Source organism: Ichthyophthirius multifiliis, assembly GCF_000220395.1.
Source record: "Ichthyophthirius multifiliis unplaced genomic scaffold scaff_1120509250877, whole genome shotgun sequence".
Taxonomy (NCBI): domain Eukaryota; phylum Ciliophora; class Oligohymenophorea; order Hymenostomatida; genus Ichthyophthirius; species Ichthyophthirius multifiliis.
Window position 1 is genome coordinate 1 of NW_004086413.1, and position 70,981 is coordinate 70,981.

Below are 70,981 nucleotides of genomic sequence, written 5' to 3' on the forward strand. Positions count from 1 at the left end.
TATATATATAATAAAAATTTTATCTTTAATAAAAAAATCATTTATATATAAAAATAATTTACTATGAATCATATGCCTTATAAAGATTTTTAATTTAATATTATTAATAGACAATTCTTATTATAAAAGTGTATAAAATTAATATTTTATTAATTTAATATTATATAAAAAAAGATATATAATAAATAAAATATTAATAATTTATATATATAAATATATATATATATTAATCACTAAAATATTTTTTAAATATATATAAATTTGCTTGAATTTATAAACAAAATTATTTATTTCGTATTATAATTTTTTTATAAAATAAATTATAAGAAAATAGAAAATTAAATGCAATTTTTTATATAAATTATTATATAAATATATTAAATATTATTTAATTTTATTAAAATTTTAATTTTTTATATACTAATATTTTAATAAATAATTTATTTATAAATTTAAAATTAATATTATATTAATTGTATTTGTATTTTTAATAAAATAAATTTTATATAACTTCTTATAAACTAAATATTAAATATTAAATATTAATATAAAAATTAAATATAAATAATATGACAGCTTAATTGCGTAAAAAGTAAGAAATTTTTTAAAATAAACTAAATAAATATTAGATTTGAATAAGAAATTAAATAAATACTAAGCAAAAAAACATCACCTCATTAAAGCGAGGAAGTAATATTACTAAAATATTTTAAATACTTTGATTTAAATAATAATGGTGCTGTGGAATTAAATGAATTTTTAAAAGTTGTTGAAAAAATAGGAATAACAATATTAAACTAACAAGTAATAAATTCATAAAATAATTATTAAAAAATAATAATATATTTAAGGATTTTGTTGATATTTTTAATTATTATGATTTAAATGGTGATGGCACATTAAATTATAAAGAATTTATTTCAATTATATATGATACTAATTTAGGACAAAGAAGGTATATTCATAATTTAAAATACTTTATTATTTTTAAATAATAAAAAGATATTCACCATAAAAATAATAATAATAATAATAATAATAATATTAATAATAATAATAATAATAATAATAATAAAATGATATAAAAAGATGCAATAATCTAAATTTAAAAAATAGCAATTATGAATTATCCTTTTAAAAATTTAAACAAAAACTTCTTTAACGAGGCGCAACTGGAATTTTAGGAATAGGAAGATAATTTAGAGTAAAAAATATTTGGAATAATTAAAAAAATATTTATATTTTAATATAAAAATAAAAGATAATTGATGATGATAATTCAAAAACTTTAAACTTTTAAGAATTTCGTAAATCAGTCAGAGATTTTTAAGTTGATCTAACTGAATAACAAATCAATGAGGTTTTTTAATATTTTGATAGAGATGGAAACGGTACAATTGATTATGATGAATTTATTTTGAGTATACGTGGCCCAATGAACCAAAATAGAAAAAAATTAGCTCAATAAGCTTTTAAAATTTTAGATAAAGACGGTTCAGGAGTAGTAGATCTATATGACATAAAATAAATATATAACGGAAAAATGCACCCTGATGTAAAAAGTGGAAAAAGAACTGAAGAATCGGTCCTTTTAGAGTTTATTAATACATTTGAATCATATACAGGTTTTAGAGGTATAAAAGATGGATAAATAACTTAAGAGGAATTTGAAGAATATTATTCATTTATAAGTGCTTCTATTGATAGAGATGATTATTTCGAATTAATGATGAATAATGCATGGAGAATGAATGATGGAGCAAATAAAAATTGGTAAACAAAAGGATGGTAAAATACATAATAATAATAAGAAAATAATGGATAAACTTTAAAAGAAAATAATAAATAAAAAAATAAATAACAATACAATAGTTAATATTAATAAAATAAAATAATAAAAGGAAGTAATAATTAAGATAATATATAAATAAATATATATATATATATGTATATATATTATATATATTATATTTATTTTTATTTTATATATTTTTTTAATATACATTTTTTATTTATATATTATTATAGATGCATAAGAATATAGATCTCTTACTACATAAAATGCACCTTTTGGTACTTCAAATATACCTGTTGATTATTCTACCAATTTAAGGCCTAATATAAATTAATAATAATAATCTTCATAATATTTTTTGGAAAAGTAACCATAATTCAAAGTAAAGTCTAGAATTTCTTAATAAAGTTTAGATTTATTCTAATCTTTTAGATAGAAAATTTTAAGTAGGGGTACTCGAGGAATATAATCTTTAAGTCGTTTATACAAAATAATAGATGATGATAATAATAAAAAAATAAACACGCATGAATTTATAAAATGTTGTAAAGATTTAAGAATGGGATTTAGTGATTAAGAATCTGCGATTTTATTTAGATTTTTCGATATAGACGGATCTGGAGAAATAGATTATGATGAATTTCTTTTTACAGTAAGAGGAGAAATTAATTAATTTAGAAAAGGATTAGTGATGAAAGTTTTTAATAAATTGGACAAAAATAAAAATGGATATATTGAACTTGATGATATTATTGGAATATATAATGCTAAATAACATCCAGATGTTAAAAACGGTAAAAAAACTGAAGAAGAAATTTTAGGAGAATTTTTAGATACTTTTGAAATACATCATGCTTAAGCTGTATATTATTATATATATATATTTTTTTTTAATAATATATTTTTAGACTGGAAATAAATAAGGGAGAGATAAAAAAGTTAGTAAAGATGAATTTATTGAATATTATACTAATGTAAGTGCTTCTATTGACGATGATAAATATTTTGAAGTCATGATAAGAAATGCATGGAAAATATGAATGGAATATGGAACATATATATATTAATTGTTAAAAAAAATTTAAATTTAATTTTTTTTTAATTAAATATAATAAAAAAATATAGTTTAAAAAAAAAACTATATTTAAAATTTTATAATTAGAAAATAAAAAAAAAAAAATAATTAAAAAAATATGTAATTATATAAATATATATATATATATATATATTTATATTTATATACATAAAATTATTAATATATATAAATAAAAATAAAAATATATTAATATAAATAAATATATATATAAATTTATTTAAATTTTTTTATATATATTTTTATATTTATAATTTTTTATTATTTTATATTTATTTTATTTTAAAATATTATATAATTTTATTTTAAATTTTTAATAAATTATTATATATTATTATAGTTTATTATTAATAAATTTTTTTTTTTTTAATATATAAATATATAAAATAGTCTAAAATATTTTTTATTATTTTTATTTTTTTTTAAATACAATAATAATATTTTAAAACTTAATAATTTTTTTTTTTTTTTTAAGTTATCTTTTATAGTTTTTTTATATATATAAAAATTAATATTTATTATTAAAATATTTTCACATTAACTTAAATTCATATATATTTATTTAAAAATTTTTTTATTTATATATAACATTTTTCATCATAATAAGGTATATCATGACTTCCTTAATAAAAATAGCTTTCTTTTATTATAAACCATTTCATAATTTCATTTGTTTTTTAAATACTAACTATTTCATCTTAATCTCCAGTAATAAACAAAGCTGGTATTTCAATTTTTTAAGTGCCATCATATAATTATTTTGTGAATTCAATATTTAAAATTTTAGGTAAACCAACAGCACATATATTCACAATACATTTTAAATTTTGAAATAATTATTTATTATTTAAAAAAAATAAAGTGCCAAATAAAGTTCCTTATGAATAACTAATAATAAAATTAATATTACTCTAAACTTCTTATAATTATTATATTAATAAATTTTCAGATTCCTAATAATAATAATAATTTGCTTTTTCTTAAAATAAAAATATATTTTCACTTTCTAAAGGATTTCCCAAAACATGAGAAAACCAACATTTTTAATCATGTACTGTTTTTTTATAAGCATTAGGGATTATTACTTAAGATATTTTATAATTATTTTATAAAAAAATAAATAAATTTTTTAATTTTTCCTAGATTATTTAAGAATTTTAACTAAAACCATGCAGAACTAATATATTTAATTCTTTATACATTTAAAAATAATTTTATTTTAAATTTATAAAAATAAAATTAAAAATTTAATAAGTTGAAAAAATATGATTATATATATATATATAAAAAATTTATATTTATACTTATATAAATATTTAAATATATAATTATATATTTATTTTTATTTAATAATATATATTTAATTGATATTTTAAAATTATTATTCTTAATATAAAATATAATATTTTTTTTATATTTAATACTAAAATATACTAAACTATTAATATTGAAATATTTAATAAAATTGCTGCATTAAATATTATATTAATAATAAAAGTATTTTTAAAAGTCGTTTTGAATTTATCAAGTTAATTAAATAAATTATAATAAAACTTATAAATTACAAAATAAAAAATATATTTAATTATATATTAATTATTATAAAATTGTACTAAAAAATAATATATTTTTATCTAAAAATCCCTTTAATATTATAAAAAGTTTTAGTTTTTATATTTATTACTAAAAAAATAAAAAATATGATAATATAAATTATATAATATATAATATATAAATATATATATATATATATTATATTTTATTTTTAATTTAATATATTAAAAAATAATTTTATATATATTTATTTTAATTAATTTTTTTTTTTTTTCTTAATAAATAAATATAGATTTATTTTTAAAATCATTTACTTTATAAATTAATATTTATAATTATTTAATATTTTTTTATATTTTATTTTATTTATTATATATATTTTTATCTCTTTTATTATTATGTTTTTTAATTTTTAAATTTTATATTAATATAATTGAATATTTTTTAGTTTTACTAATTTTTTATATATAATTATTATACAACATTTATTATATCTTAATAAAATATAATGAATTTTTTTATATATTAATTTTTATTAATATTTATTATATTTTTTTATATTTATTAATATTTTAAATAATATTTTTATTTTTATTTTTTAATATTTATTTTTACTTTTTAGCATTTTTTTTTTCTTATGCATTTTAAAAAAATTATAATAAAAATAAAAATGCTAATTATCTATATAATTATCTTAAAAATTATAATTATCTTTTTTATTATTGTCTTCTTTCTTATTTTTTATTTTTTTAATTATTTTTTAAGGTCTAAAATTATAAAAAAAATTCAAAAAAAGTTATATTAAAAAAATATATGTAATATTGCCAAAAACACCCCCAATATAAAAAAATCGCTCTTAATTTATCTCCTAATTATCCCTAAAAACTCGATTTTTAAATATGTGAAAAATGTATGACTATATAGTCTGAAAAATATCCAAATTTTCTCCTTTTTGATGATATTTTAAATACTAATGAAGGATATACTTATAAAACTGAAAATTATCCATTTGATGATATAGGCAAATATTTTAAAGAAAAAATACTAAATAAGCTAAAAAAAGAAGATGAAAAAGAAGAATTTTTTACATCTATATAAATGTAAATAGATGAAATAATTCAAAAATTAAATATTTTAAAAAATAAAATAAAAATAATAAATTAAAATTACAAAATATTTAATGAAAAATTCTTAAAAGAAGCTTAAGAAAATTTCAATTAAGTTTACGATTTATCCCATTTAAAAAATTTAATATAAAAAAATGCACAAAAATATGAAATTTCTTAAGAAAATGAACAAAATAAATTAAAATTATAACATTTAAAAATACAATATGAAGAAATAAATACATCTAAAATATATTAAAGCCTCTAAACTTTCATAAATAACATTAATTTACACACATGTGTTCTTTTATAGGAGATTTTACCCTAATTTAATTCCCAAATAGATACAAATTAATAATAAAGTCATCTTAAACTTATAAAATCAAAAAGTGGATTTCCTGATAATCTAAATAATATATATTACACAGTTAATTCGTTTTAAAAAAGTAGTAAATTTTAAGTTCTTATAGAAGAAAAAGAAAATCTTTAATGTCATTTTTATATTGGATTAGTAAGAGATTCTTTAAAAGATGAAATTGGGTATAATCATGATTTACCGAATACTTGTTTATCATGTTATTGTGGTGAAAATAAAGTTTTTAATGTAAAAATCTAAGTAGATTATGAAAATTAGGAATGTTTTTTTATATTTATAAAGGAAAATATAGAAATTCATTAAAAAAAATATAAATTTGAAATCTTAGATGAATGTTGGAAGATTTTTATAAATACTTCTTTTAAATATTAATTCTATATATAATAAATATAATGAAAAAATAATTATTTATATATAATAATTATAATTAGTAATAATTTTATTTATTTATTTATTAATAAATATTAATATAAATTATTTATGTTTTTAATATTAATTAGTGTGTATTTTTTTTATTTTATTTTTTCATTAAAAATTAGGTCAATATTTATCACAAATAAATAAATTTTTACTTTTTTTATATTTTTTTGTATTTTTAAAAAAATAAAAAACTCTAAATATATTTTATTAATTAAAAGGATATTTTTACTGAAAATAGATTTTATTTATATATAAAAAATTAGAAAATTAATAAAAAAAATTATTAAATATTTTCTATAACTTTCTATTTTTACTTTAAATTTCAATATATTTAATTTTTTTTTTTTTTTTTCCTATTTTTATAATAATTTTATCCTTATTTAATATATTTTTATAATAATAAACAAAAAAAATTAATTATTTTAAAAACATATATAATTCATGAATTTTAAAAATTATATTTATAAAAATATTATGTTATTTTTTTATTTGGTATATTTATATTATTTACTAAATTAAAATATAATCATTTTAAAAAATATTAATTTTAATTGATTTTTTTAAAAATTTTATTTTAATAATTTTATTTATTTATTAACAAAAAAATAAATTAAAATTATTTTAAATTTATTAAATTAAAAATAATTCACAAAAAAAAAAAAAAAAAATACTAATTTAAAGCTAAAAAAAAAAAAAAAAATTATACAAAAAAAAAAAAATTAAAATAAATGGAAATAAAAGTTGGTGGAAAATTCAGAATAGGAAAAAAAATAGGAGGAGGTTCATTTGGTGAAATATATTAAGGTAAAATTCTCATTTTAATATATAATTAAATTTAATAACAATAATATATATAAATCTAACTAAAAAATATATTAAAAATGTAGGCATAAATACACAAACAAATGAAGAAATAGCAATTAAACTAGAATCAATAAAAACTAAATTTCCACAATTAGAATATGAAAGCAAAGTATACAAAATATTGTTAGGCGGAGGTAAAAAAATAAAATAAATATATTGTAAAAAAAAAAACAAAAAAAGTGGGAATTCCAAATATGCATTGGTTTGGTAAAGATGGAGATTATAATATAATGGTAATTGATATATTAGGAAGTTCTTTAGAAGATTAGTTTAATAATTCTTAAAAAAAATTTTCTGTAAAAACAATAGTAATGTTAGCTGAATAAATGATATCAAGAATTGAATATTTTCATTCTAAAAATTTTATACATAGAGATATTAAACCTGATAATTTTTTAATGGGCATAAATAGAAAGGCTGAAACTCTATATATAATAGATTATGGTTTGTCTAAAAAATATAGAGATATAAAAACTGGATAACATATAGACTATAAAGAGGGTAAATCTCTTACAGGAACAGTTAGATATTCATCAATTAATACACATATTGGAATAGGTATATAATAATATTATTGTTTATTTAAATATATATATTATATTAATATATAATAAATAAGTAATATATAAATATATATATATATATATATATATATATATTTATTTTATTCTATATTTATAAAATATTTTATATAATAGAATAAAGTAGAAGAGATGATTTAGAAGCAATTGGATATGTTTTAATTTATTTTTTAAGAGGAAGTTTACCATGGCAAGGTGTTAGAGCTTAAACTAAGAAATAAAAATATGAGAAAATAGGAGAAATTAAAATTTAAAATTCGCCTGAGGAATTATGTAAAGGATTTCCTGGTATTTTTGAGAATATATAGTTATTTATTATTTTAAATTATATTATATTTAAAGCTTATTTTAATTTTAATTATTTATATAATAAGATGAATTTGCTGTTTATTTGAAATATTGCCGAAATTTAAAATTTGAAGAAAAACCTGATTATAATTGGATGAAAAGTCTTTTTAGAAATTATTTAAATAAAATGTAGCTAAGTATGGATAATATTTTTGATTGGACGAAATTAAATCAAGTATTTGATTAATATAATTATATATATTTAAATATTTATTTATTTAATAAAAGAATAGATTTTAAAAATAAAAAGAAGATTAAAATATAAATGAATAAGAAGAATAATAAATTTATAAAAATATAATTTAAAATTAAGAGATTTAAAAAATATTATAATTATCTATTCAAGAATAGAAAAAACAATCTACAAAAAACATTAAAAATTAATTATAATCTACAAATTATAATTTCTATAGTAATGCAAGCAATAATACTCCAATAAATAATAAAAATAAACAATATTTACAATAAAGATCTGATAGTATTAATAAACTTAATTAATAAAAACCTAATAATTTATAAAATGGAACTAAATTATTTCAAAGGAATTTTACTTGTAATTTTTCTTTCTTTTTTTTATATTTCTATTAATTAATTTTATTAAAGATTCTAATTAGAAATTTATAAAAGATTGATATTATATTTTTTTAATTTTCATTTAAAAAATATTAAAATATATAAAAAATAAATAATATATATATATATATGTTTCTTATAGTATAAAAATATATAAAATTAATACTATTTTATTAAATAATAAATTATAATATCTAAAAAAATTCAAACTATTTTTCAAAATAAAAATGACAAATTTAATATACAATCAAAAAATTTAAAATAAATAAAAAATAAATTAAATTTTAGACGAAAAAGAATAATAAGCATACGCTTAATTTTATAAGCAATTATCTTTATCTTAATTTAAAGATTTTATAAAAAGAATCCGTTTTTTATACACAGAACCATCTGATAAAAACGCATTGGTAGGTTTTACAGAAAACTTAATGAACAACTATATAATTTCATCTCTTATTTATGAGCATGTATATGGTTTATAACGATAAGTAAAAGGAGTAATATGTGATACGCTTAAATTAATTACTAAAAACAGTATTGAAGGAAAAAAAAAAATAATAAATGAGATAAAAAATGAATATGAAGTATTATTTAAAGAATAGTTATTAGAGAAAATAAAATTAGGAAATTATGATAAAACAACATTTGATATAGAAGAAAAATTTACAATTTTATTAAATAATATACATGATTTAATCGACACAATAAATATAGATTAAAAAACAATTGAAAATGAAACTAATTTATATTTAATACCTTATTAATTAGTTAATATATATATATATATATATAAATAAAAATTAATATAATTATATATATATATATACATCATTAGGATTTAATATAAAGATTAGTAGAAAAAATAATACATGAGAAACAATTTCTTACAAAACATATAGACATGACTGGTGAATTATTAAAAAGTATTCACGTATAAATAAGTAAAGGAATAATACACGAGGAAGATAATTATATAAAACTTATAACCGAGAATTTATAAAAAATAACCTAAAACTCAAATCTTTTAAAAAAAGATATACTTTCTCATGCCCAAATGATACTTACATATATAAATCTTTACAAGAAAAAGATAGAAATATAGGATATACTATAAATTTAAAATGAAGACTAAAATTAATAATAATAAGAAGAAGAAATTCTCACAAAATTAAGTAAGATAAAGGCTCTTTATATACTAGAAGGAAAAAACATAGATTTCTAAAAATATTAAATTTTAGAATATATAGTCTCTCTTTTAAAATATATATAAAACCCTGATATTAAAATGTATGCATTAAATGTACTTGGGGATGTATTAGAAAATATGCCTAGGAATAAATATAAGGATAATTTTGTTATAAATCAGTAATTATAGGAAGAAATCTTAGAAAAAATGGAAAATTAATTAGACTAACCGATAAAAAAAATAATTTATTATATAGAAAAAATAATTACTTTTCTAATAAAAATACACAAAGACTAAAGTGAAAAAATAGCCTAAAAGTATATATATAGGGCCTTATAATTACCTATAAGTGCATAAAAAAGGAAGTTTTATTTATTAAATGTTTTATTACCTTTTTCAAGTATTTAATTCATTATTTAAACTGATTAAAATTTAATTGAAGAACTAATGAAAGCTTGTGGAGATTTCTATATTTTGCCTTCTGGTATACTTTTGAGTAAAATTCTAGAGAGAATTTTTAAAGAAATTTGTAATGAAAATCCTTAATAATTAAGATCATTTTGGGAAAAATAATATTTTTAAATTCTATAAAATTCTAAATTACATGTAGTAAAGGGATTAATAAATACTGTGAATCCCATTTTAGTTTAAATAAGTAAAGAGAATGTCACTTATATGGTCTAGAATGTACTCAATGATCATTTTTTACCCAAAAATAAAAACTAAATGTGGCTTTATATCTCTTTTTTGAAATTGGCGAGAGAAAACAGCCTTATCTAATAACATGAAAGTCATTTTTCATTGTAAGCAGATAAAGATATCATTATTAATAAATAATTATTGGAAGAACTTATTTTATGTAAGGATAGAAACGTAGTCTTGAATACTTTAGAATTCCTTATTTCTCATCCCAAGCCTTCCTAAGAGCCATCTAAAATAGAATTTGATCTTATAGAGCTTTTTTTAAAATACGGTATTTTAAATATAGATAAAAAGAAAAATTAATTTTATTAATATATATTTAGGTATAAGAACTTCTTATGCAGAATACAGAAAAGGTTATTTATGTATATTTAAGAGATTTTTAGAAAGACTAAGATTAGTATTTGAGAATTACAAATAAAGAAGTAAGAATAAAAAGGAACTAATTAACGAAACCCATTATATAAACTTCCAGACTTTCCTAAAAAACATAACCAACTTTATATTTTCCTAACTATATCCAGAAGTAAGTTTTGAATTAGGAAATCCTTGTTTAGAATTAATAAACTATATTTTACAAAATTTCCCTTAAAAAAAGCCTATAGAATATAAAAAAGGTGAAATAATAAACCCTTCATAAATCCTCCAAAACGCCAACCCAGATTTATTTTCAAGAGAAAACTTCGAAATTTTGCTTGTATAAACGCGTTCAATGTGGGAATCAATAAGAATTCTTTCTATAAATATATTAAAAGGCTTCTAAATAAAAAGCGTTTAAAAAGACTACATAAAAAAGCTTTATATAGATAGTCTAGAACTTTGTAAAAGTCCTATTATAAAAAATTACGAATGCGGGGCTAATATATTAATGATTTTATATGAAAACTATCTATCTGAATTGGAACTAACACCGGAAATGTTTATTGAAGAAATCCTTTAAAAAGTCGACTCTTCTTTTTTAATTTTTAAACAATCTTTTTTAAACGACAATCTTCTTTTTTAATAAAATCTTATTCACGGCTATATAACTTTACTTGCTTTAATTATAAAATAAATCTCAAATTAGCTTTTTTTGAAAAAAACACTAACTAATTTATTCTAAATAATGTCCAAAATTTTAAATTTTACAACTTAAATTTCCTCCGAAACAGTCTATTCGATTTTCACTTAGAAAGAAAATAACGATAATTTTTTCAAAAATAATCAATTATAAATAGACTGTAGGGGTCATATAGTAAATGAAAAAGCCTAATTTGTCTAAAATATGTAAAAAATATTACAAGGAAATACTCTTTTAGAGGCTTTAAAATAATAAAATGAACAAGATCAAGACGAAAACGAAGAAAAAAGCGAAAATTTACTAGTTGTTGCTTTTTATTTAATTTCCCGAGAAGCCGGTTTTTTATTTTAAACCATTTCTAATATAGTAAAGGAATTCCAAGAATAATAAATAGAGAAAATTCTCGAAAAAAAAGAACTCGAAAATCTCGTAAACGAGTTTTTTATAGCCTTAATTAATATAAAACACTTAGGTTCAATAGATAGAATTTAAATAGGACTAGGAATGCTTTGTAGAACCATGAATGAGAGCAAAAATCCCATTTTACCTCAGCTTTCAAGTGATCTATTGCAATAATTACTCGATAATATCGAAAATAACACCTTTAAAAATGTTCTTAGGAGGTCTGCAGGTCTCCCTAGTGCTGTAGTGTGTTTATTAAAAGCTGAAATAGCTGGAAATAGATAGGTATTATTAAATAAGACTGTAAAAAGGCTACTTGAGATGGTACAAAATCCGAATTTAGTTAATAATATAAAGATACATTCGTTAAATATCCTAAAGAAGATATTCGAAGATGGGAATATAAAAATGGAAGTAGATAAACATATGGGAGAAGGTTTCGAAATTGCCATAAAAGGTTTTTCTATTGAAGATTGGAGTATAAGAAATTCCAGTTTAATGCTTTTTTCAGCACTATGTAGTAGAGTAATTGGTGGATGTAAAAACCCAAATGCTTAAAATGTAAAAAGTAAATTAAATGTAGTTGAGTTTTTTGCCCGAGTACCTTGTTTGCTGGATTTCTTTTAAAAAGAATTATAAAAATTCGTTTTTAGTAATTTTTATGAAAATAGTTAGTATCCACCTATTTATCCAATAGGACTTTTATTAAGTAGATTATTACCATATGATTTAAAGAATTAAATATAGAAAAAAAATAATAATAACAATGATTTTTTATAATAATAATAAGAAGATATAGAAAATATTTAAGTTTTTATTTCAGTTGATAAAGTTAAAGTAATGTTACCTTTAATTATACTTTGTGCTAAAAATAAAAATTATATGGGAAGAGTTATGTTAGCTAAAGCAGTTTTGCCTTTTTTAAATTTTGAAAATATTCATTTAGAAGCAGTTAAGTTGTTGAGGGAAAATATCTAGAATATAACGGGTGTTAAGAAAGATCATAATTTTACTCATGGAGTACTTTTGATGGTTTTCTTTATTATATAGAATTATTATTTTATGTGTGAAGAACTTAATATTGAATACGGAAATTAGGAAAACTTACTTTTACTACAGTAGGAAATTAGTAAGAGGAAATTTTTAATTTTAGACATATAATGTCCAGTTGTTTAATATACTTATTTAGATATAGTAAAATTACTTTAGAAGAATCTAAAAGGGAATATATAATTTTAGTAAGAATTTAATACTATTTTATAATTTGTGGAGCAATTTGTCGAAAAGGAAGTTTAAAAAAATACTCTTAGAATCACTAATGATATGGGTCATTCAGTTTTAAGGAAAAAAATTTTAAGGTTTCATTTAGATTCCAGTAGTTTATAAAAAATAGGAGAATTATTAATTATTATGATTTAAAAATATGAAAATAAACCAGAAATGTATAAAGAAGAAGATAATGAGTTTTTAAGAATTATTTTGAAGTATTTTTTGAGGAAATTGAAAAAAAACGAAAATTTTACAAATGAAATTTTTTTCAAATAAATACTTTAAAATTTATAATAAATATTAGAAAATCAAGAAAAAAGTCACGTTTTTTATTTTACAAATTGTATTTAGTTTTTGGTAAAAATACTATTTAAAATTGCTTCCTTTTTTGATAATTTTAATTTTTAACCTTTTGTCTAAATTTTAATTTCTTTGGAAAAAAAATTCTATTAAAATGGACTTTTAATAAAATAATTAATTAAATTTTCAGGATTTTTAATATAAAAAAAACTACTTCATATCGATTTCTATTTAAAAATTTGCGAATAATACTCTTCTTCAACTTAATTAGACTTTTTAAGAATTGCAGTTATTAAATCACTTAAAATTTCAATGAAAACACTCCTCGAAGATTTAAAATATGAATATTTTTTGAATTTTTCGAATGTATTTTTGAGACTTTTACAAGATGAAGTACCCGAAATAAGATAAAAAATGAGTAGTTTTATTTCGAAGTATATATTAGGAAAAAATAAAAGTACTATATTTGAATATACACTAAAAAAATATTATTCTCTTTTAGTAAAATAATGTTAAAATAATTAATAATAATAAATTCTTCTTTTTAACTTTTTACTTAAATAAATTTTCCATAATGAATACTTCAGTATAAAAAAAACAAATCATTTCGAAAATAGGATATTTGCTTATGATAAGGCGAATAAATTTATTGATGATATGAGAATAAAAAAATATGCTTTTAAAGCTGTTTTTAAGTTGTTAGTTATATAAAAAAATAATAATGTTTTTTCTTCTAATAATTTGGAAATGTTTGTTTAATAAAATAAGAGTTTGTTTTAAGATTTGAGTAATGTAAATTAAGATAGAATTTAACAATATTAAAAATAATTTTAAAATAGAGATGAGGTAATTATATAATATTAAATTAATATTTTAATTTATTTTTAATATTATTATTTAAGTATGAATTCGAATGTATTCTAAATTAATATATGTATAAGAATATTAAAAATTATTTAGAAAATTAATAAAAAAAAATTAATTTTGAGATTTTAAAATACCTTTATGTTAGATTTTTTAATTGAATTCTTTATGCTTTAAAAAAACCCCAATAAATTAAATAAATATTTATAATATTTAATTATTTTATAAAAATATACAAACATAAAAATAAAATATTAAAAAATATATTTATATGTATATATAAAATATTTATTTATTTTATTAGTACATTTATATTTATATATAAATTATTATTTTATAATTTTATATTTAATAATTTGTATAATTTAATTTTATTCCTATTAATATATTAATATAATTTTAACTTTTTAAATCTAATAATAAATATTTTTATTCATTAATTATAATTTTTTTTATTTTATATTTTTCTAATATTTTTATAAATAAAATAATACTAATATTATTTTTGAAATTAAAATCTACGATTTTTTTCTAAAATTTATTTATTTTCAATTTATAATATTTATATTTATTTTATAAATAATAAAAATTTATTATATTAATTTATAATTATAATAATAATTTAATTTAACATTTTGTTAATTATTAAAAAATTAATTAAATGATTGATAATGAAAATATACCTTTAAAAAAGGTTAAAAAACCTGCATTTTAAGTATATAATATGAAACATTCATTTATAAGTCTTGACTAAGCTTATACATATGTTGGTGATAATTCGCGTTTTTAATAAAGAGTTACATGGATATTATCATTTGTAATAAATAAATTAAAAAATAAAAATAAATTAAAAAAAGTAATGGATTTTTTACAGTATGTTAGTAATGAGTTCTCCTATAATGTTCAGACAACCTATATTTGAATGTATAGAATAAAATGGTTTATACAAAATATGCACTGAAGATCAAGTATGTTAATTACAAGCAAACAATTTACGAAACGAATATAGGGTAATTTCTGACGATTCAATATCTTCTGAATTCGAATTATATTGTGATAAAAAACCAATAATAGGATTTGCCCAAGCGGCATTATTTGCTGGCTAGGCTTTATCAGGTTTTTTTAGTAGTTTTATTTCTGACAGGTTTGGAAGAAGAAAAAGTTTTCTTTTTTCTATAATAATAGGGAGTACTTGTGCTTTAATAATTGGTCTATGTCCTGATTTATATGCTTTGATGGCTATGTTTTTTGGAGCCGGATTAGGTATTACGGGATATGAGACTGTTATTTTAGTATATTGTACTGAAATATCAGAAAGAAGATTTAGAAATATATGTATAAATGTACTTGTTATTATGTGGGCTCTAGCCTAGGTCTTTTATCCGATTATTAATTCATTTATTGTATAATGGAGGTATATTTTTGTTTTTGCAATTGGATTGCCTTTATTTTGTAGTGTAGGACTTTCTTATTTATATTTTTGCGAAAGTCCAAGATATTTAGTTTCTAAAAAAAAATATTATGAAGCCAGACAAGTATTCAGGCATATTAGTGAAGTTAATAATAGGCCTGCTTTCCAGTTTCATTTTTTTGAAGAAATCGATGATTATAATGAAGTTGCTACTAGAGTATATAAAAAGGGTGAAAGTATTACCAAAAAAGAACTTATAAGAGTAAAAACTAAAGAAAGACTTGATATTAATTTGGGTAGGCAAACTAATATATTTGATCTCTTTAAAACTAAATAATTGGCGATAAAAACACTTATTATGTGCTATTGTTGGTTTGTGAGGTATTTTGTATATTATTGTATCCTTTTTTCCTTGGAAAGATTAGGTTTATTTATAAAATAATTATTTAATTTATACAATTAATTTTCTTTTAATTTATAAAAATATATAAATATAAATATTAAATAATTATTTTTATAATTTAATATATATATTTATTTTATTTCTAATATTATATAAAACATTATTTATTATTATAGGAACTTAACTTAATTAAAATTTTCTTCTTCTTGCTATTATTGAAGTTATAGCTTCTTTATTAACCAGTAAATAAATAGTATATTTTATTTTTATATAATAAAAATTAGATTATAATTATAATTTTTAATATTTATTTTTATTTAAATATAGTTCCTATGAAAATGAAAATGAAACGTAAAAATGCTTTAAGATCAGCTTTTTATATGATGTCTATAGTTTCTTTATTGTTATTTATTGTAAGAATTCCTTAAAATTGTTAATTATATTTTGAATAATGTTTAGAAGAAAAGTTAACATTAATTCTAGCTATAGTAATAATAATAAAAAAATATATATATATATATATATATATATATATATATTATATATTTATATATAATAGTTATTGAAATTTTCTATTGTATTTTTCGCAGTAAATTTAATGACATATACACCTGAATTATTTCCAACTGTATTGAGAAGTCAAGCTTACGGGCTTTGTATGATTTTCGGATAGCTGGGTAGTATTTTAGCTCCTATATATATTAGTTAATACATATTTATATTTGAATAAATGAATCCTTTAACAAGTATTGCTTTCTTAGGAATTTTAGGTGTGTTTTTGACAATCAAATTATATGAAAATGAAAATATGGAAGATTATTTAGAAAATAAAAATGATACTGAAAAACCTTTATTGAATGAATTTAAAGAAATATAAATGATTATATTTACTTAACAATAATAATAAGAATGAAATTAAAATTAAAATAAATGTCTGTATTAATATGTTACACCATATTATTGTTATAAGAGTAAAAAAATACTTGCTAAAAAACTTTTTTAAAAAAACAATATCTAACCTAAAAATTATATTTATTTAAAAATAATTAATAAATATTTATGTATTTTATTAATTTTAAAACATTTTATATATCATATAAAATATCTAAAATTTTCTTTACTTCTTAAATCTATTTTTTTTTTTTTTTTTTTTTCAAAAAAAACATTAATTTTATTAAATCCAGAAATTATGAAGATTTTTTATTTTTTTTGAATAAAATTAAAAAAAATTAGAGTTTTTAAGAAAAATAATAATTTATAAATTCAATAAAATAAAATTAAAATATTTTTGATTTTAAAAAAATAAAAATAATGGATTCTAACTAAACAATAGAATTATCTGAAAGAAACACTTTAAAAAACGAAGAACAAGATTCATTATAAAAGTAAATGAATATAATTTATAAATATATATATGAAATAAACAAACAAATTTAAAAATTAAAAAAAAATATAAGCTTAAACGCCAAAACCAAGTCATAATAATAAAATTCGTAAAATAAATTTGATAAAATTGAAAAATATGCATAATATATAAAAGATAAAGTAACAAAAAATATAATAAAATAAATAAATAAAAATAAAAAATAGTTAGAATCATTAGCGTGGATATTAGGAGCAATAGCAGTGATATATTATTCTAATTTTTTCACATTTTATTTTATAATGAAAAAGTTAATGTGTAAAAAAGAACAAAAATAAAATTATTTTTAATTCAAAATATTTATTAGTTTATTTACAAACATATTCTTAGTATGTGTAAGTATAAATTGTGTTTTAGCATTTCATGTATCAGTTATAATGCCTTATATATTGAAAATATAAGAAAAATTTGATACACATAGTCCTAGATTGGTATACTTGGGTGCAATAACTGGTTTTATAGGATTTATATCGTAACATTTTTTATTTTTTAAATATAATATAAAATTTATAAATATATAAATAGACTAATAATAAGTATTTGGCCAGCTTTTGGATGGTTTTCTCCTTTTATGGTTATAACTATGTTTTTTGGATTCTTAAATGTAGCTAATTTTATACCTGATAATTAATTTGGATCATTCTTGTTTAGCTTTATTTTTATTTTTGCATTTTTTTCACATTATTTTATAGAACATGAAGGACATTTACATTATAAATGACTCTTTTTTTTTTAAAAAAAAAAAAATGTAATAGCAAATTTTTTTATTTAATATATATAATTAAATAAGTATTTTATTAAAATATTATTTTTTAAAAAATTAATCATATTTATTATTTAAAATTAATATATAATAGTATTAAAAATTAATATATAATAGTAAGTTAATAATAATTAATAATAGATAATATTTATATTAAAATTTACCTGTTTATATTATAATTAAATAAAAATTTATCAAAATTTATTTATATTTAATTATATATTTTTTTTGAATAAATTAAATTCAGAAAGTTAAGGTATTTTTATTATTTTACCTAAAAAACTTTTTATATTTTAATTATTAATAAATACTTTTTTTTTGTTTAATTAAATTTCTTATATTTATTATTATTATAAAAATATAATTAAAAAAATATTTTAATAAAAACAATAAAAAAAAATATGGATAACTAATAGCAATAAAATGTCATATTTTTATAATAATCACTTGTCTAAAATTGTAAAAAACTTTAAGAAATAATAGATTAAATAGAAACAAAATAAAATTAAGAATAAATAAACGAACAATTTATAAATTTGATAGACAATTCACGTCTAATTAATGATTTTGTAAATAATATAATTTCAGATAAAACAAACAGATAATTATTTATATAAAATGTTTCCCTCTCTAAACTTTAAAAAGACTACTTATATATAAGAAATAAATTATAATAAATATTAGATTGTAGTTAATAAAAAATTAAACTATATTTTTAAGTAAATAAAATTTTTTCAAAATTAAAAATATTATCTATTTATTAGCTTACATTTTTTGACTTTTAATATTATAATTTTTTTTTAAAAAAAAAGAAAATAAAAGATAATACAGAGTATTTAAATGATTAAAATAAAGAAACATAAGAAAATGAGCAAAAATAGGATAATTAAAAATAAATTATTATTGATTAAAAAATAGAAAAAATAAAAATAATAAAAGATTACTTTTAAAATAATTATCAATAAAGTATATATATATAAAAAAAATATATAAATATAATAATTAAATAAAAAAAGATAAAGAAAGCTCTATAAAAACAGAAAAAGCAAAAATATTTTTAACGTATGAAGAATATAAAAATATTGAATAATAAATACAAGAAGAATAAAAAAATATTTAAATAATAAATAAAAATAATATTAATAACAATAAAAATAAAAAAAATAATGGATTATTAAATATATTTTATAAAATAATATTTCCTTAAAATAACATTTTAAGTATTTGTTTATAAAGTTGAGTATATAGAAATATTTTTTTATATTATAAAATATTTATATATAAAATAAAAAATTAATTTTATTAAATAATAAAAAATATATAAATAATAAATATGTAGAATATCATTTATTCTATTATTAAATTAAAAAATAAAATATTAAAAAATTAAAGAAAATCAATAAAATTATAAATAAAAAAAAGTATAAACGGTATTTTTTATTTATTTTATATTATAAATAGTATGATTATTAATATTATTATTATTATTTTTAATATTTTTGCATTATTATTTGTATTAATTTATATTTATAAAATTATTATTATTATTATTATTATTATTATTATTATTATTATTATTATTAATTTAAAATTTTTAATATAATATTTATATTATTAATATATTTTATCATAATTAATTTAATATTTAATAATATATTTTTTATTTTTTTAAAAAGATTAATATGTAAGGTAATTTATATTTGTTATTTAAATATATAATACATATATTATTTTTTATTAATATATATAAATATTTAAATATATATATATTTTTATTATTATTATTTAATATATTTACATTTTTTTTATAAATTCAAATTTTTATTTAATTATTTATATTTATTTAATCTAACTTATTAATATATAATATATTATATTTTATATAAATTAACAATCTTTTTAATTATAATATTAGAAAAAATCAAATTATAATATTTTTTTTTTCAAATAAATAATAATATTATTATTATTTTTATTTTAAAAAATTATTATTTAATTAATTTATTATTTTTAAAAATTATTAATTTAATAAAAATATTGTATTTATTAATTTTATTTTTTTCTCATGATTTGTTTTCATTTTCTAATGTTTCTTCTTTTTAAAAATTATCTTCCTGTTAATACTTTTCTTCTTTTGTATCGTCTTCATCATCTATATTTAATCCTTGTTAAATTCTTTTAAAAATATCCTTAAGAAAAAAAAAAATATTTATAATAATATTTTAATTTTAAATTAATATATTACATCACAATCTTCATCCTCTTTTTCAATTTTATCTGAATTAAAATCTTAATTTTATGTATGTTTTTATTAATCATTTTATTGAGTTGTTTATTATTTTGTTTCTTAAATATTTTGTTAATTTTAATTTTATTTTTTAATATAATCTTAATAATTAGCTTAAATCTTATCTTTTTAATTTTAAATGATTTCTTTTTAATATTAAATTTTATCTTTATCTTGTTAAACTGCTTCAATTATTTATTATTTTTCTTTGATTTTTAATAACTTCTAATACTTTATTTTTATTTTAAAATAATTAATAATATTATAAATTAATTTAATTTTTATTTGAATATACATCAGTTTATAATTTTTATTTTTATTTTTCTAAATTTTATATTTTATCATTTATTATTTTCTCATCATGTTTTTCTTATTGTAATATATTTTACTATTAATTTTTTAAAATGGAAAAAATTAATATTTTCTATATAAAAAAAAAACTTTCTTTATAATTTTTCTTTTAATAATGGAATGTTTTTTCATTTTCTTCGTATTTCGACTAATACTATTTTTTATTTATTTTTTTAATTATCATCGTTTTTTGTATTTTTTAATATTTACTTCATTTAATTAAACATTTAAATTTCCTAGTTTTTCGGCTATATCTTAAAGTTAATCTTCTTTTTCATTAATTTATTTTTATAATTATTATAGTTTTTATTATATATCTGCCATTTCAAATAGTTTTTATAATATAATTTTAGTTTTACTATTTTTAATGTTTTTTATTATTTTTTAATAAATAAATAGATATGCATTTTTTTTTAATAAAAAATTAAATATTTTTATATTAATATATAAAAATTAAAAAAATATAAAAATAATATTTAAAAATTATTATATTTAATTAAAAATATAATATATAAATAATTAATTAATTAATTAAAAAATGAGTTTTTGATATAAAAACTAATAACAAATTATTTTTCTATTGTTTTTTATTTTTTTATTCAAAAAAAATATATATTCATAAAAATAATATAAATAAATATATAAATTTCTAATTAAATATATTATAATTAATATGGAAGAAACAGAAAAAAAATTATAAATATAAGAAATTGTAAAAGGAGAATTAATTTCCGAAACACATTAAGGAGCGACAAAAATTTATAGAGCATATTATAAAGGAAATGAATATGCATTAAAAGTATATATAAAAAAAATAAAAAAAATATAAAAAATAATAGTCAGTTTTAAAAGATTCTATAGAAAATCAATTATAATTAGAGCATTTAATAAATGAAAGAAATGGATTAAGAGAATTATAAAATAACTGTATAAATAAACTGTAAATTTAAATACAAACATAACTAATGCTAATTTTTTAAAAAAATATTATAATATTATAAAAAAAATAATTAAATAAAGATATTATATAAGAAATAATAATATATAAAGATTATATTAAAAATATTAAATTTTTTTATATATATATATATATATATATATATATATATATATATTTATATATATTTTTATATATTTATTTATATTTTATTTAAGTATAGATACAATTAAAGATGATACTCATTTACATTTTTTATTAGAGATTGTTTATGGAATTCCTTTACACAAATTATTATAAATGCATTAGAGATTTACTATAAATTTTACAAAATTAATAATTTGTTAAGTTATTTTGACTATTTAATACATGCATTTAAATGGTTTCATTTATAGGGATTTAAAAGCATCAAATATAATCGTTTAAAATACAGGAAAAATAACAATTATTGATTTAGGATATATAAAAAAAATAGGTATTAATCGCACAAACTCTTTTTGTGGGACTATTCATATGATAGCTCCTGAATTATTTGATATTAATTTGGAATAAAAAGGTTATTCATATGAAACAGATATTTATTCTATTGGAATTTTATTATATGAAATGATTGTTGGGTATATTATTTTAGTATAAGTTATAAAATTTATTATATATTTAGTAAAGCTCCATTTGGTTATTTTGATGACATATAAGTAAAATAAAATATTTTAGTAGGAATTAATGATGAATAATTAAAACTTTTAGAAGATATTTCTTTATAAAATTTAATTATTAAAATGCTTAATATTAATCCTGAAAAAAGAATAAAACTTCAAGATATTTTAAATGATGATTTTTTTAAAGATATAGATTTAAAATTGATTTAAGAAATCATAGAAACTGGTAATTTAAATGATAAAGAAAAAATATAAAAATTTGACATTGAGTATTATTCAGAGGATATTATTGATTTTGGATTGTAAATACAAAAAAAAGAAAAAAATGAAGAATTTTAATAATTAGATTAATTCTTTTGAAATTTTACTATTATTTTTTATTAAAAAACTTAAAAAAAAAAAAGATGTAATAATTAATTTTTTTTATTGTCGATTTTGTTCTTATAAAAAAAAAACAATATAAAAATATATATTTACTTATTATATTTTTGATTAAAACTAAAAAATATTAAAAACGAAATAAAAAATATTTTATATTAATATGAATTCCTTTTTTTTATTAATATAAAAAAGTAATAAATATTTCATTAAAAATAATAAAAAAAAGGAATTTGTCCATAAACAATTTAAGTAGAATTCGATTAATATTAACTTCCTTAAAAGTCAGTATTACTATAAGAAAATTACTTGGTTTCTTTTCTACCATTTTACCCAAAATAAGAAATAAATTCTTCTTCAGGTTTAATAGCGAATGTATAATCAATTTTTTGTTCTATTTTTATATGTTTAGATAGATTTATTCTAAAGATATTATTTTAAGGTTTTATATTTTAAGGATTTATTTTTGTCTATTCTTCATGTAATATTTTTCCTTTTATATTTGTTCCTTATATTATTTTTATATTTAAATTTATTTCCTAATTTTCAGGCCACTTCAATATTTCATACATACCAAAACCATTAAGCCAAATCTTAAATTTTAAATTATATTTAATTATAAATATTTAAGTTTACGTATTTTTCTATTTTAATTTAAAATGAAATAGCTTCTGTTTCTTTCATAGTCCAAATTTCATTAATTTTTTTAAATCTATTTTATGAACATATTTCTACAATTTCTTATTATGATATTTAATTTAAGCTATTTTCTAATTTTTTTAAATCCTCTATTTACCTTTCTACTTAAAAAATAGTTTCCATTTACATAATTTCAGCTATTTTGTTATTATTTTCTTCATTTTTTTTAATAAGTTCCTCATCTATTTTTATATAAAAATAGTTATTATATTTTATTTTTATTTAAATAAAAAATAATATTTAATATAACTTATATTTTGTTAGATAAAAATTATTAAATATTTATTTTTGAAAAATATATTTTTTATTACAAATTAATTCGATTTCTCCATTTTCTTTTATAGTATAAAAAGGAATTATTTTAATTAATTTTTCTTGAATTTAATCATTATTTTAATTTTCGAAAATATCAAAAAAATCAATTTTTAAAAGATCGTTTTTTTCTTTTAAAAAATCTAATTTTTATTAAATTGTATTTTCTACCATGTTAATTTAAATTTTTAAGGTTAAAATGTATTTCTATAATTGATTTATTAATTATTTATTTTAATTTATCATCTCATTACTTATATTAAGCTTTTAGCCTTGTTTTTTAATTTAATTTATGGCTTTATATAAAGGAATGCATTATTTTACGTGATCTGCATGACTTTCAATTAAACAATAACTACAAATTAATCCATAATTTTGACATTTGTTATTAAAGCAAACTATGTTTAAAGGATTTTAAAAATGATCTTATTATTTACAAAGCAAATAACTATTCATTTTATTATTTATTTTAATTAAATATTTAATAAATAAATATATATATATATATATATATATATATATATATATATATATATATATATAAATATATAAATAAAATAAACAAAACAAACGCTAAATAATCTTTTAAACAACAAAAACAAATAATAATTAAAATAATAAATAATAACTTAAATTAAATGTAAATAAATGATTAATCTATAAAGAACTAAACATCAAGTAAAATTAATATATATATATATATATATATATATACATATATTATTAAATTTAAAATATAATTATAAAATATATTATTTTTTAAAATAGAAATTATTCAATCTATTTTTTTAAAGTGTAATAAAGGCCTGCATTTTAGGTAATGCTTATAGTCAGGAAAAAATTTAGTTGAATTTTAATGTAATAGATTTTTTAAATTTTTAGTTTAAAATAAATTATGAACCTAGTCTTTTTAATTGCATTCCACATTAAGCATTTTTAGCAGAAATTTATTCCCTATTAGAATACGATTGTATAATATGCAAATAAAAACTTGACAGTAAACGTTATATGAAATATTTATACATAATTTATTATTCGAATGAAAATATGTGTAACTTTTTAAATTTGCCTTAATATTAATAATATATTGATTTTACTGCAATATTATCAGATTCTTTAAAATAAAATAGTTTAGAAGTATAAAAGGAATACTAAATAAATTTTGTAAGCCGAATTATTCCTTTACTTTTTATTTATTAATAAAATTCTTTAAAAATTCCAGTTTAAAAAATAAAAGAATATTTAAAAAATCTATTTAGGGTTGATATTTATGAGCCTATTTTAATATATTTTACTTTTATGTCAAAGTTAATAAAATATTATTAAAATTTTTAAAATAAGAATTCTTCAATTAAAAAACTAATAGATAATTTAGTTAAAAAATTAAAATATATATAATTAACAGATCATTAATAAATTAGTAAAATAGATGAAAAAATATAAATAATTAAAAAAAATACTAAAAACTAGCTCTAATATTTAGAAGAACAGAAAAATTTGTTTGAAGAAAAAAATACTTCAAATGATTTATTTTCTCTAGTTAGAAGCATAATAGTAATAATTCTTTCTTATACTAATTTATTGACTCATGATGAAATACTTTTAAAGCTTTTTTCAATATAATTTGAAGATAAAATTACTTTGCTTATATTGTGTATGCCTATTTTAGGTCTTTTTTATCCGGATTAATATAGTAGCAATTAAAATATATATAAATATTAAATTTATAAATGTTTGAATTATAAATTAAAATATGATTAATATAATATTAATAATGAACATATGCAATTTATATTTGAAAAATTTGTTTACAAATATTTAAGTAAAAATAATAAATTAATTTGATTTAAAAAAAATTTAAATAATAAAAATATAAAATTATATATATAAAAAATAATACCAAATTAATTTAAAAAATAAAACAATTTAATATGATATATTAATTTTCTATTTTTATTTATAATTAATTAATATTATGTTTTTTTATTTAAAATCAAATTATCTTTCTCTTTATAAAATAAGTTTCTTTTTTTAATATAATTAACAAATTAAAAAAAATCTTATATAATTTAAAAATTCATACAAGTAAAAATTAAATTAAAAATAATTAGTTAATATCTTTTTTGTTTTGATAGAGTTTTTAATATAATTAAATAAACAATATAAATATTTATACATGTATTATTTTATTAAATAAGATTATAAGATTATTTTTTTATAAATATAAATTACCATTAAATTTAAATTTTATACTTATTACATTATTATTATAATTTAAAATTTGAATTAACATAAAAAGAAAAAAATAGTATAAAAAATAAATTAATTAATTATAGAAATAATTATATAATATATAAAAATAAATTTATCTTAATCTTTATGGTTTTTATATTGATATTATTTTTATTCAGAATATAAAATAAAAATATTTATATACAAAATTTTAGCTAATTAAATTTATATAAAAACATTATTTTTATATATTTAAATAAAAGTTATACTTTTAATGTTTGAATTTACCCCTTTTTTTATTATATTAAAAAAGAAATAAATACTTTAATTTAAATATATTTTTTTATATTTAATATTTTAGCAAATTATTTAAAATATATTGCATTTTTTATATTTAATATAATTATGAAAAAATAAAATAATTGATAAACAGTTATTTAGTAACTTTTTTATAATAAAAATAATAATAATAATATAAAAAATAAAAATAATTTAATAATATATAATAAATAATTATATTATTTTTAAATTAATATATTAATATATTTTTAAAAATATTAGAATAAAATAATTTAATAATATTTTATAATTTATATACAATAAAAAATTTATTTTGTTACATACTTATATAAAAAATAATTATAAATATTTAAAGTATTATATTTTAATTTATTTTTTATCATATATATATTGTTTTAATATTTTATTTAATTAATTTATATGTATATAATAAACTTTATTTATTTTTAATAATATTATATTAGATATAGCAAATAATAAATTTATTATCTGATATTATAATGATTTTTTATATATAAAATACACGTAACTAAAATATTATTTTTAGTATTGAAAAATTAATTAAAAAGATTATATATATATATATATATATATATATTATTTATTATTTTAGATAAAAATAATTATAAAAATTAATTAAAACATATTATATAACAAATAAAGAAAAGGTAATTACGAAAAACTTAAAATATATATTATATAAAATAAAAATGAATAATAAATATTTTTAAGTGTAAAATTTAAATGGTTTGATAGAAGATTTTCTATAGACTTTACAAAATAAATAATTATAGTTTGACTAAGAAACTGAAACGTTAGAATGGTAATAGTTATACCAAACAATATAGATAAAAGTCAATTTTAATTTATCATTAATAATGAAAAACATTGAATTCAAATATTAAAACAACAAATAATTTTGGGAAGCTTACCAAAACTTATAAATTCCTATAATAAATGTCGATATCGAATAAACAATTTAAAATAATATAAATAATTTAACAATAGTTTTAGGTTCAGTAAGTGTATATGAAACTAAATTTTAGTAAAATGAATTAAAAGGAGATTTATAAGTAAATCTATAATAAAAACAGTAAAACTCTATATAATTTAAAAGAATATAATTTTAATAAAGTAAAAAAAATAAAAAAGTAAATTATAATATATAAAATAATAATTTATAAAATATTTTTATTTATTTGTAAAGCTATTTTAACATCTTGGATTATATGTAATAGAGAAAAAATTTGATTAACTACCGAAAATAGTTAGCTTCTACGTTAGCTCACCTTTTTTAGTAAAATCAAGAAAAAAACCATATTAAGAAAAGGTGTTTTATATTAATAATTTTAGAAAAATATAAAAATAAATAAATAAATAAGCATTTTTTATTTTTTTAAATAATTCTATGATAGAAAAAAAACCATATTTTTATCTTTTGAAAGAAAAATATTATTTAATTAATAAAAATACTTTTGAATGAAAATATTATTAAATTAATTAAATTACATTAAATTAAATTAAATTAAATTAAATTAAATTAAATTAAATTAAATTAAATTAAATTAAATTGCATTAAATTATTTTATTTTTTCAAAAGTCTAAAGACTTGCATTATTTTACACCTATTAGCTTAAAAACTATATATATTTAGAAAAAGCAAGGCTTTATTTTTAGCAAAACTATTTAAAATGATATTGATGGACTATTTGGATATTTTAAATCTCCTAATATAAGATATAAAGTATTTTTATTTAAAAAATTTATTATATTTTTTTTATATTATATATAGATTGCTAATCCATTATTCATAGCTATAAAGTTTAGTAATGCATCAAATTTGTATTTAGATAAAAAAAGTTTTTCCTCATAATTTAAAGGTTTTTTCTTTTATTATATTTTTTTTATCAGCAATTCAATATTAATTATTATAGTTAATAGAAATAATATAAAAAATTTTTCTTGTTTTATAACAAGATATTATTTATAAAGAAAAGCCATTAAAATTATTAGTTAAAAAAATATAAAATTTATTAGTAAAAGCGAAAAGGTATTTATTATAAATAAAAATAATAAAAATATAAATATTTTGCAAATGTTAAATAAAATAATATTTTTTTTTTAGATTTTTAAAGCCTTTAAAATATTTTCAAAAACTAATTGCGAATTTCAATTTTAGTAAGACCCTTTAAATTAATAAAATTTTTATATTTTTTAATTTAATGAAGTAATTTTTGTTAAAAGTATTGTATATAAATATATATAAAAAGGATGATATTTATTAGGAATATATGTAAGCATATAATTAGTAGTATAATAATTGTGTACTAGATAATTTGGAAAAATATAAATAAGCTAGGGTATAAACACTTTATATATCTTAAAAAGGATACTTGAAAACTTAGATAGAAATTGATCTGAATAAATAACTCTAAATACTAAAATAATGTTCTGAAATTAATTTATAAAAAGTATAAGTATAAAATAAATTATATAAAAGAATTTAAAAATAAAATTAAAATTTAATTTAAAATAATTAAATAAACATGACAATAAACTAAAGTATTAATTAATAAGATAATTACTAAAATTAATAAGAAATATATTTATAATAATATGATAAAAAAGATTTAAAATAATATTAAGAATAAATATTTTAATATAATAATAATATAAACTTTGTTAATAATTCTATTAATTAATATTAATAATAAAATTACTATAAAAAAAATTATGAAGTAGAAATTTTAAATTATAAAAATGATCATTTTTAAAATTCAGACTTTAAAAAAAAAATTGAAAAAAAAATTTATTTTAAAAATATTAAAAAAAATTATATATAGCTGTATTTTTAAAATATATATTATTATTTTATTTTAATAATTTTGTATTAAATTTATTTTTTAATTTGATAAAATTTAATATAGTTTTTTTTTTAAAAAAAAAATTAAATAAATGACTTTTATTTATATAAATATAATATAAAATAATTTATTATGATATAATTATAAGAAAAATAATTAATTATTATAAATTAAAATATATAAATAATATAATAATATATTTAATCTATTTATTTATTTAAATTATTAATTAAATTATTATATTAAAATTATTATTTTAAAAATAAAAAATATTAAAGATATTAAAAAATTCATTAAATTATTATATATAATAAGTATTTTATATTGAAATAAAATTATAATTAAATATAATCTTTCAATTTATTTATATTAATAAAAATAAAAGAATAATATAATACTTATTTTTAAAATAGAAATAAAATTAAAATTATAATAAATAAAACTTAAAAAAAATAAAAGACCTAAATGTTTGTACAATAACGCAATAGCAGAAATAATAAAAAGCTTATTAAAAATATATAAAACCTATTAATAAAAATACTCATTATAATATAAGAATAAATAAATTCATTTTATAAAGTATAATTTAAAATAACCTTAAGAGTTTTAAATATAATTTATATCCTTTTTAATTTTGATTAAAATTATAATAATATCATACCTTTAAAAATAAATATTTCGAAAAATTATGGGGAAAAGTTGAATATAAATAATAAGAAATAATATAAATTTTATATAAGAATTAATATATTTTAAACAAAAATAAAAAGAAAATAAAAATAATAATTTTAGAAAGAAAGCGAACAAAGTTAAGCTCGATCTAATAAAAAATAAAAGTTTCAAAAAAAATTATGAACATACAAACAAATAAATAAACTTGAATTTCCTTTTTATTAATAACTTAATTTAAAAGATAATAAAAATTAACATAATGTTTATTAGGCATTTTTAAATAAATTAGAAAAAAAAAATTAATTTATAAAAAGAAAGAAAAAAATAAGAAAACTAAAATTAAGTAAGCTTAAGGTCATATTTATAAATAGATAAGTAGATTAATTATTGATAATATTTTAAATTAAAAAATTTAAACAATATAATTAAAAATATTAACTTTTAAGTTTATTAAATTATATATAAAAAAAACTAAAAAATTATAATATAATTCTAAATAAAATAATAATAGCTAGTTTAGGACCAGAATGGTAATTTTATATAGTTAAACACTAAATTGTTATGAACAAAATAATTAGTAATTTATTTAAATCCCTTAATTAAAAATAACAATTTAAATCAAAAAATTGTAAAATAAAAATATATATTTTTAAATAATAAAAAAAATTATAAAAATTGATTAAATTTATTTTCTGAATATTATATATGATATATTATCTTTTATAATTATATGATAATAATTAAAAATCTTTTTTTATAAATTACTCTTTTTTGTTAAATAAAAAATAAATTTTTTTAAAAAAATTAAAATAAAATAAATCTAAAAAATAAATAAAAAATAAAATGGGTAATTAAGATAGTAAAGGAAGTTTAGGATAAGGATATGGATATAGATTTATTGATATTTCTCCTAATTCTCCTTGTGAATAATCAAGTAAATTATTATTTTAAAAATAATTAAAAAATATAAAATAGGAATTTAATTATATGTTGAATTTATTGTAGATATATATTAAAAAGATTAAGAAAGTTAAGATTTTAATAAAAACTATATATTGAATGAAAGAAAAGATTTTTTCAAAACAATACAAGAAAATGAAAGTAAAGAAATAGTACTAATTATATACAATATGATTTATAGAGAATTTCGTAAAGTTAATATAATACCAAATAAAACATGGTCAGATAAAGACAGTTTATTAGGAGTAATGTTAAGATTAGAAAATTATATAAATATACACGAAAATACATTTTAAATATCTAAAGTATATTAAAATATATAATATAAAATTTTAAAATATAAAAATTTTTTAAATATATATAAACATAAATATATAAACATATATATATATTTTTATTTATTTTTAAATTTTTTTATTAGATTTAAAATGGAAGTCCAGCATAAAAAGTAGGTTTAATCTAAAATTATGATTATTTTATTGGATATAAGAAGTATAAATTTAATGGTTTTAGTGAATTTATAGATATTATATAATAAAACATTGGCTAAAATTTGGAAATGATTGTTTTTAATACATTAAGTAACTAAGTAAAATCCGTAAATATTGTTCCTTTGTAAAATTGGGGTGGAGTCGGATTAATTGGATGTGAATTTGGAAGCGGAATAATGAATTAATTGCCAAAAATAAAAAATTTAAAAGAAGAAATTATAGATTTAAATAAAGATGAAGATAATAAAAATTTAAAAGAAAAATAAATCGTAGAAACACCTCCTCTTGTGCAAAATTAGAAATTCATTTTATCACCAAAAAATACAAAAGGAAATAAACTAAATGATTTTAATTAAATTATAAATATAGCACCAAATTCGGATCATTTAATTTAAGAATTACATAAAAAAAGAGAAAGAAAAAACTAGACATCAACATAAAAAAAAATATTTTCAAATACTGATCCATTTTAAAAAGATAATAGTAATATAATAATAGGCGAAAATAATAATGAAAATATATATCCTTATTCAGATAAAAAAGAGGAAAAAAATAATAGAAGCTAAATATAATAAGAAGGAGTAGATATTGAAGTTTTAGAAGAAAATAATAATTAAATAAAAAAAGAAAATGAAAATGATAATGAAAATGATAATGAAAATGAAAATGAAAATGATAATAAAAATAAAAATGTAAAATAATATTAATAATAATATTAAAAAAAATAATAATAATAATAATAAAATTAATAATAATAATAATAATAATAAAAATAATAATAATATTTGTAAAATATCAATGATGATTTAAACATGGATTTTAATTAAAATAATTAATAAGCAATGTTAAACAATGAGGAGTTGGACGAAACTTAGAATTTTTAAAAAATTAAGTTTTAATGCAATAGTTTGAATATTGATTATGTTATTTATAAAAAAGATTTATTTGATTTATAAGTTAATATTTCTTTTAATAATAAATTTAATATTAATTGATATATATATATATATATATATATATTTAAAAATTTAAGAAATTATTAACAAGTGTTTTAAGTAAAATATTTAAAATTTAATTTATTCATTTAAATAATAAAATATTAATTTTTTTTTTATATTTTAAAATCTATATATTATCAAATTAAATCTATTTAATATTTATATTCAAAATTAATATTAATTTTTTGTAATATTTTATATCTTATTATCTATATAAGTAATTCATTATTACTTTATACAAAAATTTTATAATATTATTAAAATATTTCCATTTAATTTTTACTTTTATTTTTTTATAAATTTTTACAAATTAAATTAATATTTTTATTTATAAAGAAAATAATTTTTTACTCTATAAAGATACCAAATTTAATACTTGTATAAATATTTACTTTGCTATATTTTCTCATTATAGAAATAGCAGATTTTATACTTAATTTATTTGTATTAAAACTATAAATATTAAAAAATTAAAATTATTTAATTAAGTTTATACTATATTGATAAATATATTAAATTTTAGTGTTCGTTAATGGAGCTAATCATTAAGTTTATTTCTTTATCTTTAACTTATTATATACTTTGTTAGTTAATTTTGAATATAAAATTTAGTATTTTTTTAAAAAAATGTTACTCACAACAAATTGTTAATTTTTATAATTTTTATAAATCTTATATCATTTCTGCCATTGATTAAAATAAAAATTCCCCTCCATAAAAGCAACTTTTTATAAGTTAAAAAATTAAAATAATTAATAATAAAAAAGTAATATAAATTTTATAAAATAAAAACGTAAAAAAAAAATCAAGTGTAAGCAATTATTGATTAAATTATTTAATTATAAATTGAATAGATTAGTCATTCAGTTAAATTAATCTATATATATATATATATATATATATATATATATTATTATTATTTTATTCTAAGAAAATATTTAACTTGTTCATACTCTATATTTAATTATAAATGCTTCAAATATTTCATTTCTTTTAATTATTTAAAAGATTCACAACATTCATCATCTATATCATTATCTCTATTTTATTTTAAAATTAGTATATTAATTTTAAAAAAAAATTTAAAAAGTATTATACTTTAAACTTAAAGATAAAGATTTAATTTTATCTAAACCAAAAAATAAATTTTCTATAGCATTATTGAAAAGTTTATTATTTCTTTTATTTTTTTAATATATTGTTTTATTTTTAATTCTTTATATAATTTTTTACTCTAAATCTAATTTTACATTATTTAAGTTTGGTAGTTGTCTAATTATATTAAAAATTTATCTAAAGCCAATAACACAAATTTCATTATTTCTTAGTATATATATAAAAAAATGCATAATTATATATAGTTATATTTTTATTTTTTTGGAGTTAAATATTTATATAATTAAATACTTAAAATTTAAAGATATTTTAACTAATTATTTTTAATATTTTAGAGAATCGAAAAGAACTTATATACACTATGAGTCTACATCTTAATTTCTTTTTGAATAATTATTAAATTATATAAATATATTCTTTTATTATAATAATTAATTTACTCTACTATAATTTAAAAATTTTTTAAGTTTTAATATTATTTTATTTATATTGATAATTCGATCATATCTTTAATATTAAATACCCTTAGACTAATATTAAAAATTAAGAAAAAATATATTTTTATTTATTTTTTGTTTTAAAATTAATACTTATTATGTGTTATTATTAATAAATTTTAAATAGAATCATATAAAAGATCAAAATTTTTACTTTGCTTTTACTTTTTGTTTTTTTACTTATTTCCCATTAATGAAAAAGAAAATATGTATTAAAAACAATAAATTATAATAAAAATAAGATATATAATAAATATATAATACAATATTAATTTTAATAATTATTTAATTTTATTTGAATTTAATATAATAATTTTTTTTTTTAAAAAAAAATATATATATATATATATATATATTTTTGTGAATAAATAAATATTTTTTTATACTTTTTGCATATTTTTATAAAATAATGAAAAATTTAGAAATGAATTATATATTAGTTACTAAAATATTTCCGATTATTTTAAATTTAATAAAATATTTAATTTTTATAGATATTACTAATTTAAAAATAAATTATAAAAAGATAAAAATAATTATTTTTAAATATAATCAAGTATATTTAATATATAAAATTTATAAAGTTATTATAATTTTTTATATTTTTTTTTTTTATTTTAGTTTATCATATATTATTTTGTATATTTTATACAATTTTATTATATTTTTTTTTTATATTTTTTTTAGATTTTATTCATTTTTTATATTATTTTTTTTTTAATTATTTCATTTTATTATTTATATTTTTAATTTATTTTTATTCATTTGTTCTATATTATTTTTTCTATTTTAAAAATTCCGTAAAAAAAAAAATGTTATTTATTTATATATTTATTATTATAACAAAATTACATTACTATCTCATAAAATCTGGTAAATACATATAATTCTTTCAAAAACATAAAATATATTTAAATAAATCAATTAATTAAAAAAAGAATCAATATTATTTGCATAAGATCTATATGACTTTAAATTAACATCATCAGATGGATGGTTTCCTTCTTAATTAGATTATTGTCAATATTAACATTATTTAGAGTATGTAAATGTCCTTGGTATCTTTAAATAATAAACTAAGATTTTTAAAACATACACTTAATTACCGCCTCATTTTTAAGTTTATATCAGGTTAGATTTTATGCTTTACTCAAGTGTAGATCCTGTAGATTATGTTACTATATAAATAGATAATATTTATACATCAGAAAAATATAGTAAATCATCTTCTGATGGGATTAAAATATGTTCTAATGATTAGAGTTTTTTTAAAGTTGATTATGGAGATAAACTAATACTTTATTAAAACTAAGTAAAACATAAATCAAGTAAATTAACACTTACAATAAATTGCCAAATGGATTAAAATGATGAAGGAGTAGCAGTAAAAAACGTAAGTTTATACGTAGATACTTGCTTTGCTACATGCAAATAATGTATTAGTGATAAATAAGTAAATATAAAATATATATATATATGTATATATATATATATATATATATATATATATATATATATATATATATATATATATATATATATATATATATATATTCATAAAGAATTAATGTACTTAATGTATTAATAATGCTTCTTTAATCAATGGGTCTTGTAAATGCAAAAATGGTAAAGTTGCTTACAAATATGAATGTGTACCTTCTTGTCCTTCAGGCTTTGTACCTGATAGCACTTCTACATACTGTATAACTAGTAAATGTGTTAATTGTATTACTTGTAATATTGATAATAATACTTGTTAAATTTGTTCTTAAGGATTTTTTTTATATGAAAATTAATGTATAAGTAAATGTCCTTCTAATACGGTTATTAAAGGTCAAATTTGTGAAGATTTTGTAAATAAATTTACAAGTAAAATATAAATTAAAATAATATTATATATTTAATTTAAAATATATTTATAAAAAAAGATGGTATTTATATATTAAAAGGATTATTTACTAATGAATTTGGGCCATCAGAAATTTAAACTTTAGATTTAAGTTTCCAAAATTTCTTTTCAGAATAAATTGGTGGATTTGCTTAAATTTCATATTGTGGTCCTACTTTATTAGTTGTAGGATCGGATATAGCTGGATAGAATGCAAAAATTTTAAAACATTTTAAAAATTTGTAAATATTATATATTCATATTTAAATAATATAAATAAAAGATAACCTCATTGGTAAGTAAGAGTTGGTTTTGTCTATTTTTTAATTGATGAGTATTTTTATAAAAATTATGTTAATATATAAATAGATGGGAAAGAAATTCCTGCTAATCCAAAAATATTAAAAAAATAATCTATATATAGAAAATATAACAGTATATATTATAACGAAAGAGTATTTTAATATGATCAAACTATTTTGCACTCTTCTTCTGATATGAAATTTTAAATTTCATCATATTTATAATATAACGATAGAATTTTATGGAATAAGAGAATTATTTGTTATTTTAGATAGAGTATAATTAAAATAATATATATAATATTTATATCAATAATTTTTAATTTTAAAGTGTAAACCTAATTGCATAAGATGTCCAAATGGTATATGTGATTAATGTGATGCAAATGCATTTTGGAGTACTACAATTGGAAGTGATTGTGTAATTAAATGTCCTGATGGTTTTTGGGGAGATAATAAAACGAGGTAATGTACGACATGCAATACTATTTGCTTGACATGTAATTAAGGTAATATTTAAATATAATCAATATAAATAGAATTAAAATGCATATAAATATGTATAAATATATATAAATGTGTATAAATATATATAAATATATATTTATAAATATATATATTTTATTTTTTTCTTATTTATTTCTATATAATATTTAAATTTATTAGGAGATAGTGTAAGTTGTACAAGTTGCAAACCAGGCACTTTTTTATATAATGATTAATGCATAATTAATTGTCCTCCTGTAGGATTCTTTCCTAATGATTTAAATAATATATGCACACCATGTAATTCTACATGTAATTAATGTAATGGGTCTGGTAAAATATAATAAATTATTTTATTATATACTCTATAAAAAATTATATAAATATAGATTATAATTAATGTACAAAATGTACAGGTTAGTATTTTTTATATTTAAATTAATGTTTAATTAAATGTCCTAATGGTTTTTATCATAGCTCAACTGGTATAATATAAATATAATTTAATTTTTAAATAAAATAATTAGGAAATTTATGTCTTTAATGTAACCCAATATGTAAAACATGCACAGCAGGTACATCAAAAGATTGTCTAACATGCTCAACTTAAATATATTAACCTTTAACTAAATAATGTGTTGATAATTGTGACTCAAATTAATATTCAAATGGTTAATCTTGTTAACCTTGTGATTTTTCTTGTACAAAATGCTCAGGACCTTCAAATACATAATGTGAATCTTGTTCTGGATTAAAGTAAATATCAATTTTATTTTAATAAGAATTAAATTTTATAAATATAGTTTTTTATATGAAAAATAATGTACATAATCTTGTCCAAATTAATTTTATAAAAATACTTCAAATAATTAATGTTCGCCTTGTGAATCTACGTGTTTTAATTGTAATGGAAGTTAATATAATAATTGTATATAGTGTAATGGAGTTCTTCTATTGACAAAAAACTAATGCTTAACTTCTTGTTTAGATGGGACTTTTTAAACTTAAAAAAATTTATGTTCTAACTGTACTAATCCTTGTGATAAATGTTCAGGAACAGCTAATAATTGTACAGGGTAAAAAAATAATATTTATAATATATATATGAAATATATATGTATATAAATATATAAAAATATATATATATATATATATTTTTGTATATATATTTGTTTTAATATATTCTAGATGTGCAGGTTTTACTTTTTTAGAAAATAATAAATGTGTAAATACTTGTTAACCAGGGTTTTATGGAAATAAATGTAAAAAAACAAATATTTATATATCTGTATAAAAATTTAAAATAAAGCCACAAATACATGTGATCCATGTAATCCATAATGTAAAACCTGTTCTATAGGAAATTTAGAAAATTAATGTGATTCCTGTTCAACTAAATTTTATGATTCAATTGATAAAAGATGTAAAGATCCTTGCCCTATTAAATTTTACGGGAATACTTCCACTATGCTATGTGAAGTAATATATATATAAATTATATATATAAATAATAAATTAGCCATGCTCCTCCCCATGTTTTGAATGTATAACTAATGATACAAAATGCACTAAATGCACTGGTTCTTATTTTTTAAATGATTTCTAATGCGTAACCTCAAATCTCTGTCCTTCTGGTAAATACGCCGAGATAAAAACTAATAAATGCGAATTTTGTGATACTAAGATCTGCAAGACATGTACGGAAACTCCTAAAAAATGCACTAGCTGTCCTATTGGAGCATTTTTATAGGATAATACTTGCAAATCGAATTGTTCAAAAGGAACATATGGAAATTCTACTAGTGGTATATGTGAACCTTGTAATTCTAAATGCAAAAGTTGCGTAGGCCCTTCTATAAGCGATTGTTCTAGTTGTTCTCCTGGATCAGGCTATTTTAATCCTATTACAAAGATCTGTTCATTTACTTGTCCTGTGGGTTACTATTAAAACAATACATATCCGGATGATTTATAATGCTCTAAATGTCAAATAGGATGTGATTAATGTGATAACCTTTCTACATGTACTTTGTGTAATTCTAGTTATTTTTTCTTAAATGGAAATTGTTTGACTTCATGTCCTAGTTCTTATTCTAAAAATATAGTAAATAAAATATGCGTTAAATGTAATGATACATGCTTCTAGTGTGAGGATAATGAGATTAATAATTGCACAGAATGTTAAGGAGATAAATTTTTATAAGACAAATAATGTAAATATACTTGTAATGGAAAATTTTATCCAAATAAAACTAATAACATATGTAGTCAATGTCATAATTTTTGTGAATAATGTAATGGACCAACTAGTTTAGAATGCACTAAGTATATAAAAATAAATAAAAATATATATAAATATATGTATATAAATATATATATATATATATATATATATATATATATATATATATATATTCATATATATTTATATTTATTTTTAAAAAAAAGATGTTCAGGTGATTTATTTTTAGAAGTTGGTTAATGTAAAAATAATTGCTCATCTAAAAAATTTTAAAATTAAAGTTTTTAATTATAATTTTATTATATATATTTTATTTTATTTTATATAAAAGTTACTAATACTTGTGATAGTTGTGATTAAACATGTACTACATGTTCTTTAGGTAATTAACCTTATTAATGTGATACTTGTAGTGGAATTTTATATTTAAACCTTGATAATACTTGTTAATAAACTTGTCCATCATAATATTTTAAAAATTCATCAAACTTTAAATGTTAAGTAAAAAGATAAACATTTTTTTTTTTAATTAAAAAAAAAAGAAATGTAATGATACATGTAAAGAATGTAATGGAAGTCTATACACATAATGTACTGAATGTACAGGTTTTTTAAATTTAGACGTAAATAAGTGTGTCTAAAACTGTCCTTTTGGTTAATTTGCCTTAAATAATAAATGTGAGCTCTGCGATTCTAACTGTAAATAATGTTTAAATTCTAAAACTTTATGTACTGAATGTAATTCTCCTTTATATTTAGATTTTACAGTAAATAAATGCAGAAGTAAATGTCCTTTAGGTACCTATAGTAATTCTTTGAATTAAAAATGTGAATCATGTAATACTAAATGTTATGGATGTTCTGGTCCTTTAGCTAATGAATGTAATTAATGCACAGGTATTTTATTTTTGGACATAAAAACTAAAACATGTGTAGAAAATTGTCCAGATACTTTCTTTGGAGATAAAACAACTTAAATGTGCCAATAATGTGGTCCTAATTGTACATCTTGTGACCCTTTAAATATAAATTAATGTTTATCTTGTAAAGGAGATTTGTTTTTGTATGAAGGAAAGTGTATAAAAAATTGCCCAGAATAATATTTTGAAAATATTTCTTTAAATAATAATATATGTGATAGTTGTGATCCTACATGCTTAAGTTGTTTCGGAAAAGAAAATAATAAATGCATTTCATGTAATGGAGATTATTATTTTTATAAAAATTATTGTTTAAGAGATTGCCCAGAAGGTACTTATTAAAAAGACCAAATTAATAATAATATATGTGATAACTGTAATTCTAAATGTACTGAATGTATAGGTCCTTTAGAAACAGAATGCACAAAGTAATAGATATTTTTTTTCATATAAAAAGTATTTATTAAAGGTGTAGTGAATCTCTTTTTTTAGATTAAACATAATGTATTTCAAGTTGTCCAGAAAGAAAATATAAAAAAAATGGTCCAGGTAAATAATTTATACAGATAAAAAATGAATTAAATAATAAAGGAAATATAAATAACATTTGTGATGATTGTCATAATACATGTTACTTATGTAATGGTCCATCTGATAATGAATGTACTAAATGTTCAGGTTCTAAATATTTTAAAGCAAATAAATGTCTTACTGATTGCGGAAATCATTAATATGGTAATCCAATAACATAAAATTGCGAAGTAAATAAAAAAAATTTATAAAATTAAATATAATACATAAAATAATAAATATATAAATATATAAATATATATATATATATATATATATATATATATATATATATTAAATTTTTAGAATTGTAGTTCTAATTGTCTTTAATGTTTTTAAAAAGCAGATGATTGTACTGCATGTGATATTTCTTTATATTTAAATTATACAATCCCTTAATCCTAAAAATATATTCTTACTGGAAAATGCTTTAGTACATGCCCATCATAATAATTTGGTAATTAAGTAACAAATAAATGTGAAAAATGTGATACCAATTTATGTAAGGAATGCTCTAAATCGTCTACTAAATGCACTTAATGCAGTTAACCGACTTTTTTATTTGATGAAAAATGCATTTTAAACTGCCCTAAAGGTACTTATCCAGATTAGATTACTAATATATGTTCTTAATGCCATATTTCTTGTAAATCTTGCCATGGTAAAGAATCAACTGACTGCAATAGTTGCACAATCGGAAAATATTATGATGAAATAAGTAAATAATGTGTCGAAAATTGTCCATTATTATATTATAAAGATGATTCATAATAAATATGTGGAAAATGTGAAATACATTGTCTGAAATGCGAACATAATAACCCCGTTATATGCAACAATTGTATAGACAATTATTATTTATTTAATGGTAAATGTAGGGATAGTTGTTAAGCAGAAACTTATAAAAATGGAGCTGAATGTTTACCTTGTAATTCAAGTGTCTGTAAAACTTGCATAGATACACCAACTAAGTGTACTTCGTGTTAAAATGATAAATATTTATAATAAAATGAATGTAAGGAAAATTGTAATGATTTATTTTATAAAGGATAAAAAAATGGAATTAAAATGTGTATACCATGTTAAGAACCATGCCTTTAATGTGAAAATGAATTTAAATGTTTAAGGTATTAAACAAAAAAATTTTTTTTTATATATATATATATATATATAAATATATATATATATATATATATATATATATTATATTATTATTTATTAAAGTTGCATTTAAGGACTTTTTTTCAGTAATTTTTCATGTTTAAAAAATTGTCCCTTAGGATAATTTTAAGATACAAAATCTAGTAAACTATTTTTTTATTATTTATTGATATATTTATTTATTTTATTAAATTTTAATAAAATAAATATATTAAATTAGAATTTTTATTATGTTAAGATTGTGATATTTCATGTACTTCATGTTCAGGTCCTAGTAATTCTGAATGTTTATCATGTTCTGGCAGCTTATATTTCGATTCACTAAAAAAACAATGCGTAAATTAATGTGATTCAGGTTATTTTAGTAACTTAATTTTTAACCTTTGTGAAGTAATATATATATTTAATTATATTTTATAAACAAAAATAATACATATTATTAAGAAATGTAATTCAGTTTGTTTAGAATGTTAAGGTACTTCTATATAATGCACAAAATGTCCAATGGACCTATAATTAGTTGGAAGTTAATGTATTCCCTGCGCAAAAGGTTTTTTTTATAATAAAATAGCTTAAGATTGTTAAAAATGTTAGAATCCCTGTTTAGAATGTAAAAAATAAGAAGACATATGTTTAAAATGCATACCTGGAACCTATTTATATAATAATATGATAACTTAAACAATCCAATGTTTATAAGAGTGTCCTTTAAACACTTATCTTTTAAACAATTCTTAATGTGTGGCTTGTAATGTAAATTGCATATCTTGTAAAGGTCCAAGTGATTAGGATTGTCTTATTTGTGCATTTGAACTTGTTTTTGATCCTTTATAGAATTAATGTAGCACTTAATGTTAACAAGGTTATTTTATTGATGATATTTATTTCCCTTCATAATCAAATATTTAATTTAAAAAATGCGAAATGTGTCATCCAACATGTCTTTCATGTACAGGATCTTTACCAAATTAATGCTTAGAGTAAAATAATAAATAAAATTAATAATATTAATAAAAAAAAAATTAATAGATGTTATCCCAACGCAATAAAACATTAAGGATAATGTTTAGAAGAATAACCTGATGGCCTTTTTATAAAGGAAAACAAATTTTTACCTTGTCACTGATCTTGTAAAAAATGCATATCTGAAAACGAGAATAGTTGTACATAATGCTACCCACAAACCTTTTTACTTGAAGGAAAATGTGTATAAACATGCCCTTAATTCTAATTCGGGAATATCAATGAATTAGAATGCCAAAATTGTTCCCCAGAATGCTAGACTTGTTAAATTGAGTCTAATAATTGTACTTAATGTAAAAACCCAAAACTGTTAATTTAATATGGATCTTGTGTAGAATAATGTGATTTTTAAAAATACTTTTAGGAAAAAAAAAATTGCTTAAAATGCCATCCTATGTGTAAATATAGTTGCTCAGGTCCATCTGAAAAAGATTGCTTATAAAAAAAATAATAAATATATTAGGCTTATATATTTATAGTCTTTATATCACATACAGTGTTAATGATTATATGTTTTCATATGTAAATTATTTAGATAGAAATGACTCAAAAGAAAAAACTCAAAAATTAATGAATGTTTTCGACTTCAAATAAGCTAGCAGTCCTATATAAAAAATTAATTTATCAGTTCCTTAAACTTATAATTTATAATAAAATATGTAACAACCTACAACAACTTCAATAAATGCTTAGTTATAAACAAATTAAGAAATGTAATAAGGAATTATACAAAAATTAAAGAAATAATATTAAAAAACTAATATAAATTTTGCTGCTGTTAATTAATAAACAAATTATTCTAAAGCAGAAGGAGATAATTCAGTTAAGAACAAAAATACACTAAGGTCAGTAGATGAATTACATGATATGAATTTGAAGGTAAATATTTAAAAATAATAAACTTCAGTGGCTTTAGGAAATATTTTTAGTGCAGTTGATGTAAGTAAATATTAAAATACTTAAGTTAATATTAATCGAAACAATACAGATATTATAAATGATGGTTAAAATCTTAATCCGATTACTTATAATTAGAGTAATTTTATTTATATATTATATATAAATATTTTTGTTTTTTATAAATAATAGTTGAAGAAGTATATGAAAAAAATAATGTATTAGATTTAAACAATAATTAAAATATGCTTTTAAATTAAAAACTTCGTTTTACAATAGTAAAAATTTAAAAAAAAAATAATTAAAAAATTTAATAGTTTGGTAATGAATTAGTAGGAATTATAACTTTATACGATTAATAAAAATCAAGAATATTAAGGACATTTATTTTATATATAAAATATGCTAATTTCTTGATTATTTCATAATTGACATATTCAGTTATATAAATATATATATTATAAATATATATATAAATATATAAAATATATATATTATAAATTAGGTTGGCACTTGGATGTTTATTGTTTGTATTATATTTGGTATTTTTATGAAAGGATTTGTTTCTAAATACCTTCTATAAATTTAATTTTTTGTCAGAAATAAAGGTTTACTTGGTATTATATTTTTATTATTAATATCTTTAGTTTAAATAATTTATTCATTTATTCCTTATCTTAGTGGAATAACTTAAGATTAAGATATTTAATGGACTAAAATATATATTTATACTTTTTTCATAGATCTAATTATTGTTTAGTCTTTAATTGCTTTGTCTAATTATATTGTTTCTATAAAATATTTATAAATAACAAAAGGAATTAAGTTTAAATTTTAAAAATTGCTTACTTATTTCTTTTTATAAAAGCCAATAATAGATAAAATAAAAGATTATTGATAAATAGATAATTGAATAATTATATAGAAAAAAATAAAAAAAATAAAAAATATATATATATATTTATATAAATAATATATATTTTTTCTTTATTATATATAAAATAAATATTTGATTATACGAAAATAATATATAATTATATAATTTTTTTTTTTATTAACAAATTATATATTTATATATTATTTATATATATATAATAATATACTATAATTTTATATATTAATTTTAAATTTATTATTATGTATTCATAAATAAAATTAATTTTTTTTTAATATATATACCATTAAATATTTTTTTTTTAAAAAAAAAATCTTAATATTATTCATTAATATAATATTTACATATCATATTTTTAATTATATTTTTATTAAATCTAAGAAGATAAATTAAGTAATTTATTTTTTTATTATTTTAATATCATTGATGATTTTTATTAATTAATAGTATAATAATATAAAGAATTGCTTTTATATTTACTTTCTTAAATTTAATTATTATCATATAATAATTTTTATCTTCTTTTATTAATTTAATTTTAATTCTTAAATAAATTATTATTTTCTTTTAATTATTTTATTTATTTATTATTTATTTCTTGATGATTATGAAAATTTCCTTTAAAAAAATTAATTTTGAATTCTTTTTCTTAAGTTTTCATATTTTATTTACAAAATTTAAAATCTGAATCATAAACTATTTAATTTTTTAACTAATCATTATTTCTTCTATATTTTTTGTAAAGTTCTATTTATTTAATATTTTTTTTATTAATTCCCTAAATACTCTAATTTATATCAAATTAAGATTATGTATATTTTTATAAAGATTAAAATTATTTATTCTAAATAAACACAATATTTTAAGTATTTTCTGTTTATTTATTTTATATTTAGTCTTGATATGTGCTTTTTTTTTCTATTTTTTTAATTTTTTTATTATTTTTTATTTCTTTACATTAAATTTTAATATGATGTTTATGTCGAAACATGATTTTATTATTTAATTTACTAATTAGATTAATATCTTTTCTTTATTAAATCCTTTAATCGAATATTTTCTACTATAAAATTCTTTATTTATGTACTTTAATTCTTATTAGATTTTAATATTATATGCTATTTTATTTAATTTTTTAAACTAATACATTTAGCTATTCTTGCGTCCAAAATCATATTTAATTATTAATTCTTGATAAAAAAAATAAAAAAAAAATTAATTATTATAAAATTTTTACTAATATAAGAATAAAAAAATAAAAACTAAAAAATATTAATAAAAATAAAAATAAAACGATAAATACTTTAAAAATGGCAATAAATATTATAAAAATTAAAATAAAACAAAACAAAAAAACATTAAAAATATAAATTTCAGTATAAATTAAAATAAATAAATTATTAAACTTCTTCCTTTGAAATTTTCACACTTTCTCCCTAAAATTAAACTTCTATCTATTAAAAATCTCCCGAAAGTAACTTTAAAATTACTTCAGTTTCATCTTTTTCTTCCCTTTCTGTAATCTATCTTAATTTCTAAACTTTTTTAGAGAAAAAAGAACTTTCCTTTTCCATAATTTTTCCTAAATCATCACAAACATCATTAAATTAATCAATAATAAACTCTTATTTTTTATCAAAAAAACCTTCTTTTTTTTCCATATTTCCATAAACGAATTCTTCATTAGAGATTTTCCTGAAGTTTTCACATGAAAAAGCTACCATAATGTTCAAAAAAAAATAATTAGCTAAAAAAATAAACCCAACGAAAACAATAGGAGTCAAATATCTTCCTTCTCTTACTAAAATTCTAATTATTTTTGCACACCAATCATCCAAAGTTAAAATCTAAACAAATGTATATACACTCATATTAAAATCCGCCCATATATTTAATTCATAAACATTTTATAGAAAACATACTCCCCAAATCGCTAATATAAATATGATAGATATTATACCCAAAAATGTAGGCAAAAGTACCGGAAATACCAATATAGCTCCCATTATAATCTCCCTAGTTACTGTAAACACCTTAAAAAGTTTCAAAATACCCCCAAATCCAATACTTTGGGTATATTAAATACTATATAAATCACAAAAAAGACTAATTGGACCACTTAAGAAATGAAAAAGCATCATATAAAAGTGTTTTTTTTCCATTTCAAATTTTTTTCCACCGTTTTTTTTCATAAATATAGTTAAGACATGCACAGTATATAAAAAATCAGTAAAAATATGCAAAAAAATGGAAAAAAAGCCTTAAATATTTGCCAATTCTTTTTAAGAAAAAGTATTAAAAAATAAAATTAAATAAATAAAAATAACAATTTTATTATAGATTTTTCCAAAGCATATTTTTTCGATAAAAGAAATTTTCTAATTTTTATTAACATTTTTCAAACTAGCTTAGATCCCTAAAAATTATTAATTTTTCTCTTCTTCTAATTACCTTAAAATATCCAAAATAAATCCAATTAAAATATTCCACAAAAATTAAGCTTAAATAAATACAAAAACAATAAAAAAAGAAGCACTTATCATATTTCTTTATTAGAGAACTTCTCTACCAATTTAACCCCAGCCGTCCATAGTCATTATTTATAACATAGTAAAAAATGCAAAGCTTATGTCATTAAAATAGTATTTTTCATAAAAAAGAGGACCGTACATATATGTAGCTATATATGTAAATAAATAAAAAACAAAAAAAAGACATAAAAACATATCTATTACTTTCGGAATTATTTAAATTACTTTTTTAAATACAATTTATATTTGTTGAAATTCAAAAGCTTTACAAACTCGAAAAATCGAAGATATTATGTTTATTTTTTAATATATAATTATATTTATTAGGTCTATAATTAAACTTATTGGACCACTTATTATATCAATTAGGTTTTGTTCTTTTTTTTATTATTTTAATATATAGTCCAATAGAAATATTATATTAATTGATATTTCCAGAATTATTGGAATTATTAATTCGTAAATTGAAAAACCGGACTTTACTATGCCTGTTGTTATACCGAAATACGGTATTTGGACTGCAATTAAAATACACCAGGAATAAAATACTATAGATTAATTAATTTCAGTTAACTTATTTGACATTTTCTCTGTCTCTTTTTTTTTTATATCCTTTTTTGGTAAATATTTATAAAAAAACAAAAAATTATATAATTAATATTTAATAATATAACATTGTTTTATATTAAAAAAAAAAATTAATTGCAAATCTTTTTATTTTTTATTTAATATAAAATTCTATTAATATAAAATTTATTTTACTTAAATTTAAATTAATTGATATAAATAATAAAAAAAAACTATTTTATAATCTTAATAATAATTGAAAAAATCTAAAACATTTTTATATAATTTAATTGTTTAAACTAATTATTAAATTTTACCCCAAAAAAAAAATTAAATATTTTGATAATAATATATATTATAATTAAAAACACTACTAAGATAACTATATATTTTTTAATAAACGAAATATAATTATAGTTAATTTAATATAAATATTTATAAAAATGATATTATAAAATTTTATTTACAAAAAAAAAAAAATATCAATATTTTTGATTTTAATTATATAATATCTTTTATTCAATAAATAAACATACTTAATATATTTTATGTTTTGTATTTAAATATTTAAAAATTTATAAAATTATATTATATTATATTTGATTTGATTTATATTTATTTTTCTTATATAATAAATATTTCATTATTCTTTTTTTTATTCATTTTTATTATCTTATTATTAGTTTGATATTTAAAGGCTAATACTACTTTTTCTAGTAGATGAATTTTAAAGTTTAATAGATTTTATATTTTATGGTAATTTAACTTTACTACTAAACAATTTTAAATCTTTAAGAATATTTGCTTTTTTATTATTAACAAATAATTATTAATTAAAATTATTTTATTATAATTTTTAAATATTTTAAAAATTATAATTATCCATACTATATTTAAAATTAGTAGTTACTTCTTCTTATTAATCTTAATTTTCATTTTCAATAACTTAGTCTTACTATATTTATTATTATTTTTTAAAGAAAGATTTTTTAATTTATAAATTACTATTAATATCATTATTAGTAAGTATTGGTGATTATTATTCAATTTTTAATTAAAATTATTAGTTTTAACTAATTTTAAGTTTATAAATATTTGAACCTTCAGTATCTTTATTAATTAAATTATTTTATTATTATATCAACGGAGTATTATTAGAGACCAAACTTTTTTTATCTATTTCTTATTTTTAATAACTATAATAAATATATTTAATCAATTAATCTCTTGACTATTTATCTAAATTATGTAACTTTTATTATATACTTTATCTAAGTTTAGCAAAAAGAGGCGATTAATGATTATTCTTTTATTTTTTTTAAATTTATTATTAATTATTAGGCTCATCAGTTTTTTAATTAAATTTAAAAAAAACTTTTCTCTAAAGAATAATTTTATATTTATTTATAATCTTTTTAATTATCCTTATATAGCTTTTGAAAATAATATAAACTATTTTAATAGCAAAAACCACATTAATCAAACATAATAAACCAAAAGACGAATAAAAAAAATAAATATATTAATTATTAGACATAAAAATAGCCAAAAAAATACTCAAAGAGCAACACCAAGCCCCTTATTTATCCAACTAATTTATACTTTATAACCTAAAAGGCTTAATTTTAATAACCAAAAATAAATAAACATTAACAACTGCAAAAATAAGAAGACTTTTAACATATTTATTCTAAGAAAAAACTGAAAGAATGATTACTATTAAAAATTTCTACCCAATCTTAATAAACTCCCAATAGAAATGTTAATAGTTATACTCTTTATATAAAAAAGACCATTTTTTTCTTACCTAAAGTTCATCTAATCTATTTTTATTTCTATAAAGATATAGAAAAAGTACTATTGGAATCAAAAAAAACCAAAAAAAAACATTGGTAAAACTAATTTATATGTATATTTATAATAATCTTCTGTATAACATTAATAACTTAGATCGAACAAAATATAGAATTTATTTCCAATTTAAATACATGAAATAAGCGAAATCAATTAAAAAATTATATCTGTTTATGAATATAAAATAATAAAAATAACACTAGAATTAATCTATTATATTATATTCATTTTTTTCCTTTTTTTTAATAAATGCAATAAAATCAACAAAAATATATAAAAAATTTAATAAATAAAAGGCATGATTAATGATAATACTAATTTTAAATAAATAAACTATTAGGAACTTATATACATTTTTAATACACAATCAATTGAATTTATAGTTTATTTTATTGGTTAAGATACATTTGATACAAAAAAAAATATATTCTAAGAAAAATTTATATCAAACGACTAAATACAACCTATTATTTATAAAAAACTTGTAAATATCTTTAAAACAACACCTTATTAAAATTATAAATTATCGAGTTATTGATATGGTTTATTAAAAAATTTCAAAAATTTATATTTTAAAATCAATTCAGCATTTTTAGAAGTCTTATTAACAGCAAGATAAATAGAAAAAATAGTCCATAAATTTATAAATATTAAGAAATATAAATTAAATTTTACTTAAGAACATTTCTAACACTAATACTTTCCTGAAACAGAATAACTTTCAAACCAAAAAATTTCATATATCTTAATAATAAATATAAAAATATTATAATAATAATATATAAATTTATAGTATATATAAATATATTGTTTAAAATATTTATTTAACTATTATTATATAAATATATTTAAATAAATATATATACATATACATATATATATATATATATATATATACCTCATTATTTAAAAAATTACAATTTTAAATATATATTCTACTTAAATTATTTAAATTAATAATATTATTTTTAGATAATATATTTTAAAATATAGTATCTTTAATATAAATTTAACTATTATTGCTTTATATTATCCCATAATTTAATCTTTAATCGTAATTACTTTTAATATTTTCAAAATTGCCCTCTTAAAGTTTAAAAATAGAGTCTATAACTGTAATTAATTCTGAAATATTTACACTTATATCTTTAATTTAAATTTATTAAAATTTAATAAATCATTATTATCCTTTTATTAATATATTTTAAATTTTATTATAATTTTAACTATTTTATAAAAAATTTGCATTTTTCAACAATAAAAATACTAAAATTAATATATTAAGCATCATTATTAATTTATTAAACCTTTAGAAAATTATAAACTGTCACATTTGCATTTTTAAAGTAAAAAAAAATTCCCTATAATTATTCAACATATATATTTTCTAGTATTATTTAAGTATTAATATATTAATTTTAAGAATTATCCTTAATATAAAATCCATATGTATCATTTTTATTCATTAAATTTTCAAAAGAACACCCTATAAAGTTCAATTTAATTTATTTCTGTAAATTTTCTATGTAAAATAATCCTCCTTATACTTATTCTTATTTTTATCCTTGTTCTTACCCTTATACTTTCCCTCTCCTAAATTTCGAGGACTAAATATTCACTACTAAATCTTCATTAAAAGAAGTTAAATAAAAAAAGGCGCCTTAAATGCTCTCCGCATCTTCAAAAAGACATTCTTAAATTTAAAGTTCCGCCGATTTAATTCTCAAAAAGCCTCCTTGTAATACATTCTTATTGTAACCTTAAAAAAAAGACTATTAAAAAACATTTAAAATTAATAAAATATTCCTTGCCATTAACAAATTAAAATTCAATTCAATATTACTTTTTGAATTTTCAAAAATACAATTAGAAATAATTATAAATCCTTCCAAGCAAATAATTTAAAGACTACTAGTGGATTATAGATTAGAATTTTAAATGCCCGAGAGTGCATTATTTCTAAAAATATACCCAAATATATAAATATTTATATAATTATTTGATTATATAAATATATTATTTGCTTATTATCCAATTTAATTTTAAAATATTTTCATTTATTCAAATATAGAATCTATTATTTTCAAAATAACATTTGTAAAATCTATTTATTTAATAGAAATATAATTATTATTGTAAATATTTTTATTTTTTATATGAATTTTTATCAATTAAATTATTTTAGCGTCCTCAATTATTAAAAGTGGATTTTAATTTTCTATTAATTTTGTTTCATGAAAATCGGATTTATTTTCAATTTTAAAATCATATATGTATAGATTATTTATATAATGTAAGTATATAAAAGTCATATATGACTGATTTAAATATTAAATTTTAAGTAATTTAATTTAGTTTATTTTTTAAATATTGATGTAACAAAATCAATATAAAAATATTTATTTTTCAATATCTTTAAATTAAATATTGTTATCAATTAAAAAATCTTCCAAAATCAACTCGTTTTTAGGATCACTGAGGTTTTAATTTATCATATTTAAAAAAAAAGACTAAGAATTTTGATTAATAATTGTATTATTTATAATTTAAATATTTTTATAATTATCTAAGTTTCTATATCAGAAAAAATATTAATAATTATAACAAATATAACAGTATTAAAGAATTAATTTTGTATAATTTAAAAATTTCTAATTTATAATTAAGTCGAAGTAAATAAAGGACTCATTTATATTTTCTAAACAGAATTATCTACATTAAATATATTTTCAATCAATGTTAAAGTATCAATTATTAAATTTATTTATGTTTTTTATTCCAATATACAAAATTCACCTGTTTGGCATTTCAAAAAATTAATATTTTTCAAGAAGATATTCTCAACGTTTTAAACTTAAATAAAATAGCTTTAATAAAATTTTTAATTTTCAAATTTTATATTTTATATTTAAACTTAATTTATTTATTCTAACATTATATTACAAAATATTTATTCTTTTACTTAATTCTAAAATTCAATATCAGATAAAAAAACATTACCTTAGCCTATATTATTAATTTAAATTTAACAATCTTTAATTATATTAATATTAAAGACTATATTTGTAATTTTAATTCCTGTAAATTATTTTAAACTAAAAAAAATTCCATTCAAAAGAAAATTCGCTTCTTTTTATTATTCTTCCCCTTTGATTTCCAAAAAAACTTACTTTGAGAATTGAAAATATACGATTCCTTCCAAAAATTTAAATACAGCCATATTATTAATTTTAATTATAAATTTAACAAAAAAATTTTATTATTACTAAAATATTCTCATATATTATTTAACTTAAAATATATAATCCATTATCCCATATACATTATCTCCTTATTAATAATTATATTCCAATTCACAGCTTTTACATTTTGGGCATGCATTTAAATCATAAAAAAAATTATTTTGTTCATATTAAATCCACAATACATTATCTTTAAAAACCCTAATTCCGATAATATAATTATTTAAGACTTAAGGAAAACTAAATTATTCATTTAAAATAAAAATCCTTTCCTTTAAGTAATATACATATATAATATTTTAATCAGAATCACAAATATATAAACCTTCCAATTATTCTTAAATATCCCAAGCAACAAACTAGTTTATAGTTGCTAATAAAAAATATTATTGTTCGTTTAAAAAATCTATTTAAATAATTTAATTTTAACAAAAGAATATTCCGATCTCAAGATTTTAAAATAATCGTCCCATATAAGCTTTTTCACAATTATAATTCGTTTATTTTATAAACTTTACATTTTATATATCTTTTATATCCCATGTATATATGTTACCAAAAAAATCCATGCCAAAAACTAATTATCTCTTTGTATTATATAAACCTAATTTAGGCAAATTTTAAATTAAAAATGGCAAATTTAGTGAAATTACTTCCAAATCATTTTATAAATTTACCAATTATAGAAATTCTAAACTTCGTTAATCATTAATTATATTACCTTTTAAAAAAATCCAATACTTATTTTAAAAATAAAAAATATTCAATTAATTTGATTATAAAGTTTCTTTATTTTAATGATTAGAATTATAATATAAAACCTAAAATAGTAAAATAGTATATATATATATATATATAATATATATATATAAAGTTATATATATATATATATATATACATTTTTTCTATTAAATTAATTAATGCTAAACTTTCTTCACTTTTCACATGTTTATTTTAATATACAATAATAAATATTTTATTAATCTTCTTCAATTTAATATATTTAATTTAAATATAAACTTGTTTCAAAATTAAATGGTATTTCTTGTTATATTTAGGAAATATTTTTCTTTAAGTAAAATATAATTTTAAATATGAAGGTAAAAAATATATTATGAATTATTTTATTCAAATATTAATCTTGGTTGACTATATTCATTAACTTTAACTATTATATTAAATAAAAATTAAATTTTATTTTATATTTTAAATAAAATACTCATTTTTTATTCAAAAATATATGTATTATAATAAAAGTAAATAATTAATCTTTTTCTATACATTAATATAATATTAAAATCATTACAATACGTCCAACTTCCAATATGACTATATTCTATTTTTTAAATCAAAATAAATTCAATATTTTTATTAATATTATTATATTTAAATTTATAATAATAAATATTATTAGAATCATTTCCTATAATAATGGTTTATCCAATAATTTCTCTATTTAAAATTTCATTATAAATAGAAAAGTTTACTATTTAAGTGCTTTGAATATCAGCTTTTTATATTTTTATGTTAATTTATTAAATATAACTATTGTTTTTATATATATTTTAATATTTTACTAAATCTATATAATATATCTAAGTTTTTATAATTTTCTAAATCAAAAACTATTATTTATTTTTAAAAAGCTATTAAAAAAGCATATATCAGTATGCTTAATTATTTTATAAAATTTTTATAAATCTTAAGATTCACTAATATCTATAAAAATATAAAAAAAATAAAAATAAAATAAAAATAACTTTCAATTAATAACCCTTATAATTAAGATTCACCAAATAAATAAACTCTAATATTAATTCAAGAATTCATAAAAATAAGGATTTTTTAGTCATTTAAAACTACTGATTAAGACCAAATCATATTAAATGAATTAACTAAAAACAAATAAACAAAATATATTTTTTTATAATAAAAAAGAAAAATATTTATTTACGATTATATAATACTTATATAATTTATTCTTTTTATATATCAAAAACAATAATAGCTTGATTTTTTTCAGTAATTATAATGTATTTTGTATTATTTTCAATTAAATGTAAATTAACTATATTACTTCTAGTTAAAGGTAAAGTTTTTTCAACTTTTAGTGAATAAATATTTGCAATGTATAAATTGTTTTTGATAAAATAAATTATTTTATTGATTTCATTGATAAAATACAATTAATTAATTTAATTTTCGCCTTTTATTAAAAAAAATTAAATATAAAAATATGAAATATATTAACTTTAAATAATATCTAAAGTTTAAGTAGTTTGCATTTTCATATAATATATTATTGATACTGTAAGATTAGTATTTGCAGTATTTATTAATAGATAATTTACAGAAGGAATATATAAGACATTTTAAATAAAAAGAGTATCTTATGGTGTATTAGCTAAACCAATTTATATCACTTGTTTTCATTTTTATTTTATTAAATATTATTATTGTTATATTTTTATTTTATATTTAAAATTATTAAAAAATTACTTGTTTAGAAAAATGTCTCAGGACATTTTTAAAAGCTAAACAGTTTAAAAATTTAAAAGATAAATAAAATTTTAAAAATAAAAATCATTTTATTGTTTTGTTTAAAATATATATATATTTATATATTAATACTAATTAAATTATTTTACTAAAATTAATAGTAATTTATTATGAATATTTATTAATATAAATTGATAATCTTTTCTTTTTTAAATAAAATGCTTTATCGGATTTGTTAAAAACTAATTTAATTATTTATTTATTTATTTTGAAATTTAAAATTTAATAATAAATATTATAAATATTATATTTACTTTTTTTCTTTACTATTCTTTTTTATTACTTTATTTTAATTTTTCATTTTTATATTAAATTCTGTTTATTTTCTTTTAAAATTAAGATACATAAATAAAAATAAATATTAATTTATTAAATATATTTAAATATAACTTTAATAAGATATTTTTAAAAAATATTTATATTAATTATAATCTAGAATTTTATTTTTAAAACATTTAATTAAAAAGATATCTTTTATTTATATAATTTTTTAAGAAAAAAATATATTTATATAATAAATTTTTATTAAATAAGTAGCTAAGTAAAAATCTTAGTATTTTAATAAATAAAATTATATATATTATAGTAAATCAAAAAAATATTTTTTGAAATTATAAAATCTATTAAATTTTTATTTTTATTTATATTAAAAAAAAAAAAAATTTAAACAATTTATTTTTTTATATATATATAAAATATTAAATTTAAAAAGCCTTTTATAAATTTTAAAAAAATAATAAAACATTTTTATATATTATATATATTTAAAAAAATAAAATAAAGAAAACTTTATAAAAAAAAAGCGAAAAAAAAAACTAAACACAATAAAATAAAAACCTAAAATACATATAAGATAACAAAAATATAATGCACAAATTATTTGAAGAAATCTAAAACACTCGCGAAAAGCAACTTTTAATAGAGGCCAAATCCCTCTATAATCATTTAGAAACACATGAAAAATCATCAATATAAATCCTTCAAAAATACCAAGAAAACACAGAAAAGCAATTAAAAAGCTTAAAAGAATATTTTCAAAAATATAGCAAAAAACACTAAAAATTAAAATAGAATTACTAAATATTTTCCAATTGTATAAATGACTCTAACCTTTTAGAAAATATTTAAAATCTTGATTTTTCTGATCTATTTGATTTTATAGAAAACAAATAGTTAACACCTGATTATTTTAGAGATTTTAAATAAGATGAATTTAATAATATGAGATAAAGTTTAGAAATATATGCCAAAAAATTATATAAAACCAGAATAAACGATGATTTAATAAATCAACGAGAAAACCTATCATATGAAATAGACGAAATAATACAATAAATCAATTAAATCCTAGCCCTAAAAGACAAACAATAAATTGTTTAAAAATTCGACAAAGACCTCCTTTTAACACTAGAATCTAAGATAAGCCGTCTCTAATCTCTCGATAGTCTCATTCCACACATAATTTGCGAAGTTCTCAATAAAGCCAGTGATTTTAGTAAACAACTTTTCGAAAATTTTATCACTTTCCGCCAAAACGCTATGTAGATATGTACTTAATTACAAAACTTCTCCTCTGAAAATGACCGATCCTTCAAATATGAATTCGCCAATATAAATTTACAAGACCCAAACAAAATAAGAGTAATGCGCTATAATATTTCTTTAAAAAATGAAGACCTGTCATCTTTACAAGAAGGCCGTATATTAAGTGAAAACCTAGTTTTTTTCATAATCGACTATTTTTCAGAACGTAACCTCTCTCCCATATATAAAAACTCTCAAATTCTGATCTTAAAATCATCCTTTTTTTCTTCTCTATTGCCCACAGGGTCACAATTAATTCCGGAATCAATAAACTACGATAATATAAAAAACTACACATAAGAATATAGGGGAAATACATCAAATATATTCGAAAAATTTAAACGTATTTTAATTTCTTTGTAAATAACTTATAATAACTGGATACTAATAGAAATAAAAAACACTCCAGATAAAGAAATACTAATTTATGATTCTGATATGAGACTTTTTTTACCTTATCATGAACGAATTTCTAACATAATAAGGTTATATATATAACTTGAATTGTAAAATAAAACTGATTTGCCATAAGATTAATGCGCTTAAATTGCAGATTAATATATAGGAAGATCTGTTTCAGTACCTTAGAATAGTTTACCATAGGATAATTGTTTGTTTTTTTGTAAAAATTTGAGTCTATGTGCATAGGGAAAGGCTTTACATGCTACTAGCTATAATATGTAATAGATTAATAGTTTTAGACTTGAAGTTTTTACAAATTTATTGAGAATCGGATATAGTTAAGATAGAAGTCTTTAATTTGAAATTTTGTTTTGAAAAAAAATAAAAAACTTAATATTAATATAATCTATTTATTTATATATATATAAAATATTATATTTTTCTATATTAATATAAATTTTTTACAAATATATAATAATGCTAAATACTATTAATTTAATAATGATTATTATATTTTAGAAATATTTCAAATAACCTGTATTATTTTAACTGCTTTTATGTTTATAATTTTTGTATATAAATTTTTTAAATAAAAAATATATATTATTATAATTTTTTTATATTTAGAATATAAATCTATATTTATTTATACATGTTTTTTTTAATAATCTTTATTTAAAATCTAAAATCTAAAATGTTCTATCCCTTTTAACTGAACTAATTTATTAATACAATAATTATATATTATTAGCTATTATCCAAAATCTAATTGATTTTTTTTTTTATAATCTCGATTATAATTTAATTTCATATTAATATATATTATTATTTTATACTTGCTTATATGTAAAAACAAGAAGTTTTTAAAAAAATATATGAATATTATAAATTAAACAAATTTAAATAATAAATTAAAATAATTAATAAATATTGACAATGTATAGTAGAATTTATATACTTTTTTTGTTTAATATTTGTTTATTTTATTATTACTACTTATCAATAAATTAAATTAAATTTCTTTTTGTTTAAATAGTTAAAAATCCTTTTATATCACAGTGAGAATATTTTTAAGTATTTATATTTAACTTTGGACTTTCGAATATTATTCTTTATTTTACTTATAAAAATAATAAATATTAAAAAGAAGAAAAAAAAACACACACACAATAATTTATATCTAATTATATTAATAAAAATACATTCAAATAAATAATTTTTGTTTTATAAATTAATTCAATATTTATTTATTTAAAATTAAATATTATAATGCAATTTTATTTTTAGAAGAATAATAAAATAATTAAAAATGAATCAAAAATCAAAGAAATAATTCAAAATTAAAATATTTTATAATAAAAATATTTAAAAAGAAAATTTTAATTAAAATATAAATCTATTATAATTACTTATTATTATTATAATTTTATCTTTTAAATATTAAATATTTTTTTTTTTATATATGTAAAATAGATATTTAGTATTTAGAAACTTTATATGATTATAAATATCTTAATTGTGATAATTTATTATGTCTATTCATAAAATTCAATAAATATAATAAAATAAAACTATAAAATGAAAAAAATATTAAATTTAATATATTTATTATAAATCTTTTATTTTAAATAATTTTTTTTTGTATATATTTTATAATATCTATTATTATTTTATTATATTTTGTCTATTAATTGAAAAATTTTTATTTTTATTTTTGATAAAAAAGAAAATTATTTATATTTTTATTTTAATTTTAATTTATTTAATAATTATTTAATTTAAATAATTTTTCTTTTAAAAACAAAAATATTATTTGTTTTATATAATTTAATTTATTAAAATGAAAATAATTTTGATTTTAATTAAATAAAATGATTTTTTTGTTTAAGAAGGTTAAAGTATTTAATATAAAATAAAAGGGAAAAATAATTTTTTTAATTTTATAATTTATTAAAATTTATTTTTCTAAGTTTTTTTCTATGTTTTTTTCAAAAAAACTCAAAATTATTTTTTTCAAACTATTTAAGTTATTCAATAAATCCGTAGTTCGGACAAGCAACATCTCTTCTACTTTATACATAACTTAAAATCTAATATAGTTATTAAAATAAAAAATAATATATATATAAAAATACATATTCAAAACCTAATTTAAATTTTTTCATTAAATACATACAAACAATAGTAGCAGATCGAGATTTTCCTTAAGCACAATGGATAAGTATTTTGTTTTTGTTATCTTATAATGCATTAGAAATAAATTCCCATGATTCTTTAAAATGCTAAGAAATATTTGTAAAATCTTCATCATCAATACTTATTTTCAAATAGCTAATTTAAGCTAATATATATATATATATATATATATATATATATATATATATATATATATATATATATATATATATATAATAAATTATATAATAACATTATATTCTTTTAAATTTATATTAATATATTAATATTTATATAAAATTAAATAATTATTTTTATTTATTTATGATATATTAATATAATTATTTTAATAATTAAATATTATTTTTTATTTTATTTTTTAATATTAAATTAATTTTCAATATCATATAATATTATTTTTTTAATTAAAATAATATTAGTTTTTTTTTTTGTACAGACGATTTAATTAAAAAAAATTTTCAACTTCTGAAGTCATATTAAGAATATGAGTTAATCCAATATTATCTATAACTTCTTAAGAAGCAGCATGTTTCCAATTTCCATAATATAATTTTCCATTTAAAATATCATTTGGATAAACTATTTAGCTATCTAAATTGAATATAGTTAAAAAATATATTTAAATATATTAATATGTTTAAATATATATATATATATATATATATATTTAAAAATATTTATATAATTATATATTTTTTTTTTATATTTATATATAATTAAATTTATTTATTTAAAAATATTATATTTATATTATTATTAATAAAATGAATTATATATATATTATAATGAATTATTATTATATATATTTATTTTAAATTATATTTTTTTTAATTATAATTTTTTATTTATATACTATTAAATTATTGAAAACATTTTTTCATAAAATTATATTAATTAAAGAAGGAATTTGACTCGTTTCTTAATATATGAATTTCCTAAATTTTATTTTTTTTCAAAATTTTATAAAAATTAAAAGCTTAATTAAATTCGACATTATCATATTTTGCATCTTATATATATTTTAATAAAGTATCTTCAGTAATTTTAATATGTCCATTACTTAATAAATTATTATATTCTTTATTTTATTATTTTTATATTTAGACTATAATCTAATTTAGCATTTACTATTTCTCGTTATTTTCCGCTTAAAATATTATAAAATTATAAAATCTTTTTGCCTTTGAAAAAATATCCTTTTTTTCACATGATAATAATTATTAGATATCTTCTAATTTAATGTTTTCTTCTTTTATTTGTATTTCTTTTAATATATTTTGAGATATAGGTATTAAATTTTAAAATTCATATGGAATACACTATGGATTACCTAAATCATATATTATGAAACTGTTTTTTTATTAATGATGTGCTGCTCTTTGAAGTAAATTATAAAATAAATTTATGTCTATAAATGATATTTCTATTTGTTTTTTTTGATTTGTATCTCTTGATATTTTTCTTAAATTTTTTTTATTATCCATATTTATTGTAATTAAATTATAATTTAATAATTCTTTTTGAATTTTTTTTTTTCTTATTTTTATTTAATATGTTTTTAAATTATAATGATTAAAATTAAAAAAAAAATTACTTTTATAATAAATTTTATTTGATTTTTTTATTATAGTTATAAAAAAATATGGATAAAAAAAATAAATATGTATGTATATATATATATATATATATATATATAAATATATATATTATTTAGGTAATTTATTAAAATAGATATATTAATACATTATTTATATACATGAAAAATTATTAAATAATATTTAATTTTAAAAATTTTTTATTATATTTAATTATGTAATAATTTTTATTTCTATTTACATATAAATGAATTTTTTAATTATTATTTATATATATATAGTTAACATTATTATTTATATTGAATGTATTATAATTTTAATTTTAATTTTTGCTATATTTTTAATTGTCTAAAGTAACTTTTTATAAAACTAAGTTCATATTCAATTTAAATTTTAATTATATATTAGTTTTTTAAATAATTATACACTACATTTATATTTATTTTCATATATATAATACATTTAATAAACAAATAAATTATTTATATTTTATGGTCTAATATAGCTCTAATTATTCGAATTATTATTAAATAATAAATTACAACGAAAATCTATATTTAAAAATTTTTACTACTTAGTTGAAGAATTATCATTTTTTTATTTTATCGTTACCATTTTAAATAATACTATTATTCATACTATTTTAGTTATTTTAAATATTCATTTATTATTTTAAATTAGACATAAAATTTTTTCCCATCCATTTAATTTTCGAAACTATTTTAATTTAACTAATTTTATAAAGTCATCTAAAATATTTATTATCTAATCTAAGATTTTAATTATTAATTTTAAGAACTGAAAATCACTTCGTATATAATAAATAAACTCTATTTTACCACAGACTTATATAATTCATTCTGATTTTTCTCTTTCAAATTATTTTTCTCAAACATCACTGTAACAGGATATAATTATGTCATGATTTTTATGTATTTCCGAATAAAAATATATCATTCTAAGAATTAATTAACTATATGATTTTCCCTACGTTTTATTTTTTCATATATTTACATTCCTTTGTAAATACTTTAGCTTTCTAAAAGTTTCTAAATTAATTATCAATTTTTTTATATTAGATATGGTATTTAGGAAACATTATATGCATTATATAATTATTTATATGAATAAATATTAATTTACTTTATATTTTCTGTATTAATTTTATTTTTAAGTATTATCTAAAATATTTCTTTTAATTTTATCTATATATTAAAAAATTTCTAAATATCAAATTCATGATGCATATAATCTATTGCTTTTTTAATATATAAATACTTATATGTATTTTATATTTCTATTTCTTTTAATTATTTAAATCTATTTTTATTTTCTTTCCTATTAAGAACTTACTTTCTTAATAAATACTTTTCATTAAATTTATTTCATAATTTCTAAATATATCTAAAATTCGGCAAGTATAATTTTCTCTTTTTTTGATGACTATTCCTATAATTTTTGTTCTTTCTATTGTTATTATATATATTTGTCTATTTCATTAATTTCAGAATTTTGCCTTTATTTTTTTTATCCCCGTCTTTAATATCAAAAGAATACAACTTATTCGCCAAATCATGAATAAAAGTATAATTATTGTATTTTAACATTATAATAGTAACTTCAGAGAACACAATTTATCAACCTCCAAACTCACTCATTAATTTTTTTTTTTTTGTAAGATCGTGTTATTACATTAATATATTGATTTTTTCAAATAGAAAGTAATGTTTAAAGCCGATAAGTCAATATATTTATTTTATTCATTTTATTTGAATTTTTTAAGACATTTAAGTTATATATTTTCATTTAAATTTCTATTATTAAATAAAATAAAAAACTATTGCCTATCTTTTTTATAATATAATGAAAATTAATACACATATATGCTCGTGATTTTAAAGATATATTATTAAATAAATTTTAATTAAATAAAATTTATTTTTAAATATTCATAATTTTCATGTATTTTATTATTAATATTTTTTTCATTTTCATATTAATATTTATATATAAGTTAAAACTAAGAAAATAACTAAATTCATTGATATTAATTGAGTTTATATATACATAATAACATATTTAAATATAATTAGAATAAATTTTGTTTATTTCATTATTTATTATTAAAAAAAAAAAATATTATATAATTTTTATTTCATAAAAAAAAAAAAAAACTAATAAATAATCAATTTATTTTCTTTTATTTTTATTAAAAAAAAAAAATCTATAGTATATCTAATCATTACTTTGATTAAAAAAATAAAATAAAAGTCGCATAAATATTTTAAGATATTAAGATATTGTAAATATATAAATAATAGATTTATATAAAATATTTTAATTTTTTATATTAAAAGAAAAAATATATTTGTCTATTTATATATATTTATTTTTTAATTTAATATATATTATTAAATATTTTAAGAAAAATTATTCTTATTTATAAAAACAAAAATAAAATTATTTATTTAATATGTTTTTTGTTTATTATTAATCTTATTTATTCAATAATAAAAAATTAAATATTTTAATAATTTTATTTTTATAGTTTAGAAATAATGTTTTAAATTTCATTTTTAAATATTTTTTAATTCATTTTCTTAGTTTTTAATTTATTCTTATTACAAATCATATTATTATTATTATTGTTATTATAAAACTTATTATTAAACTTGTTATTAAACTTGTAATTATGATTATTATTGTTATTCTTATTAATCTTTTTGCTTGATTTATTCTTTTTACTTTTCTTTAGCTTATTCTTTTTATTTACTACTTTTATTTTTATTTTTCTAGTCCCTTTTCGAGCTTGATCTTGATCTCGATCTCGATCTTGAAGATCTAGAACCATCAGAATCAGAATCAGATCCAGATCCAGAACTTGAATAATCGCTTCTAGACGAATTAGAAGAGCTTGAGGAACTACTTTCTGTATAACTTTTTTTTCTTAAATATGTATAATAATTTTCATATGTAATGTTTTAATTTTTTGAATTATAATTTTTAATTTATATATAAAAATCATATTATTTTTAATTTTGAAATCATATCATATCATATCATATTTAAATAGAATAAAAAATTTACCTTCTTGAATATTTTCTATTACTTTTTTTTTATAAATATATAAATATATATATATATATATATATATATATATATATATATTAATATATATATATATTATATTTTATAAATTATTTTATTAATTTTTTTAAATATTTATATAATATTTATATATTATTTAATATAAAATAATATATATTTTTATATATGATTATATTAATAATGTTTTAAATATAATATATATCTATTAACTAATTAAATTTATATTAAAAAAATAAAATAAAATAAAATTAAAAAATTTAATGAACCTTCTTGAACTAGATCTAGAACTACTTTACTATCTTCTTAAATTATTTAAATATAAAAATATTTAATTTAAAGGAAAAAATTTAATAACACCTTCTTCTTTTTTCATCACATTCATTAGCCCTGTATTTTCAAACAAAAAAAAATTATTGTTTGCCAAATTCACAAATAATTATTTTGAATTATTATTTCTGACCAATGGCCTCTTCTTCCACAATTATAGCATCTATCAACAGGTTAAGGTCCTCTAGACCTTGATACTTTTTATCCTGCAGGTTCTACTATCAATACTTTTCCATCTACTTAAGCCTTTTAAATATTATTTAATTATTAGTTATTATTATATAATTTTTATATATATTAAAAAAAAATAAAAAAAAAAAATAAGTAAAATATAATAACAAACTTTATTCATCTTTTTGATTGCAGCTTCTGCATCATGATAATCTCTATATGTCTATTTATTTATTTTGATAAATATAAATGTATTATATTAAAAAAAAATAATTATAATATTATATATAATTTATATATATTGTGTAGGTTTATTAACTATAAACGAATATGATCTTTTCATTATAATATCAACTATTTTTCCAAACTTCTTAAATTCATAATCCAAATCTTCTTCAGTAGTCCTGCTTGAAAAATTTGATATATATATTTACGGATTTTTTCTAGACATTTTTTTTTAAAAATCTAATAAAAAAAAAAATTTAAAAAAATAAATTAATTAAATTATAAAATATTTAAAAAAAATCTAATTTAAAATAAATAAAAATAAAAATAAAATAAAATATAATTTATAGATATAAATAAAAATATTAAATATATAATTTTTTTTAAATTTATCTTATATAAAATTATAATCTATTATAAATATTAATTTTTGATCATAATTAAAAAATAAAATAATTATATTATAATAATATCATAGCTTTTATTTAAACTTATAAATAGATATAATGTCAAATTTTGATCAAAAATTATAATAAAGTTAAGTTTTATAAAATGTAAGCTAATATAACTTAAAATTAAAAAAATAGAAGGTAAAACTACAATTAATAACATATAAAAATTAAATTTTTAATACTTTTTTAAACTGATATTTAATAATTATTTAATTATAAAATAAAAATATAAACTTTGATTATAATTTATTTGATAAAATTTTATATAAATTAAGTATCGATAGTATTAATCGTTTTTCAAATAGATAAAGACGTTCTTCTTCAGATAATTTTTAATAAAAAAATAATAATAATTAATAAGATTATAATATTTAATAACCTTAATCTGCTGGTAAAAAGAAATGGCTAAAATTATAAAATATATTTAAATCAATACAGCTATTTTAATAATAAGAAGTTATTTAAATAAACTCTCCAGTAATATATTTTTTAAAAATAATATATAATAATTAATCGAATAAAAAAAAAATTAGAATGAAATTATTTGGGATAATCATTTTCCTAATCTTATTAGTAAATCAGAAAATTTAGAATAAAATTAATAAAAAAAATCAGAAAATATTTAAAAATTATTAGATAAATTGAAATAAGAGGCAATCCATGAAGTAAATATATAATTAAAGAAAAAAAAAAAAAAATTACAAAATAAAAATATTTTCAATTACATTTTTTTTAATAACTAATAAAAAATAAACAAAACTAAAAAATTATTTTTTTAAATATTTTTTTTTTATTTAGTAATATAAATATATAGGCTCAAAAAGAAAAATAAAAGGCCTTTGAAAACATAAGATAAAAAGCATAATTTTTCGAATGTATTTAAAATGGATCAAAAGAAGATATTACATTCATCGAAAAATATTTACAAAACGATCCTAAAAAGTATAAAAGAATATAAATAATAATTTATTAAATTTACAAATAAAAAATAGATATTTATTAGAGGATAATAATCCTGAAAGAAGATAAAATCATTATGATTAATTTGGTAAAACTCCAATTTATTCGGCAGCAAAAAATGGAAATTTAAAAGTATATAAATAATACATTATATTTTATTTAAATAAAGAAAAGGTTTTAAAAATTCTTAAGAAATATAACGTAAATCCATTTATAATATCTAAAATAAATTAAAGTGAAAATATATATGATTATACCCTTTCAGTAGCATGCAGGTAATATAGAAAAAATGAATAAAAATTATATATATATATATAAATATAAATATTTTTATTTATTTATAATAATTTTAAACAATTTTAATATATATATATATATTACTTTAAATATTATTTAATTATAATTACAGAATCTACAAAAAAAATATTTATTTTTATTTTAATAAATAAATATAGATGGGGACATATATAAGTTGTCTAATATTTACTTGATAATTATCAATGGCCTTAAAAAATAATTAAGGAAGCGATAAAGAGTACAGATAATAAATAAATTAAATAGATTTTACAAAAGCACAATAAATGATAATAAAAACAATGTTTTATATATTATAAAAATATTAAGTAATAAAAAATATTTTAATATTTTTTATAAATATATAGGATTTAAAAAATAAGAAAAGATAAAATATGCTATAAAATATATATATATATATATGCTAATATTAAATTGATATTGAATAAACCCAAATAAATAATAAAAAAAAATATAAAATAACAATAAATAAATATTTTTATTTATATATATATATATATAAATATATATATACATATATTAATAATAAATAATTAATAAAAAATTATCATCATATTTCTATTTATTTCTTTTTTTATATTGTATCTTCCACTTCATTTTTTAAATTTTAATCATATTCATCTAAAACTGACTAAGTATCATTTTTAGAAATACTATAATAATTCTAAGGCATATAATTTTCTCCTTTTAAATTATTTTCTAGTTAAGGTTAAGATGTTTGTAAATAATTATCATAATTTTTTTATTTAAAAAACATTTCATTACAATCCTCAACTGATACAAAAGATAATTTTGATACTATTTTAATCTTTCCTATACAAAAGAAATATTTTTCCACTAACTAAATATGATGTTTATATGGTCTTAAAAGCATACCATTGAAAAATTTATATTCTATAAAAGCAACTAAAACTATAATAATAAAATTTATAGTAAATCCAGAAATACATATACTTAGAAAAGTTAAAATCAATGCATAATATTTATTTAATAAAAATTTAAAGCATCTTTTCTCATCCGGACTAGAAAAACTTCTTGAAATTAAATCACTTAAAATAATTGTCCAAGTGCCTTATAATAGTTAATTCAAATAGACTTAAATATTAACTTATATTATAGTCTCCATTACCAAATAAAAAATAAAACATGTGGATTATATTATTATACATTTGTAAATAAATAAAAGCATATATGTTGTACTACCTATTAATTTTTCAAATACCATGCTTTCTGTATATATCAGATATAAACTTAGAATTAATTAAAATATGTTAGAATGTGAAAATAATGAAGTGATAAAATGATAAAATTAGCTATTTTATAATTAATAGTTAAAATTATTTGCTATTGTTAAAAAATCTACTGAGTCTTTGCTTTCAATTAAATCACTAATAAAAAATGATAATATTAGAATAATTATAATTAAGCTAGAAAATGGTAATATTATATGTTACATATTTTTTTTTTTTTTTAATTTATCTATATTTCAATTTTCATAATAATTTATAGATATATAAGATCTATATGTATAATTTTATTTATATAACACATATTAAATTTATTTATTAAATATTAATATTTTATTTTATTTTAACAATAATAATAAAAATTAAATTATAATTTTAATTTAAATTTTATATTTATACATAATTTTATTAAATATTTGTTTGATCTTAATATATTTAATATTAAAAAAATAAATTAATTAAACTTCTTTATATTTATATTTTTTTTTTTAATTTTAATTTAACATTTTTTACTAAATTTCATTGACAATTTTTTTCAAAAATAATATAATATATCTTATCAAAAATTATATTTATAAAATAATTTTTATATATCTAATTTCTAAAAATACTTTATATTTAATTAATAATTAATTAATCTTAATTTTTTAGTGTCTTTAGTTATATTTTAAATAAAATTTTCTTAAAAAAATAAGAATCAATTAATAATTATAAACCAATATAAAATATAAGTATAAATAAAAAAAAAGTAGTAGAAATAAAAATTTGATTTAAATATTTTTTCAGCAATAAATGTACCATTTTATTATTTTATAAATAAAGATTAAAATAATAATAAATATAAAAACCGTAAGTCTATTATGTATTTTGTAATTTTTCTTAAACTTTATTTTTACTAATAACGATTATTTTACTCATATAAAAAGTCGAAAATTAAAAAAATATTTTCTGTTTAAATTTTTTTTTTTATTAATTTAAAGTTTTCTGGATTTTTAGAGAATTTGGTTGTTAATTCGTAAAAAATAACTAATCAATTTTAAAAATTAAATAATAAAAATTATGAAAAAAGAAAATTTTTTATTATATAAAATTAAAAAGCTTATATATTTCAAAAGTAGATAAATTTTATATATTTGTAAAAAATAAATATTTATGATGAAATATTACATAGATATGGTTTTTTTAAATATTCTATTAGATTTTATAAAATTAATAAAAATATGCTTTAATATAATTTTCTAGACTTTTTATTTTTCGAATTATTTATTTTTAATAAAATATTATATAATTAAATAAAAATAGAATTTTAAAAGTAATATATAAAAATTAAATTAAATAAAATAAAATATGATAATTTTTTTGAGATTTTATACATATTTTATTATTATTATATGTACTGAATTATTAATTTAAAATAATATATTTAACCTAATAATAAAGAACAAAATATTTTTATTAAACTATAATTTTATATATTAAATTATAAATATATGAAATAAAATTATAGACTTTAAAATAAATTAAGATATTTTATGAATAATTATAAATATTAATACTTTAGAAATTTAATTAATATGAAAATATATGAAAAATAAATTTTTAAAATAAATTAATTATTAATTTTTATAGAATTAATAGGTTTGAAATTACTAATAATTATTATTTAAGTTATTTTGGTAAAGTTAAAAAATAAAAAAAATAATAAAAAAAAATATTAGTAAAATTAATAAATATTATTTTAAAATATAAAAATAAAAAAATTAAAGATATAATAATAATTTATTATATAAATATATTTAAAATATTAAATATATATATATATATTTATATAATATTTTATATTTTTATATATATTATAAAAAAAATATATTTTATTAATATTATGTTATTAATTTTATTTTTATTATTAATAAAAATTTATAATTTTTAAATATTATATCATAATTAATATAGCTATTTAGAATCTTTTTTAAAAAAAACTTAATTTATTAGTTTTAATAAATTATGGCTTTTAATTTATTAAATAATATATATTATAATATTTTTAGTTATTAAATAATAATGAAAACAAAAATAAATATATATTATAAATGATAAGTAATAATAAGAAATATTTATTTTCATTAATATAAATTCATAAAATGCTAACTATATTTATTCAAAGTCTTATAATAATTAATAATCCTAATATCTTTATCAATATAACAAACATCAATGCAACTTAAACCATCATCATTTTTAATTAATGCATTTCCACCAAATTCTTCTAATAAACCAATCATATTTAAATCTTTATTTAGAGTTGCAAAATGTAAAGGCGTATTTCCGTGAATATCTTTTAAATTAGCATCTGCTTTATTAATTAATAAATATCTTGCACATTCATATTTCTTTTCATTTACAGCATAATGTAAAGGCGTTTAATTATATGTTTTATCTTATATATTTACTAAATGTTTATCTTTTTCAATAAAAAAACTTAAAATTTCAACAGAATCTAATTAAGAAGCTAAATGAACTGGATCACATATAGGAAATTAACTTCTAATAAAATCTAAACTATTTATTCTAATATAAAAAATAAAATAAATTTATTAAAAAAAATATATTTATATATATATATATATATATATATATATATATATATATACAATAATTTCAAAATTTCTATATTTCCTGTAATTGTTGCTTCATGTATAGGATAAAATCCATCTTTATTACTAATTGTTATATTAGCTCCATTTTTTAATAAAAATTATATTATTTCTATATTTTATTTAATAATAGCATATAAAATTGCAGTATCTCCTTTATTATTTTAATCATTTATATTAACATTTTTTTCTAAACAAAATTTTAATGCTTCTAAATTACCTAAAAAAGATGCTATGTGTAAAATTGTATTACCCTCATTATTTTTTTAGTGTAAATTAGCTCCTTATTAAATCAAATAGTCCGACATATCTTACATATTGTTTAAAATAGAAAATGATAAAGGAGTTATTTATGAATTATT

General features: G+C 15.6%; 11 protein-coding genes across 11 annotated transcripts in view, besides 147 other annotated features; 7 read left to right on the plus strand and 4 right to left on the minus strand. All coding sequences in view use genetic code 6, as the record gives it.

The window, feature by feature from the left end:
• The first annotated feature begins 156 nt into the window (after positions 1-156).
• Positions 157-200: a microsatellite.
• Positions 201-353: 153 nt separating this feature from the next.
• Positions 354-402: a microsatellite.
• A 120-nt stretch (positions 403-522) lies between these two features.
• Positions 523-567: a microsatellite.
• Positions 568-851: 284 nt separating this feature from the next.
• IMG5_105900 (hypothetical protein) lies at positions 852-2,835 on the plus strand (the record flags this gene model as incomplete). The annotated part of the gene is made up of 6 exons (XM_004035046.1): positions 852-955; positions 1,003-1,204; positions 1,262-1,788; positions 1,873-1,904; positions 2,029-2,657; positions 2,704-2,835. Coding segments are annotated over 6 exons (1,626 nt in total), but the record flags the coding sequence as incomplete, so codon positions are not given.
• Positions 1,012-1,075: a microsatellite.
• Positions 1,920-1,971: a microsatellite.
• Positions 1,935-2,001: a microsatellite.
• Positions 1,973-2,021: a microsatellite.
• A 73-nt stretch (positions 2,836-2,908) lies between the features above and the next one.
• Positions 2,909-2,945: a microsatellite.
• Positions 2,946-2,995: 50 nt separating this feature from the next.
• Positions 2,996-3,101: a microsatellite.
• Positions 2,996-3,104: a microsatellite.
• Positions 3,089-3,270: a microsatellite.
• Positions 3,106-3,173: a microsatellite.
• Positions 3,117-3,234: a microsatellite.
• Positions 3,129-3,204: a microsatellite.
• A 32-nt stretch (positions 3,271-3,302) lies between the features above and the next one.
• Positions 3,303-3,353: a microsatellite.
• An 859-nt stretch (positions 3,354-4,212) lies between these two features.
• Positions 4,213-4,274: a microsatellite.
• Positions 4,275-4,584: 310 nt separating this feature from the next.
• Positions 4,585-4,640: a microsatellite.
• Positions 4,595-4,646: a microsatellite.
• Positions 4,603-4,646: a microsatellite.
• A 124-nt stretch (positions 4,647-4,770) lies between these two features.
• Positions 4,771-4,856: a microsatellite.
• A 109-nt stretch (positions 4,857-4,965) lies between these two features.
• Positions 4,966-5,038: a microsatellite.
• Positions 4,973-5,038: a microsatellite.
• Positions 4,973-5,063: a microsatellite.
• Positions 5,020-5,076: a microsatellite.
• Positions 5,077-6,873: 1,797 nt separating this feature from the next.
• Positions 6,874-6,934: a microsatellite.
• Positions 6,903-6,933: a microsatellite.
• Positions 6,935-7,072: 138 nt separating the features above from the next.
• On the plus strand, positions 7,073-8,293 carry IMG5_105910 (hypothetical protein; the record flags this gene model as incomplete). The annotated part of the gene is made up of 5 exons (XM_004035047.1): positions 7,073-7,148; positions 7,232-7,342; positions 7,389-7,766; positions 7,907-8,062; positions 8,271-8,293. The coding sequence occupies 5 exons, from the start codon at positions 7,073-7,075 to the stop codon at positions 8,291-8,293; spliced, it is 744 nt and encodes a 247-aa protein (XP_004035095.1).
• Positions 7,168-7,224: a microsatellite.
• Positions 7,795-7,867: a microsatellite.
• Positions 8,294-8,793: 500 nt separating the features above from the next.
• Positions 8,794-8,832: a microsatellite.
• Positions 8,794-8,834: a microsatellite.
• A 108-nt stretch (positions 8,835-8,942) lies between these two features.
• Positions 8,943-8,984: a microsatellite.
• A 497-nt stretch (positions 8,985-9,481) lies between these two features.
• Positions 9,482-9,536: a microsatellite.
• Positions 9,537-10,103: 567 nt separating this feature from the next.
• On the plus strand, positions 10,104-15,162 carry IMG5_105920 (thyroid adenoma associated, putative; the record flags this gene model as incomplete). Its single annotated transcript, XM_004035048.1, has 2 exons — positions 10,104-10,869; positions 10,922-15,162. 2 exons carry the CDS (start codon positions 10,104-10,106, stop codon positions 15,160-15,162), a joined length of 5,007 nt encoding a protein of 1,668 aa, XP_004035096.1.
• Positions 14,824-14,861: a microsatellite.
• Positions 15,033-15,072: a microsatellite.
• Positions 15,044-15,114: a microsatellite.
• Positions 15,056-15,118: a microsatellite.
• A 215-nt stretch (positions 15,163-15,377) lies between the features above and the next one.
• Positions 15,378-17,220, plus strand: IMG5_105930 (major facilitator superfamily protein, putative; the record flags this gene model as incomplete). Its single annotated transcript, XM_004035049.1, has 5 exons — positions 15,378-15,609; positions 15,679-16,329; positions 16,484-16,549; positions 16,635-16,795; positions 16,867-17,220. 5 exons carry the CDS (start codon positions 15,378-15,380, stop codon positions 17,218-17,220), a joined length of 1,464 nt encoding a protein of 487 aa, XP_004035097.1.
• Positions 16,813-16,862: a microsatellite.
• Positions 17,221-18,510: 1,290 nt separating the features above from the next.
• Positions 18,511-18,553: a microsatellite.
• Positions 18,546-18,612: a microsatellite.
• Positions 18,613-19,559: 947 nt separating this feature from the next.
• Positions 19,560-19,623: a microsatellite.
• Positions 19,597-19,651: a microsatellite.
• Positions 19,620-19,660: a microsatellite.
• Positions 19,661-19,736: 76 nt separating this feature from the next.
• Positions 19,737-19,776: a microsatellite.
• Positions 19,751-19,781: a microsatellite.
• Positions 19,782-19,958: 177 nt separating this feature from the next.
• Positions 19,959-20,076: a microsatellite.
• A 131-nt stretch (positions 20,077-20,207) lies between these two features.
• Positions 20,208-20,269: a microsatellite.
• Positions 20,216-20,290: a microsatellite.
• Positions 20,231-20,287: a microsatellite.
• Positions 20,245-20,302: a microsatellite.
• Positions 20,303-20,461: 159 nt separating this feature from the next.
• Positions 20,462-20,523: a microsatellite.
• Positions 20,466-20,532: a microsatellite.
• Positions 20,533-20,894: 362 nt separating this feature from the next.
• Positions 20,895-20,951: a microsatellite.
• Positions 20,952-21,596: 645 nt separating this feature from the next.
• Positions 21,597-21,671: a microsatellite.
• Positions 21,603-21,654: a microsatellite.
• Positions 21,672-21,727: 56 nt separating the features above from the next.
• Positions 21,728-21,763: a microsatellite.
• A 156-nt stretch (positions 21,764-21,919) lies between these two features.
• IMG5_105940 (hypothetical protein) lies at positions 21,920-23,031 on the plus strand (the record flags this gene model as incomplete). Its single annotated transcript, XM_004035050.1, has 2 exons — positions 21,920-22,071; positions 22,287-23,031. 2 exons carry the CDS (start codon positions 21,920-21,922, stop codon positions 22,930-22,932), a joined length of 798 nt encoding a protein of 265 aa, XP_004035098.1. The 3' UTR covers positions 22,933-23,031.
• Positions 21,937-21,967: a microsatellite.
• Positions 22,124-22,183: a microsatellite.
• Positions 22,208-22,276: a microsatellite.
• A 507-nt stretch (positions 23,032-23,538) lies between the features above and the next one.
• Positions 23,539-23,573: a microsatellite.
• Positions 23,574-23,669: 96 nt separating this feature from the next.
• Positions 23,670-24,572, minus strand: IMG5_105950 (hypothetical protein; the record flags this gene model as incomplete). The annotated part of the gene is made up of 2 exons (XM_004035051.1): positions 23,670-23,986; positions 24,116-24,572. The coding sequence occupies 2 exons, from the start codon at positions 24,570-24,572 to the stop codon at positions 23,670-23,672; spliced, it is 774 nt and encodes a 257-aa protein (XP_004035099.1).
• Positions 24,573-24,608: 36 nt separating this feature from the next.
• Positions 24,609-24,667: a microsatellite.
• A 136-nt stretch (positions 24,668-24,803) lies between these two features.
• Positions 24,804-24,837: a microsatellite.
• Positions 24,838-26,003: 1,166 nt separating this feature from the next.
• Positions 26,004-26,047: a microsatellite.
• A 378-nt stretch (positions 26,048-26,425) lies between these two features.
• Positions 26,426-26,482: a microsatellite.
• A 317-nt stretch (positions 26,483-26,799) lies between these two features.
• Positions 26,800-26,862: a microsatellite.
• Positions 26,863-27,219: 357 nt separating this feature from the next.
• Positions 27,220-27,246: a microsatellite.
• Positions 27,247-27,775: 529 nt separating this feature from the next.
• Positions 27,776-27,837: a microsatellite.
• Positions 27,802-27,836: a microsatellite.
• A 301-nt stretch (positions 27,838-28,138) lies between the features above and the next one.
• Positions 28,139-28,231: a microsatellite.
• Positions 28,232-29,616: 1,385 nt separating this feature from the next.
• Positions 29,617-29,705: a microsatellite.
• Positions 29,706-29,725: 20 nt separating this feature from the next.
• Positions 29,726-29,773: a microsatellite.
• A 451-nt stretch (positions 29,774-30,224) lies between these two features.
• Positions 30,225-30,267: a microsatellite.
• A 1,228-nt stretch (positions 30,268-31,495) lies between these two features.
• Positions 31,496-31,536: a microsatellite.
• Positions 31,501-31,535: a microsatellite.
• A 720-nt stretch (positions 31,537-32,256) lies between the features above and the next one.
• Positions 32,257-32,334: a microsatellite.
• Positions 32,265-32,334: a microsatellite.
• Positions 32,311-32,419: a microsatellite.
• A 210-nt stretch (positions 32,420-32,629) lies between these two features.
• Positions 32,630-32,655: a microsatellite.
• An 856-nt stretch (positions 32,656-33,511) lies between these two features.
• Positions 33,512-33,544: a microsatellite.
• Positions 33,545-34,836: 1,292 nt separating this feature from the next.
• Positions 34,837-35,008: a microsatellite.
• Positions 34,875-34,973: a microsatellite.
• Positions 34,913-35,038: a microsatellite.
• Positions 34,919-34,972: a microsatellite.
• Positions 34,946-35,013: a microsatellite.
• Positions 35,039-35,710: 672 nt separating the features above from the next.
• Positions 35,711-35,800: a microsatellite.
• A 1,180-nt stretch (positions 35,801-36,980) lies between these two features.
• Positions 36,981-37,040: a microsatellite.
• Positions 36,987-37,036: a microsatellite.
• Positions 36,987-37,040: a microsatellite.
• Positions 37,023-37,056: a microsatellite.
• Positions 37,057-37,968: 912 nt separating this feature from the next.
• IMG5_105960 (zinc finger lsd1 subclass family protein, putative) lies at positions 37,969-43,342 on the plus strand (the record flags this gene model as incomplete). Its single annotated transcript, XM_004035052.1, has 12 exons — positions 37,969-37,998; positions 38,442-39,247; positions 39,371-39,405; positions 39,496-39,665; positions 39,707-40,512; positions 40,554-40,633; positions 40,676-40,845; positions 40,961-41,781; positions 41,879-41,958; positions 42,036-42,205; positions 42,260-42,795; positions 42,845-43,342. 12 exons carry the CDS (start codon positions 37,969-37,971, stop codon positions 42,939-42,941), a joined length of 3,801 nt encoding a protein of 1,266 aa, XP_004035100.1. The 3' UTR covers positions 42,942-43,342.
• Positions 38,005-38,077: a microsatellite.
• Positions 38,010-38,091: a microsatellite.
• Positions 38,069-38,106: a microsatellite.
• Positions 38,406-38,431: a microsatellite.
• Positions 39,249-39,347: a microsatellite.
• Positions 39,268-39,353: a microsatellite.
• Positions 40,857-40,948: a microsatellite.
• Positions 40,894-40,949: a microsatellite.
• Positions 41,805-41,869: a microsatellite.
• Positions 41,806-41,863: a microsatellite.
• An 834-nt stretch (positions 43,343-44,176) lies between the features above and the next one.
• Positions 44,177-44,236: a microsatellite.
• Positions 44,178-44,234: a microsatellite.
• Positions 44,237-44,733: 497 nt separating the features above from the next.
• Positions 44,734-44,774: a microsatellite.
• Positions 44,775-44,796: 22 nt separating this feature from the next.
• Positions 44,797-44,853: a microsatellite.
• Positions 44,805-44,861: a microsatellite.
• Positions 44,862-45,873: 1,012 nt separating this feature from the next.
• Positions 45,874-45,923: a microsatellite.
• Positions 45,924-47,881: 1,958 nt separating this feature from the next.
• Positions 47,882-47,919: a microsatellite.
• A 2,409-nt stretch (positions 47,920-50,328) lies between these two features.
• Positions 50,329-50,389: a microsatellite.
• Positions 50,390-50,417: 28 nt separating this feature from the next.
• Positions 50,418-50,479: a microsatellite.
• Positions 50,480-50,771: 292 nt separating this feature from the next.
• Positions 50,772-50,808: a microsatellite.
• Positions 50,809-53,662: 2,854 nt separating this feature from the next.
• Positions 53,663-53,721: a microsatellite.
• An 824-nt stretch (positions 53,722-54,545) lies between these two features.
• Positions 54,546-54,583: a microsatellite.
• Positions 54,549-54,583: a microsatellite.
• A 785-nt stretch (positions 54,584-55,368) lies between these two features.
• Positions 55,369-55,405: a microsatellite.
• Positions 55,406-55,738: 333 nt separating this feature from the next.
• Positions 55,739-55,793: a microsatellite.
• An 833-nt stretch (positions 55,794-56,626) lies between these two features.
• IMG5_105970 (hypothetical protein) lies at positions 56,627-57,172 on the plus strand (the record flags this gene model as incomplete). Its single annotated transcript, XM_004035053.1, has 1 exon — positions 56,627-57,172. One exon carries the CDS (start codon positions 56,627-56,629, stop codon positions 57,170-57,172), a length of 546 nt encoding a protein of 181 aa, XP_004035101.1.
• A 1,620-nt stretch (positions 57,173-58,792) lies between these two features.
• Positions 58,793-58,838: a microsatellite.
• A 491-nt stretch (positions 58,839-59,329) lies between these two features.
• Positions 59,330-59,359: a microsatellite.
• On the minus strand, positions 59,358-60,446 carry IMG5_105980 (hypothetical protein; the record flags this gene model as incomplete). Its single annotated transcript, XM_004035054.1, has 3 exons — positions 59,358-59,710; positions 60,004-60,156; positions 60,419-60,446. The coding sequence occupies 3 exons, from the start codon at positions 60,444-60,446 to the stop codon at positions 59,358-59,360; spliced, it is 534 nt and encodes a 177-aa protein (XP_004035102.1).
• Positions 59,714-59,792: a microsatellite.
• Positions 59,823-59,922: a microsatellite.
• Positions 60,166-60,258: a microsatellite.
• Positions 60,177-60,245: a microsatellite.
• Positions 60,178-60,260: a microsatellite.
• Positions 60,207-60,258: a microsatellite.
• Positions 60,311-60,369: a microsatellite.
• Positions 60,365-60,408: a microsatellite.
• Positions 60,365-60,417: a microsatellite.
• Positions 60,367-60,409: a microsatellite.
• A 787-nt stretch (positions 60,447-61,233) lies between the features above and the next one.
• Positions 61,234-61,272: a microsatellite.
• A 635-nt stretch (positions 61,273-61,907) lies between these two features.
• Positions 61,908-61,950: a microsatellite.
• Positions 61,951-63,068: 1,118 nt separating this feature from the next.
• Positions 63,069-63,098: a microsatellite.
• Positions 63,099-63,772: 674 nt separating this feature from the next.
• Positions 63,773-63,829: a microsatellite.
• Positions 63,809-63,846: a microsatellite.
• Positions 63,812-63,853: a microsatellite.
• Positions 63,854-64,275: 422 nt separating this feature from the next.
• Positions 64,276-64,443: a microsatellite.
• Positions 64,278-64,349: a microsatellite.
• Positions 64,283-64,435: a microsatellite.
• Positions 64,291-64,404: a microsatellite.
• Positions 64,380-64,434: a microsatellite.
• Positions 64,444-64,694: 251 nt separating the features above from the next.
• Positions 64,695-65,217, minus strand: IMG5_105990 (hypothetical protein; the record flags this gene model as incomplete). The annotated part of the gene is made up of 4 exons (XM_004035055.1): positions 64,695-64,841; positions 64,939-64,989; positions 65,122-65,173; positions 65,201-65,217. 4 exons carry the CDS (start codon positions 65,215-65,217, stop codon positions 64,695-64,697), a joined length of 267 nt encoding a protein of 88 aa, XP_004035103.1.
• Positions 64,895-64,919: a microsatellite.
• Positions 65,218-65,274: 57 nt separating the features above from the next.
• Positions 65,275-65,358: a microsatellite.
• Positions 65,300-65,334: a microsatellite.
• Positions 65,359-67,150: 1,792 nt separating the features above from the next.
• Positions 67,151-67,193: a microsatellite.
• Positions 67,155-67,194: a microsatellite.
• Positions 67,195-67,201: 7 nt separating this feature from the next.
• Positions 67,202-67,238: a microsatellite.
• Positions 67,239-69,748: 2,510 nt separating this feature from the next.
• Positions 69,749-69,826: a microsatellite.
• Positions 69,756-69,820: a microsatellite.
• Positions 69,767-69,823: a microsatellite.
• A 259-nt stretch (positions 69,827-70,085) lies between the features above and the next one.
• IMG5_106000 (hypothetical protein) overlaps positions 70,086-70,981 on the minus strand; it is a gene marked incomplete at both ends in the record, with an annotated part of 1,157 nt that continues 261 nt past the window's right edge. Inside the window, 2 exons of the mRNA XM_004035056.1 lie at positions 70,086-70,533; positions 70,617-70,981. The exon at positions 70,617-70,981 is cut by the window's right edge and continues 261 nt beyond it. Coding sequence (XP_004035104.1) covers positions 70,086-70,533; positions 70,617-70,981 — 813 coding nt within the window. The remainder of the gene's footprint in view (positions 70,534-70,616) is intronic.
• Positions 70,543-70,578: a microsatellite.
• Positions 70,569-70,615: a microsatellite.